Source organism: Emys orbicularis, chromosome 7 (genome assembly GCF_028017835.1).
Source record: "Emys orbicularis isolate rEmyOrb1 chromosome 7, rEmyOrb1.hap1, whole genome shotgun sequence".
In the NCBI taxonomy this organism is placed as follows: domain Eukaryota; kingdom Metazoa; phylum Chordata; order Testudines; family Emydidae; genus Emys; species Emys orbicularis.
The window spans coordinates 124,405,144-124,477,232 of NC_088689.1; positions in this window are offsets into that span (position 1 = coordinate 124,405,144).

The window sequence follows — 72,089 nt, forward strand, 5'->3', positions numbered from 1 at the left end:
AGAACAATTTTCCTTACACAGAACTGTGTTTATGCCAAGGCAATGAAGACTGGGGTAACCCACGCACTCTCGACAGAGATCATAATGATGAACAAGATGACGATAATGATGTTGATTAGAAATGTTACAGTGCTTTTACATGTCAATTACACCTGTACTAATTTATTACTAGATTTTGTTTTACCCTTTAGATTGTTGTGCGATCATCTGAGGTCACAATGAAATCCAATTTTATGTCTTGAAATAATTCACAGAGTCATTAAAACTAACAGAAACAAATGCAAATATTTCAAAGTGGTCATTTTAATGCGCTGATGGTGTCATTGTTTAGCCTCGTTTCTATGGTAACGTCACCTCCACGTCACTTTAAAGTAGACATAATAAGCTTTCGAATGATGCATGATGTGCGTGCCTGTAGAAAGGGTACATTGAGTCAACCAAATCAGTGATGTCTGCCACGCACTTACAATCTGTCCAAAATCAGAACCCCTCAACTTCTGTTCCACAGAGTTAAACTGGTGACAATCCCAGGATTCAACTGGATTCAGCTCAACCAGTGCCTTGCCCTTCTGCAGTCATAGGCCTGGTCCACACTACCCCCCACTTTGGACTAAGGTACGCAAATTCAGCTACGTTAATAACGTAGCTGAATTCGAAGTACCTTAGTCCGAACTTACCGCGGGTCCAGACGCTGCAGGCAGGCTCCCCCGTCGATGCCGCGTACTCCTCTCGCTGAGCTGGAGTACCGGCGTCGACGGCGAGCACTTCCGGGATCGATCCGGGATCGATTTATCGCGTCTAGACAAGACGCGATAAATCGATCCCAGAAGATCGATCGCTTACATCCGGACCAGGAAGTAAGTATAGACGTACCCATAGTTACTAGCTCTTCACCTGCTAGTTCAAATGACATTCGAACAAAGAAAGCACAAGAGGGCAGTGTCGGCACATTCTGAAGGGAAAGGGGTTAACATGACAGTCTCTATCACTGCTGTCATGGAGAGGATGTAAACACTTTTGGCGCAAGCTGCTTTTATACAGAGCTGCTCCTGTTCATGCTGTTTAGGTTGGTTTCCATTATGCAATGCACCTTTATGGGCTTTCAAGCTAGGGATATCTTTTTGTTGAAAGAACTGAACTAGTTTGACCAGCACAATCAGCAGAACTGGTTGCTCAACACTTCTCATTATACCCTGTTTTCCGTCACTTATAACTTTGCCAATCTTTATCTGTTTGGTCTGCAATCTCCCACGCCAAGTGTCTGCTTCAGGCTGAATTTGTCTCGAACCTTTCAGCTAAAACAGTTCATTCATGTCTAAGAATGACATTGCGTAAGAATACATTTTTTGCCCATATTAGAAAAAAAAAAATACTTACTAATTTGAAATTTGGCAGAGAGGTGTCCTTTGTGGCAAAGATGTGCCTTTTGCCATCCCTGTGAAAATCCAGCTAAATCTGGCCAAATTACAAGCCTCAGGAAAAACTCACGTGCTCATTAGAGCCTTGTTAGCATTGGGCAAATAAATTCTCCAAAAAGCGCGTTCCCACTGAGCATGCTCCATCCCCTCACAGCTCCTGTGTTGCCCACGGAGCAACTGAGCCTATGTCAGAGAGAGCCCAGGGATGCAGGGGCCGAGCAGGACTTTGCCTGAAATTCCCCCCCACACACACATACTTGCCACAGGCTGCTGCTATGGTAGCAGGCGTCAGGACTGTCTCTCCTTGTGCTGTCAATGCTCCTGGTCCTAGGACCAAGCAGCAAAGAGAAAAAGGATGGAACAGGAAAGGGAATTGCAGGAGCCAAGGGGTGGCGAGAACAAAGAGGAAGGGAGGCAGGTGTCAGGGTGGGTAGGAGGAGGCGGCAGGAGATGGGGGGTTGGATAGATATAGCAGGAGAAGAGGGCAGGTGTCAGGGTTGGGAGGAGCAGAGGAGGAGGGGTTGGATAGGAACAGCATGGGAGGGGACAGGTGCTGGGTGGGAGTGGATAGGAGCACGCCCCATGGGAGGGAAGGTAAGAAGGACTAATTAGGCAGGAGATGGGGGGAGGGGTTGCAGAGAGACCTCACAATTGTTCTCCAGAGTCTGTTTTCATTTTTGTTTTAATGTTAGTCCCCAGTTCTCATGGTTGCAAGGAAATTAGAATGAGACCCAAGTGTAGCTGATGCAGCAATGTCTGCCTGAATTTGCAGAGAGACTGAAACAATAGTTCTGAGGTGTGACCTGCCCCATTCATTTCAATGAGTGCTAACTCAGATGCAAACGGTGATAGTTTAAGGGTGAACCTTGCTAACTGCGCATCAAAGCAGGTAGGAACAAAGAGGAAGGCTCAGCACTAAAGCTGGAGCATGCAGTCTGTATTAATTCTGATAGCCAGGCCTTTGACACCACATGACAGGACTAAAGAAGGGTGTGATTGGTTTCATTTTCCTGAAAAGGTGTGGTGGGACTCAGCTTTCAAAACTCTAGGAAATGCTGCTATAATCCTTACATGGGTAAAACTGCAATAGAATTTAGTGGAAGTTCTAACCTTTGTATTGGCTGTGGAAGCAGATCTTACATTTGGATTTAGCTAATTCTTTTGAATAGTTTGTTTTCCATTCTCTCTTCATAGAATATCATCTAGTCCAACCTCCTGCTCAAAGCAGGACCAATTCCCAGACAGATTTTTACCCCAGTTCCCTAAATGGTCCCTCAAGAATTGAGCTCACAATGCTGGGTTTAACAGGCCAATGCTCAAACCACTGAGCTATCCCTCCCCTCTTTCTCAATATTAAATCATTTCACACTGAATACCCTTTCGTTCCAGATACTTTCGGCATCATCTAGGAGATTCACTGACCACTCCTTCAGTACCAAGTAAAATAATCAGAATTCAACCTGCTACCATTTAAGATGAAGTCCAGATTCAGTTAAGCTTCCCATAGCTCTTGCATGCTGACTCGAGATTCCGGCAAATGATTTCTTTTGGCCTAAAGTACTTCCCCAGATAATCTGCCTTACTGGCAAAACAGTTTTTCTCCCTTTCAAATGTGACCAAGATAAAAAATACCTTCCTGCCTCAAAACACATGTAGAACCAATGCCAGAGGAAATGCACATTAATAATATAGTCTTTGCATGAAAAGACAGCACTGAAATCTTAAAGTGATTTCCCCAGAATATAAACAAAGCCCAGAGTATCGCATGGAGATTAAAATAATCCTTCAGATTCCCTACAATTTTCATGCCATTTTTAAAAACAAAAATAAAAAACATTAGTACTGTATCATAATCTTTTGAAAACTGTTGTTTACATCCCCTAGGATTTCTGTTCAACAGTTAATAAAAATAGTTGCCTAGATAAGAGGTCCCTGAGGCGAAGGAATTATTTCTAAAATAAATTGCTTATTTGAAAAATTGCAGTAAAATTACTATGTTTAGAAAATATGAAACCTTTTGTATTTAATCTGGGAACAAGGGGAAAAGACAAATCTCTCCTCATATCTCATATTCTTAAAGTATTTCCACACACTGATGGTATTGATACGACATGAGGGAGAGCCTGCAATAATTGTTTGTTCTATGTTAACATTGTTGTCTATGTTAATGTATGTTCATTCATTTCAAGTTAAGATGACTTGGTATGATATTAAACTACTTTTTCACAAACCAGATAATAGACCTACTTTGTCATTTCACTCTCCTATGATAAATTAGCATCATTATTAGGAAGGTACTGTACTGAAATGGACTTCCAGTGCATGTACTGCTGCTCTCTACTGGATGCTATTGGAATAGCATGACTGTCCCAGATAGATTGCTAAATGAGGCCTGGTCTACACTACGGGGTTAGGTCAAATTTAGCCGCGTTAGGTCGATTTAAAAATGACTGTTCCACACAACCAACCCCGTTCCATCGACCTAAAGGGCTCTTAAAATCAACTTCTGTACTCCTCCCCAACGAGGGGAGTAGCGCTAAAATCAACCTTGCTGGATCGAATTTGGGGTAGTGCAGACGCAAATCGATGGTATTGGCCTCCGGGAGCTATCCCAGAGTGCTCCATTGTGACCGTTCCCAAGGTGGGATCCCCGACCCTGAAGCCGGAGAAGGCACTTCTGGTGAGTGCACATTTGTAACTACAGTACAGGGTTTAAAAGCAATAGTGTTTAATGTTTAATGTTTTATTTGCCCTGAAGAACTGGGATGCATTCGCGGCCCGTACAGCTACTGGAAAGGTCTATTCACATGTCTGGGGATGGAGGAGGAATCCTCCAGGGACATCTCCATGAAGCTCTCCTAGAGGTACTCTGAAAGTCTTTGCAGAAGGTTTCTGGGGAGGGCTGCCTTATTTCGTCCTCCACGGTAGGACACTTTACCACGCCAAGCCAGTAGCAAGTGGTCTGGAATCATTGCAGCACAAAGCATGGCAGTGGATGGTCCTGGGTTTTGGTCGCATTCAAGCAACATTCGGTCTATATCTTTCTGTGTTAGCCTCAGGAGAGTGATATCATTCATGGTCACCTGGTTGAAATAGGGGAATTTTTGTAAGGGAACAGTAAAAGGACCCACTTCATGCTGGGCTGTTTGCGCTTGGCTAAAAGGGATCATCCCGGAGAATAGCCATGCGGCAGGGGGAGGGAAGAAGGGATCATCCCAGAGAATAGCCACGCAGTAGGGTGGGGGTTGGTGTGTGCTGCACATCCACCCGAAAACCACAGCCCCTCCTTTTAAATGTGAAACCCAACCCATTGCTTGCTCTGGGAAAGGAGGGTGCTGCAGTTTGAAAACATTACCACATGTTATGAAGGCATAAGAAGCCAACCCCGCGTACCAAAAGGCTTACCATGGCTGCCTGGAAACCGAATTCTGTTGCCCAGCCGTGTGTAATGTGTCACCATACCGGCAGGCACTCAATATAAAAGGCAAAATGCGACCTTGTACCTAAAGCACATGTGCTGTCTGCTGTGAATTGCTTGATTCACTGTGAAAGAGTCTCCCTTTTGTTCTCAAAAATGTATCTGTCACGTTATTGATTTGAACTGGGACCGTATAGAACATGGTTGTAACCAAAGTCCTGTAGTGGCACCAAATCTTGTATAAAGGGGGGGTCAAATGAGGTGTCTAAAACAAGGTTATGGTTTGCTGGTTATGTGTATCAATTTTGTAGTTGAAGTTATGAATATTGGCTCTATACTGTCTGTATTTCAAACTTATGCTATGCTTCTGGGAGACATCCCAGACAAGTTGGTGTTAGCTCTGCCTAGCCTGCTTGATGGCCCATTAAGGATCATCAGCTATACAATTGACCCATTGAGAGAAGGCAAATACGCCTTGCAACTCAGCAAAGTATGCAGGGACTGGCCCATGTGACTCCAGACTCCATTTTGCTGTAATTTTCCACAGTAAGGACAAAGAGATGTTCTTACACCTCGAAAAGACTATAAAAAGGCTGAGGCCTCTCATCCATCTTGTCTTCAATCCTGCTTCTTACCTCTGGAGGGACTTTGCTACAAATTGAAGCTCTGAACAAAGGACTGAGGACCCATCCCAGCTGGGGATGTATTCCAGAGACTTGATTTTGAACCTGTAGTTTATTTCATCACTGCTACAAGCCTGAACCAAGAACTTTGCCATTACTGTATGTAATTGATTCCATTTAACCAATTCTAGCTCTCATCTATATCTTTTTCCTTTTATGAATAAACCTTTAGATTTTAGATTCTAAAGGATTGGCAACAGCGTGATTTGTGGGTAAGATCTGATTTGTATATTGACCTGGGTCTGGGGCTTGGTCCTTTGGGATCAAGAGAACCTTTTTTCTTTTATTGGGGTATTGGTTTTCATAACCATTTGTCCCCATAATGAGTGGCACTGATGGTGATACTGGAAAACTGGAGTGTCTAAGGGAATTGCTTGTGTGACTTGTGGTTAGCCAGTGGGGTGAGACCAAAGTCCTCTTTGTCTGGCTGGTTTGGTTTGCCTTAGAGGTGGAAAAACCCCAGCCTTGGGCTGTAACTGCCCTGTTTTAAGCTATTTGTCCTGAATTGGCACTCCCAGTTGGGTCCCACCAGAACCGCATCATTACAGTATCATCTTAAATTTTACTCTCCCTTTTTATCTCCCCCAGGGTGCAAATGTTTTTACGCTTCCCCTATCATCTCCGTCCCTGAGGTTATCGCAGATTAGAAGGTGAAAAAAACACACTCGCGATGACATGTTTTCCAAACTCATGCAGTCCTCCCGCACTGATAGGCCACAGCTGAATGCATGGAGGCATTCAGTGGCAAAGGCCAGGAAAGAATTAAGTGAGTGCGAAGAGCGGAGGCGGGACGTGATGCTGAGGCTAATGGGGGAGCAAACAGACATGTTGAAGCGTCTGTTGGGGAAGCAAATGGACATGATGAAGCGTCTGCTGGAGCTGCAGGAAAGCCAACAAGAGCACAGACCCCCGCTGTATCCACTGTATAACCGCATGCCCTCCTCCCCAAGTTCCATATCCCCCTCACCTAGACACTCAAGAAAGCGGGGGGAGGAGGCTCCGGGCACCCAGCCACTCCACTCCAGAGGATGGCCCAAGCAACAGAAGGCTGTCATTCAAACAGTTTGATTTTTAGTGTGGCTACAATAAACAATGTGGCCTTGTCCTTTCCTCCTCCCCCACCCCACCTGGGCTACCTTGTCTGTTATCTCTCTCTTTTTTTTTAATTAATAAAGAAAGAATGCATGGTTTCAAAACAATAGTTACTTTATTTCGAAGGGTGGACGGTGGTTGGCTTACAGGGAATTAAAATCAACAAAGGGGGCGGGTTTGCATCAAGGAGAAACAAACGCAACTGTCACACCGAAGCCTGGCCAGTCATGAAACTGGTTTTCAAAGCCTCTCTGATGCGCAGCATGCCTTGCTCTGCTCTTCTAATCGCCCTGGTGTCTGGCTGCTCAAAATTGGACACCAGGTGATTTGCCTCAACCTCCTACCCCGCCATAAACGTCTCCCCCTTACTCTCACAGATATTATGGAGCACACAGCAAGCAGCAATAACAACGGGAATGTTGGTTGCACTGAGGTCTGACCTACTCAGCAAACAGCGCCAGCGAGCTTTTAAACGTCCAAAGGCACATTCTACCAGCATTCTGCACTTGCTCAGCCTATAGTTGAACTGCTCCTTACTACTGTCCAGGCTGCCTGTGTAAGGCTTCATGAGCCATGGGAGCAAGGGCTAGGCTGGGTCCCCAAGGATAACTACTGTATTGGCATTTCAACTTCCCCAACGGTAATTTTCTGGTCTGGGAAGTAAGTCCCTTCTTGCAGCTGCTCGAACAGCCCAGAGTTCCTAAATATGCGAGCGTCATGCACCTTTCCTGGCCATCCCACATTGATGTCAGTGAAACGTCCCTTGTGATCCACCAGTGCTTGCAGCACCATTGAGAAGTACCCTTGTGGTTCACGTACTGGTTGGCAAGGTGGTCTGGTGCCAAGATGGGGATATGTGTTCCATCTATCGCCCCACCACAGTTAGGGAACCCCATTGCAGCAAAGCCATCCACTATGACCTGCACATTTCCCAGAGTCACTACCCTTGATAACGGAACATCAATGATTGCATTGGCTACTTGGATCACAGCAGCCCACACAGTAGACTTAGAATATTAGGGTTGGAAGGGACCTCAGGAGGTCATCCTAGTCCAACCCCCTGCTCAAAGCAGGACCAATTCCCAGGCAGATTTTTACCCCAGTTCCCTAAATGGCCCCCTCAGGGATTGAGCTCACAACCCTGGGTTTAGCAGGCCAATGCTCAAACCACTGAGCTATCCCTCCCCCCTTTGCCCACTCTAAATTGATTCCGACTGACTGGTAGCAGTCGGGTGTTGCAAGCTTCCAAAGGGTTATCGCCATCACTTCTCAACTGTCAGGGCAGCTCTCATCTTGGTATTCCTGTGCTTCAGGGTGGGGGGAAAGCAACTAACAGAATTCCAGGAAAGTGGCCTTATGCGAAAGTTTCGCAGCCACTGTGAATCATCCCATACCTGCAACACTATGCGGTCCCAACAGTCTGTGCTTGTTTGCCTGGCCCAGAATCGGCATTCCACTGTATCAACCAGCCCCACTGGCACCATGATGTCCCAATTGCCACAGCCCGTGCTTTCAGGAACGTCTGTGTCCATGCCCTCATCAAAATCCTCCTCGTACTGGCGTCTCTTAGCCCGGTTCTGCATATACTCCAGGATAATGCACTAGGTGTTTACAATGTTCACAACAGCAGCGGTGACGGTGAGCTGAGCGGGCTCAATGCTTGCAGTGGTATGGCGTCTGCACGGGTAACCCAGGAAAAAAGGCGTGAAATGATTGTCTGCCATTGCTTTCACGGAGGGAGGGTTGACTGACGACATGTACCCAAAACCACCCGCGACAATGGTTTTGCCCCATCAAGCATTGGGAGCTTAACCCAGAATTCCAATGGGTGGCGGAGACTGCATGAACTGTGGGATAGCTACCCACAATGCATCGCTCCATAAGTCGATGCTAGCCATGGTAGTGAGGACGCACTCCGCCAACTTAATGCGCTTAGTGTAGACATACACAATTGACTGTATAAAATCGATTTTTAAAAATCTACTTCTATAAAATCGACCTAATTTTGTAGTGTAGACATACCCTGAGATTTTCTTGTAGCTCAAGAGATAGGGCTCTTAGCTTTTATAGCAAGAGAATATAGGTTCAAGCCCTGCTGACACCCTGAAATTTGGTGTGACCACGGTACGTAGCATAGTGACACTCTCCAAAAGAGTTGCCCTTCTTTTATTAAGACACCTGGAAGAAAAATGAAATAGGTTTGTATGCATGCAGCAGTTCCAGAATAGAATAGAAAGTTGAAATTTTGAAGTTTTCTGTTAAATGGAAATTCCCCAACTTTTGGATTTGAAAATTTTGTAATGTTTCATTTTGACATTTTCAATCAAAATGAAACATTTTAACATTCCATAAATTGACATGCGTCATTCTTAGTCACTTCAATAACAAACCACATTGGCCTAGGGAATATTGTCTTACCGGAGTAGTAGCTCCTGCTCACATTCTCTCCAATGGGCCAGGCTCCCTGGAGGGACAATGTGTCCCATAATTCACCCAGAATCATGTGACTCCCACAATGCACCCTGCAGCTCAGTCCGATGGAAATCAGCACATTGTCTTACGGGCAATGTAGTCCTCCAGGGAGCACAATCCATAGGAGAGAATGGGGTCTAAAACTACAATTCCCACAAGACAATCACCACAGGGAAATGCAACACTGTTTTTTCTGAACTGATTCGAAACAAAATGTTTCAGGTCAGCTCAAAAACTGAAATATTCCAGTTCGGATCAAACCAACCTGAAAGTAAATATTTCATTTTGATCGTCCTGATGGAAAACTGAAAAACTTCTGCAACATCAAAATTTTCCCCTCGAAAATTTCAGTATTTGCAGAAACTGCCTTTTCCATTGGAAAATCATGCTGGCAGAAAACCCCCCAGCCAGTTCTAGCTTCTACACACCTTTTGGCAGCGATAACAGAGTGGGTTGATGGTGGGGCACAAGTTGCTATATTGTGGGCTGTTTCTAAAGGTATCCACTGTGGAAGAAGAACAGGAGTACTTGTGGCACCTTAGAGACTAACAAATTTATTAGAGCATAAGCTTTCATGGGCTACAACCCACTTCTTCGGATGCATATAGAAGTGGGTTGTAGCCCACGAAAGCTTATGCTCTAATAAATTTGTTAGTCTCTAAGGTGCCACAAGTACTCCTGTTCTTTTTGCGGATACAGACTAACACGGCTGCTACTCTGAACACTGTGGAAGAGGCTGTTGACAATCCTAAGAGAAGAAAATGAACCAACAGTACTATTCAGAGGCACTGGGAATAACCAGGAGAATAATCACGTAGTAGAATTAAGGTCTTCTTTGGTCTGACTCTCAGATTAATTGACGAGACAAACCATCAGATCATTGTCTACTGCTATGAGGTTGGGCTGGGTTTTTTGGGCCCCAGTTAGGTAGATGTGTCTGGCCATGCAGATATAAAGGCTCAGCTCACTAAAGTCCATTTAAGTCATTGGGAGTATTTCCATCAACTTCAAAGGCATTCAGATTCAGGCATTGAGCTGCTGTCCCCATGGAGGGTTAAAATTACTGAGGAAAACCTCTGTCCTTTAGCATGTTTTCAACATACCGCTGTAAGGCTTGATCCTGTGCCCACTGAAGCCAATGACAAAACTGACGTTTCAGAGTGTCAGAGGATAAGGTCTGCGCTGAATATTAAACAGTGCAAGATACTTTCCATTCTAAGCCTAATTTATCTCCTTTCCTGTCACTCTCATTTATGTCCAGCTCAGAGGCACACACGGTTATAGCAAAGTGTGAAATTTACCTATCAGCACCTCTCCCTCCCTCACCGCACCTCCCGCCTGCCACAATCAGCTGTTTAGCGGCGTGCAGGAAGCTGGGGGTGAGGAGTGAAAACGTGGTGTGCTCGGGGGAGTGGGTGGAACGGGGCGGGAAGAGGCGGTATGGGGTGGAGCGAGGGTGGGAAGAGGTGGGGTGTGGCCTTGAGGGAAGGGGTAGAGTGGGGGCTGGCCTGGAGCAGAGCTGGGGCTCGAGCACGCCCCGGCACAACGGAAAGTTGGCGACTGTGCCCCTGAGCGGCATTGTTAAGCCGACTTAAGTCCCCATGTAGACAGCGCTAGGTTGACAGAAGAATTCTCCCGTTGACCTACCCACAGCCTCTCAGGCAGGTGGATTAACTACCCTGATGGGCGAACCCCTCCTGTTGGCATATGTAGCGTCTACCCTGAGGCCACGTCTGCACCAGCACTTATATCAGCAAAACTTTTGTCGCTCAGGGGTGTGGAAAAAAACCACACCCCGAGTGACATAAGTTTTGCCGGCATAAGCGCATGTGTGCACAGTACTATGTCGGTGGGAGATGCTCTCCTGTTGACATAGCTACTGCCGCTCGTTGAGCTGGTTTGAGGATGCTGATGGGAGAGCTCTCTCCTGTCAGCATAATGCAGGTACACGAACGCTTTTACAGCAATACAGCCAGATCAGTACAATGTGCAGCTGTAAACTTGTAAGTGTGGACATGGTCTGAAGACTACAGTGGTGCACCTGCTAAAGGAACAAAAAGGAAAGTAATATTAAAAGGAGAGCTGGTCAAACCTTTGACATGCACGGGGGGGAAATTGCTTTTCAATAGCAATAAAATGGCCTTTTTTCAGTAATGAAACTTCCTGTGAAAGGATCAGCACTTTCTGGTTTTTGTGAAGCTCTCCACACTATTTTTAACTGATTTTTTTTCTCAATTTTTTTTTTTGTTTGTTTGCCAAAACCTGCCTTTTCTGACTGAAAACTGTTAAGTGAGAAATTACAAAAACAGTTTTGGTAAAAAATTCAATTAGAAATATGGAAAAGTTAGCAACCCCACCCCCCTTTCCCCCAAAAAACCTGACAAATTTTGAATCTTATGAAATGGAAACTACTTGGAAATTTCAAATTTTTTCATGACCCCATTTTCCTAGTTTTCAGCCACCTCTAATAAAAAGCCAAACAAAATTGAATGAATCTATCCTGGCTTTGAGAACATTTTGGTGTTTCATCTTCTCAGAAATGTTTTGCTGAGAATAGGGTGAGGACAGCTTTTAACAGGGTTCCTTTAGTAAGGTGCCTAGCATACACTTTCTATTTAAATTTAAAATGTATTTAGAGTAAAAAAAACACCACCCAAGGCCCTAGGTGCCCTAAGACATCATTAACAATACAATAAATGCAATAAAATCCCTGTAGCATTAAACTAATCCTTCCAACAGGAACTTAGCCAGCCATTCACTTACAGAAATTCCTTTCAACTTCTTCATTGTTATAGGGAGGAACCATATCCTCTGCCTTCGTCAAAAAGCCTACTGAACAGATGTCTTGGAATGCGAGAACATACACTGATGGCAGCTCCATGGGGTGCTAGGTTAGTCCACTTTGGACAACACATAGGCCTTTATTTTTAAAATCTTGGCCACAAGAGTTCTGCATGTAAAAACACGTGCACAATTAGAGCCCTGTGCTTTCAAACACAGGGCCGGATTCTCAACGCCAGTTTTAGCTGCCTGGCATTGCTCGCTGCCATGACACAGCAGCTGTATAGTCCCCTGATATCAGAGGAATTGACAGGTGGTGTAAAGGCAGCAGATCTGGCTTTATGCCAGTCCCTCCTGCCCACCACCACCCTAGGAGTGTCAGCGGGGGGAATGTCATGTGCTCCAGCAACCAGTAGCTGGGGACTTAGGAGGCCTGTTCTGGCTGACCTAATTTAAAGCAGCCTTTAGGGTGCTCTAAGTTACACCAGGAACTGAACCAATCCTCCACCCATTCCTGAGATTTTGGAAGCAGAAAGGTGGCTCAGAACTTTTTCCCCTTCACCCATCAGGACCTCTCCAATGTCTTTAACCTACCAACCAATCTGACATTGTGCAGCTTCTCTGACTAGTTCACATCAGAATTTTTTTCAAAAACCACATATTTTCATTAGAGCTCCTAAAAATTGGAAACCAGCTCAAATTGATCAGTTCTTAGTACCCATTTCACACTCTCCAAATCAAAGCTAAACACTGTAATTCACAACAGACAAAGGACAACAGGATTTGGTTTTCATCTTGCCCTTAACTCAGTCTTCATATGCATGTGGGTTTGTACACACCCGCCCCGCCCCGTGCACATCTTGTGCATGATCACTTGTGAGGTGCCCATGTCACTGTGAGCATACGCTCAAGAGCTGGCTGCACTTCAACAAAAACATGGTCAATTTCACCTATATGTTCCCATGCTTGAAAAATCCTGCCATGCCCGCTGGACTATTCAAGTATTAATACAATGGAGGGGCGGATAGATATAGAGGACTCTTCGTTCCTGTGCACCGTCACAAAGACACAGCATGGGAGGGAGTCAGGATGGACAGACAACCTCAGGAATATCAGAAATGCCTTTGTTAAATTGGAATAATGGTAGTTTGTCCTTTTATGTTCCATGCCAAGATCTGAAGGCTGTTTGCTGTTGTCCTTTTCCCAGCTGGCTAGACTGAGAGGCAGACAAAACAAGTAGTTAAATGGTCAGATTTAATGCTGTCACAATTCCAGTGATTGTATTTGCATTTTGCAAAATGTTTAAAATAAAATATATAGGAGACCAGATGTGCACTGCTGAGAAAACCCCGGTCTCCTTTGCTGAACGGCCCTGAGCAGCTAAATTGGGCAGCACCACATATTTTTACTCATTAAAACAAAGTGGCTTCTCTTCGCCCTTCAAGTCCCTGAAGAGCAACTATTTTTGATAATGGCCAGTCCCCACGAGGCTTTCTGGTAGCTGTTTGCAAAGGCAGGGTGCTAATCTCTGAAGATAAGAAGTCAAACCTTTCACTATGCGGACTTTTTACTACTCTCCCTTGTATTTCATCAAAGGCCAAGACTAAAAACCTATCTAATCTGTCAGAGGGGCCAATCTAACTGTGATTGTTAAATGCTTTTATGGAGAAAAATGGATTGCAACATTATAGATCTTGTGATTTAGCACATAAAACAGATGGAAAAAAATGCTTCTGAAATTGTTAACGATAAGAAATCTGGTCGCCTAACTAAATAGATTAGCTTGTGACACAAAAATAAATACAATTAAAACATCTGAGATTTATAGCACGAGGTGTAGGAAATGCTTGGGATTTGACGGTGTGAATATTTTTTGGCAAAAGCAAAATTCAGTGGTGATTTTAATTTCATCCACACTTTGCAAGCTTACAAACTTTGCAGTCCTTTGACCAAGGTTCTGGGACTATTACAAACCCTATTAACAGTTCCTTGGAAACAGTCTGTCATTTTTGTTGTTGTTGTGGTGTACTGAGAAAACAGCTGGCTGCAAGAGCTTCACAGTCTCCGGTATTCAGAAGTATTGCAAGAAAGAGTTATAAGGCACAAAATCTTGCTCCTCATGACACACACTCAACACTGTCCGGCCTCTGGTACTTACCTTCTCTTGTGCCGAAACACAGCCTCTGCTAATGTGTGTGTTGGAGTACAGCCACCTAGCACTGTACCAAAACTTACAGGATCAAGGTCCTAGTGGGTACAGTGGTCAAAGCGAGGGACTGGCAATCAGAATTTATGGGTTACATTTCAGGCTCTGCTTCTGCTTTACTGTGCAAGTCACTCAATCAACCCACGCCTCCGTTTATCCCCTTGTAAAACAGGTACCATAATATGGCACGGCAGCTGTGTCACAAGTTCTGGGGCACGAGTCATCCCATCTCCTGACCACAGAGCAAATCACCATGAGATGCCCTCTCCGAGTAGTGAAAAGATGCATTTCCTAAAGCCCCGGCGAGGGATTGTAACATTTCCTGGAGCGGAGATGAGTGTACCCAACAGCCGAATGTCAAACCCCAAATCCTTCACTGATGTTTAGGCTAGAATGCTGATGTTTAAACACACTGAACACTTCCAGATTTCCAGCATTTCAAGAGACACTAATTTGGCAGAGCTCGCGCGTGTGATTTTATTTCAGATGCCATAACATTGGCTTTTCTGTGAAGTGTTTGGCTTGCGTTTAAGCAATTTCTGTCTCTGTTCCTTATTTTCACTTTTTCTTTTCTTTTGCCATCCATGGTGAAGAGCTGACAGGACTCAATGACTCATTCCCAGGAAGAGCATGGAAATTGTGCTTACAGGGAGGAAGGAGAGGAGAACAAAAGAGGAGGCTGAAGAAAGGAAAAGGAAAAGGAAAAGGACTACACTATGGGGAATTAAAAAGGAGGCTAATAAATACTCTAGTTCAAATATCAGAGGGTGAGTGAGAGTGAGAAGATCCAACAGGTGGGTGAACTGTCTCCTGGGATTGGGCAAAGGAGCATTTGGACATTTACGCATCCAGAATACATGGACAACAAATGGACTCCCCACAGACCTTAAGGCAATGCTTTAAAAGGACGGTACTGGACAGACTCATGAGATGTGGATTCAGGTCCCAGCACTGCCACAGGCTTCTGGTGAGACCCTGGGCAAGTCACTTCGTCTCTCAGTGGCTTGGTTACCCAACAATAAAATGGGGGAAATAATTCATCTCCTTCCCTTTGTCTGCCTCGTCTGTTTAGACTTTGCACTTTGGGGGGGAACTGATTGTGTCTTATGGGTCAGTACAGCCCCTAGCACTATGGGGCCTGGGCACTCAGGTCCAGTGGTTGGAACTGTAGGGAGTCAGGCCTCCAGGGCCAAGCCAGAGTGGGTAGTTGGGGTCTGGAGCCAGAGGTCACACCAAGGTCAACAGCTAGGAACTGTAGCAGAGGGGTAAGCCAGGGTCAATAGCCAGGAACTGGATCTAAGGGTCAAGCTGGTGTCAATCGCTAGGAACCAGAGTACAGGATGAGGAGGCAGCAACCAGGAACAAGGCAGGGTCTGTCTCAGCAACAGGTCAGGGATCTGCCTTGTTGAACAGACAACTGCCTGGTACACCCTCCAGGCTTCAATAGTAGGTCTGGGGCAATCAGAGGTCACAGGAGAAGCTGCCAGTCATCTCTATCATGAGTGGGCACCTCCCGCCATGCCTGGTCTCCCAGGCAGTATGGTGCATTGACATTACCTCCACACAGGCTGCCTGCTGGTGGCATGGAAGCACCACTTGCCTAGGGCCCTGCAGAGCTGGTTTCAAGTGCCACAAATCCGCACAGAGCCCTGCTTTCAGCTGTAGTTTCTAGAAACTTCCATAATCCTAATAATAAAGGCAAGATACCCCCAAATCCACAGATACTGGGGCTCTGACAAGTAAAACTATGAAATCGCTTGAGTCCCTTAAAGGGACATGCTTTTTAAGCTAGTAGGGCTGTGGATATTTTTAATATATCCAACGTCTACCCTAACATAGCAAGCACTGAAGAGATCAAAGATTTTCCATGTTCTTCCTGATGTGTATATGCAACCAAACAGACAAAAAAGATTGTTAAGGAACAATCTATCATTTTTATGTTGTGACACCCTCCCCGCAATGCCTCCTTGTATCTGGAAAAAAGAACAATTGCCCCATTGTACTGCCTACGCATTTTTCTTCACACTGTGATCTTTGGAAAGGCTCAGTCCATTCTAAAGAGCTGTTGTCTTTTATCTACCACAACACTAGTGCAACATATCTCACACTTATACGGCAGCCTACTCAGTTCCCATTCACAATTCCTCAGCTAAATAATGCCAAAGAGTTACGTCTTAGTCAAAAGACTTAGTTACTGGAAACGCAAGAAGTGAAAAAAATCTCTCAGTGCCATGTGAACACGGACAATCATGGTTTGTAACTGCTTTGTTTGATGTGTAATGACAGAAATTAATCATTTTATTTAACAGAATTACTCTTTGTTATGTAAACTTTGTAAAGTCGGCCTCATCTGACCTTTTTCAATTAGGGACAAATTGTTTAAAACGGTCGTCTTTCTGGAGGCCACAGTATTCCTATAGCAACCTCCGGGATTTCATTGTAATTTCAGCCCAGAGTACTTACAGCTGTGGAGTTATATGCTGAATGAAGATAGAAATGTGCAGAAATGCGCTTCTTTCTATTTAGTAACCATCCTGTCAACACATGTTGGTCCTGCCACACGGATACTGATTTTCTCACCGTATTTTTTCAGTACTGGCTGGTTTTATAATTTTTTTCAATGCCATGCATAAGCCTTGGGTCTGGGAGCCCCTCATAAATGTTCATGGACATTTATCCATGGGCATCATGAGAATAAGGGAAGTATTATTATTGTCTCCATTTTACAGATGGGGAACTGAGGCAAAATCAAACTAAGGTCCAGGTTCTCAAGTGATGCAAGTTAACGTCGCTCCACTGATGTCAATAGGGCTCTGTCAGTTTACGCTAGCTGAGGTCACAGAGGAAGTATGTGGCAGACCTGGGGATAGAACCCAGGTTTCCACTGCCTTAATCCTCCTCTCATCAATGTTAATTTGTGTAGTCCAGGCACATACAGGTAGGCCTTATTCTGCTGTCAGACTGTTGTTACACTGGTGTAATTCCATTGGCTTCAATAGAGTTGCTTCTTATTTACCCTGCCATAAAGGAGGGCAAAAATAACCTTATACATAAAGAGTCCCTAAGATCTACAGGCCAAATTCATCCCTAGAGCAGTTTAACTGCAGACAGTGCATGCATTTTGTATTTGTTTTTTCAACTGGGTGCGTTCGGCGATCATGAGGCATTGACACTATTAGAACAACCAGGCTGCAGCCAGGCTTCCTATCAGCTTCCCCAGACAGCCGTGCCAGTGCATCTCCGTCCCAACTTGTGTTATTCCAAACGTGCTGTTCCAGGCCTGGCCCTCTCAGGAGCCAGTTATGATCAATAGCATGGTGGTTTCCCAATGTGAACAAACAGGCAGTTGGGATTTGCCCATGGCCACCAGCCTCTCCCTCTTAACTCCTACTCTTCAGGAAGTAAAACGCCTAGCTCTCCTAAAATCCACTTTGAAAATTAAAAAGTCGAGCACCATTCGTAGCTGGTTGTGGTTATTCTCAGTTTTAATGACATTTCTTCTTCACTCTAATAGTTTTGGGGCACGTGACACAACAGTGACGTGCCAATCTGCACGTTTTCCAAAACGTAAATATGTGGATTTCGATTCAATCACCAATCAGATGATAGGCTAGCGTTGGTTTGGAAAAGTTTTGGGGCTGACCCTGGTCTCACTGCATTGAGCACACTCATTGGCTTCACTGGGATCCAAATTTGGTCCTTGGATCGTCTTCTGCTGTGGATTAAGTTGTATTGACTGGATTCAACATTCTAGAATCTCTCTCATACTGTAAGTATGAGTGAAAGATTAAAGATTTTACACGAATGTTATCTTAAGTCAAGTTGAACCAGACTATGGAGCCACCCGTTAAAATCAAACACAACTGAAGTTTTCTGAAAATACAATAACAGAGCTATGTTTGTTAAGCTCAGTACTCCCTTGTCACAGTACCAAGTTCTTCCATGTTTTTCCAACCTTATCAAATGGCTAATAGTGAATACAGTACAGTTATTCTCCAGATACACTAATTGGTTCCCATAATAATAATAAAAAAGACAAAGCTCCTGGATCTGAGAAGCCAGAACTAAAAAATCAGCAGCTGATCCATCAAATACTATCACTTGACACTTCTCTGTGATTGCTGACTGAGGAGCACTTCAACAGATATTAACTCACTCTCATTTTTACTCTGTCGTTCTTTAAGATCCAGATTTATTGCTGTATTTAATGGATAATTGTCCTTGCTAATCTAAACATGCAAAGCCCAATACAAATATTTCTAAGAGTAAATTCAGTTTTAGCACCAATGTGCTAAAGTCATTGATAAACTGCAAAAAAAAAAAAAAAAAGAAAAGAAAAGAAAAGAAATCCAGTGCATTCCTCCTCATAAACAGATAAGGAGTACAACACCAAAACAAATCATGGATTCATAAATTCCAAGGCCAGAAGGGACCATCTAGCCTGACCTCCTGTATTACACAGGCCATAGAACTTCCTCAAAATAATCCCTAGAGCAGAGCTTTTAGGAAAACATCCCTGCTTGATTTAAAAATGGTCAGTGGTGCGGATTCCTGTGCATTCCAAAGCAGACGACACTACAGGAGAAACTCATTCTTAAATGAAACCACCCTCACGTTTTCGTGGAGTTTCACCAACTCCTATTGCATCATCACTCAGCACCAGTGTAACAAGAAGAAAAAGTGTGAATCTTCACCCACTCTCACTTACTCACTCAAGCCTCAGGGACTAGAGAGGTCAGGAAAGCAGTGAAGAGAGAACCATGTTCCTGAACAGCATTGATTTTCCCCATTGTGTTTAATAGAGCTCCCTCCAACACAACCCAGCTTATTTGAGGGCAGCAACACAAACACTGTATTGGCCAAGCCTGATTCCTTGGGGAGATCGCTCACAATTGCTTAATAGGAAGCAAGAAAATGTAGTATAATGTAGATTGAGTTACTAAGGCCTAGACTGTGCCTCAAGGCATAACCTTGACCAAGTGGTAGAGTGTAAACTGCACCATCCCAGAAATAGCCCTGGGAGACATTGTGCCTCAGGGTTTGTCTCCATTGTAGATTTAAGTTGAGATATAACTCGAGTATTGCCCGTAATATGAGCCCTGTAACACACACAAAACCCTTTAACTTGAGTGCGATGGTTCTTCTAACTCAGGTTGGCTGGTCCAACAGCTAACGGCTCAAGTTAGTATAACTCATCAGCTGCTAACATAACCACTCCAGAGCGCCAACACAGGCTCGCACCACTCAAGTGCCACTCAACCGCCAGCGTCTTGCCATAATTCCCCCTCTGTGCCCAGAAAGGACAGACATGTTCTCCTACGAATCACTGGGAAAGAATTTATAGAGCAATTCAACTTACTGCAGTGCTAAGAAGAACACTGGGTCGTGCCCCCAGAAGTCCTAGAGCCACATGTGAACGAGTGCAGTGCCAATGTGGACACAGCAACCTGAGTGTTATTTCACAATGTGGCTGCTCTCACTGGAGCTAGGCTGACTTGAGTGAACGCTGCAGTGAAGACAGACCTTCAGGCACCATTCTGAGGCACAATACCTGGGGGAAGATAACTCACTGCCCAAACTCCACCCACTCCCCTGCCCCACCTGAGCAGAAGGTGAAGCAGCCCCGTGGAGACTGCTCTGCTGTCTTCTACTGGGAACAAATAATCTGCACAAGAGGGTGCCTTACGCCTCCTAAATGCCCTGCATAGGGCCAGGGACTATTTTGGTCTCAGTCAAATTCATAGAATCACAGAGTTTAAGGCCAGACGAGACTACCAGATCATCCTGTATACCACAGGCCACCACCACCCGCACACTAAACCCAACAAGCAAAGTTAACCCAAAGTATTACAGCCCGCTGTGTACCACGGGCAGAGAATAGGAGGGACCAAGGTGCACCAGTGCCCAACGCCCCTGCAATAGCAGGGAAATGATTAAGTGAGATATATCCAGGGGAGGGATAGCTCAGTGGTTTGAGCATTGGCCTGCTAAACCCAGCGTTGAGAGTTCAATCCTTGAGGGGGCCATTTAGGGATCTGGGGCAAAAATCTGTCTGGGGATTGGTCCTGCTTTGAGCAGGGGGTTGGACTAGATGACCTCCTGAGGTCCCTTCCAACCCTATGATTCTATGATAATACTGGAAAATAGCCTGCAGAGAAAGACAAGGACATTGCCAATCTGAGCTGGGGGGGAAATTCCTTACTGACCCCACATATGGTGATCACTTAGACCCTGAGTATGTGAGCAAGAAGTAGCCAGCCAACTCAGAGCTCTGGCCCTCCCCATTCAGGGTACCATCTCCAGCGATGAGCAACCCTGATGCTTCAGAGTTGATAGGAGATAAAAACAAACCATAAAAACCCAGAATACAGAGGTGAGGTAAATTCATGGAGGTTAAGCCATTAATGGCTATTAGCCAGGATGGGTAAGGAACGGTGTCCCTAGCCTCTGTTTGTCAGAGGGTGAAAAGGGATGGCAGGAGAGAGAACACTTGATCATTACCTGTTAGGTTTACTCCCTCTGGGGCACCTGGCATTGGCCACTGTCAGTAGACAGGATACTGGGCTGGATGGACCTTTGGTCTGACCCAGTATGGCTGTTCTTATGAGGGGAAATTCCCTCCCTGACCCCTCTAGGTGGCAGGCAGAAATCCTGAAGGATGAGCTTTTAGGAACATAAGACATAAATTAGAAGTGAGTCCTGACCCCCACCATCACAAGCAACCCTGCCATACAATCACACTCATGATTTCGTCCATCTCTCTCTTAAAACTAAGTAAGTTGTTTGCCCCCATCACTCCTACTGGAAAACTGTCCCAGAACCTCATCCTCTGATGGTTAGAAAACTTCTAATGTCCAGCCTGAATTTATTCGTGGCCAGTTTATATCCATTTCTTCTTACACCAACATTGTCCTTTAGCACAACTGATATTGGGCCAGATTCTGCCACCCTTAGTCACGCTAAGTAGAACCTTATGCCACACAACTAGTTCCACCGAGATCACGGGGTCTGCTCACAGAGTAAATTAGTTCGGAACACGAGGAAGGATCACTGAGCCTTATTACTTCAGTCATCCGCAATATATTTCTGTTGCATTAGTAGAAAAATATGGTTGCTATCCACTGGCCTAAATAATGCCTCTGTATTTCTGTGTATGGTACTGTACCCCACTGGAAATAATGTCTCTCTTCTGTCTTCCCAGTAATGAGTTCCATTCCTCCAGGGGTTTATTTTCACTAAACATTCTTCATAACTTATTTATTTGCTCAGGGTTACTGAGATCTCTGCCTTTTCAGCCTGTAACTATCTTTAGCTCCCAGAAATATTCTACATTTAAGGAAAGCATTTAAGCCACTTCGTGTGGAAGAAATAAAACAGAACATTTTGAGGCACAGGGTCCAATTTTCATAACATTTTGCATGTCGTAGACTTCGGTATGAACTAGGGATCACACTTCAAAAGCTTTATAACCTTTATATTTTACATGGTCTATTTTACCCAGTCCAAAACTCCTATGTTTGAGTTTAAGAACCTTATTATTAATATTTGCATTATAGTAACACCTAAGATAAGGGCCCCATTCTGCTAGGTGTTGTACATACATATAGTAAGATACAAAAAAAAGCTTTCTGTCAAAATAGACAAGACAAGCAAAGGATCGGAAAGGAAACTGAGGTAGAGAGGTGCCCAAGGTCACCCAGTAGGCCTGTGGATGCACTGGATCCTGCCATACAGTATTCTGCCATACAGTCCAATGTCCTATCTATCGGACCAGTAGAGCCAAATTTGTTTCAATTGTGCCTTTTGAAATGTGAAAATCTGAGCAGCTAACATTTTTCTAAGGATACTTTTTTTTTTAATATACCGTAATTATCACATCTATATGGCAAAAAAAATCTATTTTTAAACTTTGCTTTGCCCTCTCTTGTTCTAGTCTGCTAAATATTTTGGATCGGTTAGAACTCTGAAATGACAGCAAATGTACCACTGCTATGATTGCTCAAAAATATGATGACATCTTAAAACTGAGCTTATTCATTTGATATCGGGCCCAAACTTTCAAACTCGGATGCCCAAAGGTAGGCATGTAAATCCATATTTGGGCATCTATTAAAAATGGCTTGCCTTTCACAGGCTCCAAGCTCCCATTGACTTCAGGTCTAACTTTCAAACAATCATGCAGTTTTCAGTGTTCAGTTCACATCCAATAGTTGTCTTAAGTGCTTGTCAGAATGACACAGCTTTATAAAACAAGCACACAAATGGAGGATTTAAAAAGTGAATTTGACAATTTCTTAATCTGAAATATATATAGATTTTTACTTCAACCATCAACATTTATTCACCAAAATCATCATGTATTCATTCCATATTTCAGCTCAGTTTAGCTAAAATAGATAATCTTGTTCATACGAAAAAAGAGGTCTTATATCCAATAGGTGGCACCATAGTGTTTACATAAATTTGGTAACTGACCCATGAACATCAATACTGTATAAATAATAGCCAAACAGCCTGCAGCACAAAATGTGTCTATTCCCCACTTTGATAGTTTGAGATGTGGTTTTTAATTCATAAAGACTTCCAACGCTTGCGTGAGGCTGGGATGTGGGCATAGGATTTATCTTGTATTCCGACTATAACACCTCCAAACGTTTAACTTATTTGCTCATTGAGGCTCCTAAATTTTGATCCACATGCTAAATGCTACAACTTCTATAAGAAACATTTCAAAAAGGCTTCTTAAAAATGGGTGCCTACAACTTTCAGCTCATGATTGTTTGCATGTGTAACCCCCCTATGTGCATACAATTTATAGATATTTAGTTGCCTGATTGATATACGATTAGCATGCTGGATTTTTATACCTGCACTTGTAAAATTGCAAGTACAAATGTATAGGTTGCTTTTGAAAATGTCATGGTTACAAGGGGTCCGATGTGACAGCCACTAGTGTAAATGGAAAGATTCCCATTGACATCAGTGAGCACCGAACCAAACCCATTTGCACTCTAGCACTTGGACATAAGGAAATGCTTCCTTACCATACTACACCGTGAAGGAATAATTCAGATAATAGCATCATGCGTGGCTCATACCAACAGTGGTAATTTTACAGCTACATTTCCACATACTCCTTTGGAAAGGTTTGTGAGCATGTGGTATTGTTCCCTATTACAGATGGCAAGCGACAGATAAAGCATCAGGGGAACAGCCACAAGCCTTAGCTAGCTCTATGTTCCTTGGACCTTGTCCTACAAATACTGCCTACTGGACTTAGTCAATGTGACTGCCTACCATACTGCACTCTGCGGCTGTAGCGAGTGCTTGCAGAGACCCAGTTTTTTCCATGCTTCAGAGAGACATAGGTAGGAGAGGCAACCGTCAGTGATGAAGTTCACCCTGCTCACTCATACTGTTGGATTCAAAGGGACTTATTCATGGGAGAAAGGCAAACAGGATTTGGCTCAAACCTATTAAGCCTTTGTGGTGGAGAGTCAGGCTCATTTATGTCAAAGCCTAGCTTTGGGCTCACTTTGATGCAGGTATAAAGACTGGTATTAGAGTAGTGCCCAGAATATACTAGGGACTGTATACACATGTATGTAGACATAGTCCCCCCCAAAAAGCTTACAAATGTAACGTGGTCTCATGAGTCCATTGACCCCAATGGAGTTGCATTGTTGCACACCAGCTGAGGATCTGTTCAGTGTCCACGTGGAGTGCCATCATCACTTGGTAGATTATCATCGTGACTGGCTGTGAAACAAACCCACGGCTTTCTCTGCTTCCCAAGGACTGATGGTCATGTCTACGGAGCAGGAGAAAGCACCACTAGCGCTTGTCATTGTTAATGAGATTATGCTGTCCTAATCTCACATGGAATCGGATTTTCATGCTGTGTGTGGTTATCACAGGCAGCGAGTGAGAAGGCAAGTGCAGCCCAGAGCAAGTGATCCTGGCCCTTTCAATTACATTTAACAAACACTGGCCAGAAATCAAAGGATATTAATGTGAAGATTTCAAGTGTTGATTTGTAGATAAGTGCTGAGACTAGACAAGAAGGACTAGTGAATTTGACCAAAATTCCAGGACAGGAAGACAATATAGTTGTCCCTATTGGGATTTGGGGAAAGGAATGTTAATCTATACTATATACACCTCTTGCAGGGGGAGAAGGATATAGCTATTGGCATGCTATAAAAGTGAACAGCTGTGCTATTTTTCACAGTGTTATGCAACTGTTGTGCTCCCAAATACTATAACTAGTGTTATGTTTAAATTCTTACCAAATCCTCTTTATCTTGTTTCAGTTTCACAGAGAAATCGTGTGAAATTTTACCAGAGTCTGACAATTGCTGACTGCAGTTCCAGCATGTTTACTTTTAGACACAGGTTGGAAAGGAATAGAGTTTGCAACTTTATGCTAAAGAGCTGTGTCAAACTATATATATATAGAGAGAGAGAGAGAGAGAGAGAGAGAGAGAGAGAGAGAGAGAGAGTAAGTGCAATTCATTTCAAATCACTGGTCCTGATTAGGGAGAGACTGTTGGGTGAGAACTGAAGTCAAACTGAATAAGGCCTTGCCTACACTAGAAAGTTGTACACTGGTTTAGTTAAAGTGGTACAAGCCCCATAGTTATATCAGTAGAAAGGTGCAGGGGAAGGAATCCACCACCCCACCCAATCCTTGTGCCAGGCTTTCCCCAATTCCCTTTTACTGTGCCTGGGCGACCAGGATTTCATCTTGGTTTCTGACCTGGGCTCCCTGACTTAGGGATCCACATTTGAGGCCTGGGCTTGTAATGCTATTACAGTATTTCTGTAAGTTACTTAGAGACAGGCCTGGACTAGGATCTCACATCCAAATCCATCCTGAATTTTGCATATGCTCAGAGATGAATCCCCAGATCTGAACCCATCAGCAAGGTCTTAGCTCTGGATCAGGTCCGGAGTTGGAAAGTGGCCTTATTCCAGATCATTTGGATACAGCCCCGCTTAGAGAAAAATGTCACAAGAGCAGCTGGTCTCCCACCATTTCTACCATTTGGGGTTAAAATGCCCAGAGAACAGATCACAAGAGTTTGATTCCATTGAATCTAAACAAGAGCCTTCCGCTTAGCTGAGCTGCTAACTTGAACTTCCCACCCTCTACGGTCACGATGTGGCTCTCGCTGACATCTTTCATATTAGCTTTAGGATGACATTTTCAGAAGAGCTTAGCTCCCATTGCGGTACCTAAATAAAGCAGCCATTTTGAAAAGTGCTTCTCCCCCTCCTCCAGCAGCTCCCGCTGGGGACAACAGGAGCTGTTGGATGCTGAATACTTTTGAAAACTGGTCCTTAATGTCATCCTCCAGAAACACCATTTTTTTCCAGTAAGATACAAAATTTCATTTAAAAAAAATAGGATTCCGATGCAACATTCACCGGGAGCCTGTCTATTCCTCATCCAAGAATAGCCAGGGGAAATGCTGAGGAGAAAACCAAAATGTCATTCTTTACAATGTCAAAAGTGAGTAACCCCAATCATTTATATAAAATTAATCTGCAGTGCTGCACGTTTCTTTGCATTCCATAGAGAGAGTTTAGTAAGCTCATCATTGCAGATTTCACATTAAATTCCTTCGGTGAGAAGAGAGAAAGATGAAACTCATACAACTCTTACACAATGGAACAAACTCTTCATGTCTAAAGGGACAAACAACAACCTCTTTACCGCCCAGCTGAGGTTGATTTATTGTAATGGGCAACCGATATCATATGAACAGATTTTCTAGCATTCTCATTGTGGCAGAATAGCCATTCCCCGGCAATATTCCTTGAGCAGCAGTGTGACCCTGTGTTGAATAAATACAAAGTATGTTTCTGGTTCAGACTTATTAATAGGACAGTGATTTTATGGCTATGAAGGGGGAGGGATAGCTCAGTGGTTTGAGCATTGGCCTGCTAAATCCAGGATTGTGAGCCCAATCCTTGAAGGGGCCACATAGGGATCTGGGGCAAAATCAGTACTTGGTCCTGCTAGTGAAGGCAGGGGGCTGGACTTGATGACCTTTCAAGGTCCCTTCCAGTTCTAGGAGATAGAATATCTCCATAAATTTAAGGCTACAAAATAAAAGAAGAGATGGCCTACCTATTTCCAGTCCCATTGTTCCATAAGAAAGATGCCCTTTTTATAATTAAAGGAGGCCTATCTTATCATGTCTTTTCTTTGTGCTTACAGTATTTGGCTCTATTGATTCTTGATGCAAAAATCTTAAACATCTGTTTCATATTACCGGCCATTTGAAACATGGTTTGCCACTGTAGTACTGACATCAGTCAGGGACAGCCATTAAATCCTCAGTTTTGTTTAGAACAAAGTTGCCAAATAAAATTATTCATTATGATAACCAGCTTCCCGATCATTGATGTCGGTCTGTTGGCTGGTGTCCCTTTATTAGACACTTTTGGCCAAGAGTCTTCAGCAGTCATTGTTGATATTGCTAGTAATTTGTGGCCACTTCCTGCCTAATGATATCATCTTTTCACCTATGCCATTCTTTGTTGATTAGAAGTTCTCTGATATCTGAATGACTCCTGGACTATTGTCGCATTTTTAATCCCCAGGGATCAACAAGATTTACAACTGAACCAATTGCTGGACATGACAGTACACTTATTTATATACCAGAACCTTTAATAGCCTATGGTTGCAACATGAGTGTCATTCATATGCTGGTACACTACACAACCATTCCTGATCTTGCAGTCCTTACTCATTCCTTATTTTGGCAACAAGTCAACGGGTAAGGGCTGCAGGGTTTAGCTAGTTGTGTGCAAACCAAGCTCCTCCTCGGTGAAGCAGCTGGAAATCTACAATGGAGTTAGAATGAGAATTCCAGTATATCTGCATCTTGGCCTAAAGTGAAAGGTTAGGGTGAAATCCTGGCCCCAGTGAATTCAATGGGAGTTCTCATCCTAGGACTTAAGCAACACACCACAGATTGAAGCTGCGTTTTCCCTGCACTGGTGGTAGCAGGTGCTTCTCAAAGCTTAGTTATTATTATTTAGGAATCACAGCTATCCTTGAAAACCACCTGCCTTTTGGGGTTGGAATTGGTGGTGCTACTGGCTTTTCTGTGGGAGCATTTGGAATCCTGACCTTTTCCCTTTCAGGGGAGGGATAGCTCAGTGGTTTGAGCATTGCCCCCCCCCCCCCAAAACCCAGCATTGTGAGTTCAATCCTTGAGGGAGCCATTTAGGGAACTGGGGTAAAAATCTGTCTGGGGATTAGTCCTGCTTTGAGCAGGGGGTTGGACTAGATGACCTCCTGAGTTCCCTTCTAACCCTGATATTCTATGATCAGAGAGGTTTCCATTCCCATTACAGCAGAGCAAAGGTTGTAAAAGACATCCTGGAATGATGGATTCTTTTTCTCAGTTGTATTGGGCATAAGTAATGAGCACCCATCCCTTTATATTTCACATGATATATTTGCAGGTAGGTTCAAAGCAGCAGGATTGTTTGGGCTTTTTAGTACAATCTTGTTCTTTTCTATATTATAAAGCACAAGACAAGATTCAGCAGAGAGGCCTTCAGCATGTGCTTAAATCCATCCCTATTCCTCAAGGCACTGATGCATTTTCCTAACTTTAAGCACATGCTTAAGTGCTTTTATGGGAAGGGATGATGTGAATTGGGACCTATGTGATGACGCAGTTAATTGATTCCTTTAAGAACAGACTGCATTTCCCCCTAAAAGGCTAATACTGTAGCTCTCTTATTCATCTCAAAAGCTCTTCTGAAGCTGCAGCAAGTTTGATGGGGTTGGCATTTCTTAGAAGCTATTTATTCACCCATGACCAAAGTATTAAAGAAGCTCTCTCTGCAGTAAATATGCACAAATGGACACACACACTAGGAAATTCTTTGTCTTGTCCCCTGCTCTGCCGCTGAAGGAAGGCACGTGGTTTCAATGATGTCTTTGTTATCTGATCAAGCATCCAGTCCAATTTGCAATTTTAATGAAAATCAGACACCTGCACTGCAACTGATCGGCACTCACAGGATTAGCAACAACAAAAAAAGAGAAGCATTCCCCTCTTATCGGAGGAACTGAAGCTACTAGTATCCTGTTACAGAAGGCCAGACTGTGATTTCAGATGTTACTAGGAAGAAAGGGACCCTTTATCCACATTTGGACAGAGATCTTCTCAGATGGAGAACAAATCAAAATTACTAGTTTGCTGTAACGTTAGCTTTAGCACTGAGTACACTCTAGGGAGTTCTGACCTATCCATGATCTCCCTATGAGCTCCAGATGCCCTGTCTCAGTGCCCCAGCTTAAGTTATAACCTTTAACAGCCAGCAAAGAAAGTCATCTAACTATGACACTGATCTCTTGTACTAGTCCTTAAATTTATAGGTCTAGACTCCTGGAATACCAGAGGAGTATCTTTTTTGGGTGCTGTTTTTAGCTGTTTCTTGTTTTGTCCATGATGGTCATTTTTACCCTGCTCCTGGGTGGTTGGATTGGGAAAAGATTAAAAGCATCCAGACTACTCTATTTTCCTAAGTCAGAAAGTGTCTTCTAAGATCATGCCTCTTGACTACGTGTGGAGGAATGCGATGACACTTTAACTAAAGAGATCTGAGGACACCTCTCAGATGTGGCCAGGTCCTACCTTACCCAGCATAACTGAGTAAAACTCAGCAGAGGTGTAGGAACTATGTAGGCAGAGAAGGAAAAGCATTGGAAAAGTACAGGGTTCTCCAGGATAAGACCCAGGGACAGTAAATGGAAAGAGTTTAGTCTGATGGCGGCCAGCACATGGATCCTCATGACATAGGGTACGTCTATACTTACCTGCTGGTTCGGCGGCAAGCAATCAATCTTCTGGGATCGATTTATCGCGTCTTGTCTAGACACGATAAATCGATCCCGGAAGTGCTCGCCGTCGACGCCGGTAATCCTGCTCCGCGAGAGGAGTAGGCGGAGTCGACGGGGGAGCCTGCCTGCCGCGTGTGGACCCACGGTAAGTACCTTTAAGTTCGAACTAAGATACTTCGACTTCAGCTACGTTATTCATGTAGCTGAAGTTGGTAGTTATTCACGTAGCTGAAGTTGCGTATCTTAGTTCGAACTGGGGGCTTAGTGTGGACCAGCCCTAAGGGAACATCTGATAGAAGTAACCTCTCTACTCAATGGCAGAAAAAGGCATTGCGTGCTACTGCTGCAACACGAGTACCCGTGAGCAGCGATGAGTCCAGTAGGATCTGGAGGTTCAACATCACCAACAACTGGAAAATAGATGCAGCTTCCATTCTAACCACACTCACAGAGCGCCATTTCTATAAGTGTCACCATAACTGGACATTTTCAATGAAGCTGACAGTTTTTCCACCAAGTTTTGTTTTCAAAGAAAGGGTATTTTCCCAATTAAAATATTTTTATTGTGAAAAATTTCAAGCAGCTCTATCCAGAACACAGTAGGATCAACTTCCACGTAAATGGCCTGTGGGCACCTGGGGAGGGGCTAACATCTTTCCTTCTTCTTGAGGGAAAGCATTATTTAATGCCTATTCTGTCCTCTTACTGTAGAGTAACTCTAACAGTGCACCATGCAACTCGAAAGAAAGGGCTTGTTGTAAAGAGGAACCTATAAAGCTTAGCTCAGGCTCTCCACCCCTCTTCCCACCCTATTACAAGTAAAACATACAGATCCTGGGTCACTGATGTATATATATATATATATATATATATATATATATATATATATATACATATACACACACACACACACTGAATAAGGCTCCTTATGTTTCTGTGCTTGTGGATTGCAGAAATGCAATAATGCTTTTATAGCAGGACTATTTTCTACTAACTCTGAGTCGGCCTAGTTTTTCCTAATATCGATTTTTTTCTTTTCAAAAACGTGTGTATTTCACAACTGCCTTTAGCAGAGCTGGCATCGCAGAAGCTGTTTAAAGACACTTACTGCAGAGTGAAGCTCTAGCCCATAAAACAACGGGGGGTGGTTTTCAAACGGATGATTTTACTACTTTTCATTCTGCTTTACTTTAGAAATGACCTTTCCACAATGTTGTCAGTGAGTCTGGACATCATGAAGGGTAGTAAAAAAGATACTAATTCCAGGGGTGGGCTGTGGCTACCCTACCCCACACACAACCACAGGGCCTGATCCAAAGCCCAGTGAAGTCAATGGGAAAACTCCAGATGAGCTTCAGATTGGGCCCATTTTGAGCAGCACTGCAAGACATTTAGAGACACACCTGCACGTGCATTTATCTTTGTTTATTTTATTTTTTTTAAGTACTGCAGTAATTTCAAAGTGGAGCAAATCCTTAGGGATCTATTTGATATGCCTGGGGCTGTTCCGCTGAACCACATTCACTACACTTCTCTGTTTCCTCATTTATCTTTTTCCCCTACCCCCCTCATAAACACCAAGTCTGACAAAGCTGTAAAATGACGTAGACAAACGTTCTGACTTCATTTTAATACTCAGGCTGAAAGTTCCGTGGCACGGTAAGACTTTGATCACGGCTCTGAGTCGGGCGTGTTCAGATGTGGCTATGGATTGAGGACTAAGTATTGCAGAAATGCCTTGAGATCTGTGCACAGGGGGCTGATTCGCAATCCTGTTAAGGGGTAAAATATTCAAAAGCATCTACATCACTTAGGAGCTTATGTCCAGTTGAAAGACAACAGGACTTGGACTTCTAAGTCACGTAAGAAAATGGGACTTAGATGCTTTTGAAAATTATGCCAAAGAACATTTTAGGTGCCTCTGGTAGCATGAAGGGCGGTTTTAAAATGGGTTGACACAGCACTGAGGGCCTCCCAACTGGCACAGAGCTTCTCTAAAGGATGCTGCATAAGCCCTACCCCCCCCCACCCTGCCACAAGGGGTGAATTGGGACCTGGCCAGAATACACTTCACTATGGTTGTCCTCCCAATGCTGCTGAGACGAAAGCATGGTCCAATGTTAGCGTGTGCTCTAAACCACACCGAGAGTGAGGCAGGCCACCTGCACGCCCCAGCTTGGTTGGGGTCTCTGGGCCATAATACAAAGACCACCCAGCAACAACTTTGTTATTACATCCAAGGTTTTTAGCATCTGTGGTATAACAGCCATTAAGAAAAATTAAAAGCTTAAAAATCCGGCCAACATCTGCAAAAAGCTTTAGGACAACCATAGCAACTGCACGATGACCACTGTCTGTGCTCATCAGTTGTTGGTTGCAATTAATTGGTGTAGTGTGGAGAGGAATATCCAAGGAGTCAAACGAGGAGGGAACCTCTTCACATTTGACCTTGCCCCAGGGTCAACGATAGAGCAAATGAGCTCTGTACTGGAGCAGAATGGATGGAATGAAGGTATCAAGGGAGTTTGAATGGAAATCACAGGTGCAGTCTTCCCTGCATCCTCCCTACAAAGAGGCCCCTCTCTTTTTTTGGCAGTGATCTTGCTCTGCTTTTCTTGTCTGTTTGTGAGTTATGTTTGGTTTCTGCTAAGACAACAGAAACATCACAAAGCTTTAAAAAAAAAAAAAAAAAAAAAAACACTCCGGAAAGGGTCATTTGGAAGCACATCTGATTCTCTAGCAAAACTTTACAGATGGATTAGTGGATGTTTTGGATCAGCAGGGTCCAAAGGTCCAAATTTCACAGGTCAAATGGCTTACCCTCAAGACAGGTGAGAAGATGAGATTAACAGCTATGTACCTTCAAAAAAACTATACAATTAGAAAAGACTGTAATAGACTGTGATACATACATGGCACTGGGAGATGCATCTAGGATAAGGCACTGGATGCTAATACTTACTACTAGAGGGATGTCAGCAAATTGGAAGAAATTCAGATAAAAACAACAAAAGTTATTAAGGTCTGCAGTGGTGCCCAGCCTTGTTACACAGGAGGGCCACGTAAACCTAAGCACAACCCTGGGTGGGCCAAACAGATGCTACATATTTTAATATGATTTAAAATCACCTGCACTGATTTCTATTTTAAGTTCAGCTTGTTTGGTATGCATTTAGATAGGGTTTAGATAGGTTGTTTCTATGTACAGTATCGTCTATTTACACACTTGTGTAAACTAAAATGATGTAAACATGACAACAAAATGCTAATGATTTAGCCATTAGTATTTTGTGTGAAAGCAGGTCACGGGCCTTATGAAATGCGCTGGTGGGCCATGTACTGGACCGTAGGTTGGGCACTCTTGGTCTACAGAGATTGACTGAGGAAGGAAGACTAGACGGAATCAGTATGTATAGGCTGGCTAAATGAGGTCTAAGGGGGAAATTGAAAATGGTTTGAAGATCTTTGAAGCATGCAGAAACCAGAGGAAGAGTACTCTTCTATGTGGCCCAGGAGGGTATAACTAAGGGCACGTCTTCACTACCCGCCGGATCGGCGGGTAGCGATCGATCTATCGGGGATCGATTTATCGTGTCTAGTGTAGATGCGATAAAATCGATCCCCAATCCCTCCACCATCGACTCCGGAACTCCACTGCAGCGAGAGGCAGAAGCGGAGTCGACGGGGGAGCGGCAGCGGTCGACTCGCCGCTGTCCTCACAGCCAGGTAAGTCGACCTAAAATAATAGCGTAGCTGAAGTTGCGTATCTTAGGTCGACCCCCCCGCCCCAGTAGTGTAGACCTAGGCCAAGACTAATAGGAGAAAGTAAGCCCAGGAGAACTGAGAATGACTGACTATCTTGATGATGTCCCTTTCCAATGTCAGGTCACTCACACTCCATCCAGCAGCATATAGGGCCTGATCCATTACCAACCCTTTTAAAATTTGATCCCTACTGTCCATAGCCTTCCCCACCACTGTTGCTGTTCACAATCCATTCGGTACTTTAACATTCACTGAATTTCAAAACACATCTATGGGGTTGGATATTGTATTGTAATAGACTCACTGCCAGCTAGGAACTTCCTGGCTGTCACAACAGTGTCCATCACAGCTACGTAGACCTTCCGTGACACCAGGGCAGGGGCAAAACTGTTACACTCCTGCCACAAAAGGGTGGGAACCTGCTATTCGATCTAAAGGAGCATCTCTGATCGCTGCTCGTCTTAGGTGCTAGCCGGCTCATTCCAAAGTGGACACTGTTAAACATATACACTAGACCGTTCGTTACAGTATTACAGGGAGGAAGCATGGTCCAATGTTAGCGTGCTAACCTGGGACCAAAGAGAGGCAGGTTCAATCCCCTACCCCATTACAAACTTTCTGTGTGACCTAAAGCAAGTTACCTCCTGCCTCAGTTCCCCACCTCCCAGGCACATTCTGTGGATCTATATCCAAGATTGTGAGGTGTTCAGATACCACGGTAATGGGGAGGTTGGATAGATTTTTTCCTATCTTTGAAGATAAAACAGATTCAATATTTGTAACATGGTGCAAGCTTTTTAATGAAGGTCGAGCCAAAGAGCCATCTAAAAATCTTTCTGTGAATGCCCGCTGCTCCTTCCTATTCTCTCTCAGGAACCCCAAGGTTCATTGGTTAAAAGTGAAGACATGCAAGAGATCCAGCATTTAACCAAGAAAATAAATAGTTCAGCTTCAACTTGAAATGCAATGTTATGAAGGCTAAATCATCCAATCAGGGTACAGAAATAATACCATGTGATTTAAGAGACCAGTCACAAAGCTTTTAGAAAAATTTGAAGATGAATCATGCATTAACCGCTCACTGTGAATGGTTTGTGGACAGCCCACAGGCTCAAACAGATTTGTAGAGACTATTGGAACCATTCGAATTCCAAATAAGTTAGTAAATATTGTGACTGGTTCATAAATTCTCTGCAAAGAGGAGAAAAGGGCTACAATAATTGACTACATTGTTCACAATTAACATCTCTCTCCTGGGTATCTGCAACTAGTTTTAAGGTCAAATGAATCACAGGTTACGGAGGCTGAAGTGACCTCTGAAAGACTTTTATAGTACAGTTTTATTCTAAGCAAATCACCAGCCAGAGGGACAGCTGCTGTTTCACCACTAGCTCAGCACCATATTGGTGATTTTATACATATTGTCCTTGGGTCCAAGTTTGCAGGACTTGTGAGGTTTAGATCACAAGTCATTTTCAATCCACGTGATGTAGCCAGCAAAATGTCATTATTTCACTATGAAAATGACAACATTTTGTTTTCTTGCAAATTCTGACCAATTTATCCAGGAAACATTCGGGTTTTTTTTTTGCTATCACAGCTATTTGTTGATGCAAAGGGGAAGTTTCACCGCTGGACAAATTTTCAAAATTTCTTCATGAAAATGTTGAGGAATGTGAATACTCAAAACAAAATGCTTTTGCATAGTTCTATGAACTAGCAATAACATGGATGACGATGATTCTGCTGGAGAGTTAGTGTTCTCTCTTAGGGTCAGCACCCTCAGGAAGTTCTCAACACAACTGGCAAGATCAGGCCATTGACAGTCTTTGGTAGAGGAAGCAGAAAGAATCTGCCTTGAACCTACAGATCTTTTATATCAAAGGTTTAAACCTTGGCCCCCTTTCACTTCCATCTCTGAGAATCTAGATCCATCTAGCCAGATTTTTATACAGCCCCCTTCTCTCCACTATCGGAGCACCATATGGAGTAGCTCCACTTTTTGTCAAAGATGGGGATAAGCCAACCAAAATGGGCAAGAAATGGGTGAAGTTCAGCAACCCGTCATTTTCTTTCTGGTTAGGATACTGCAAAGTAACAGGACCTGGGTAGTCATTACCCAACTGATTTTTTGTTCATCTTTGAGGTTCAAAGCTAAGTTTTGGATAACACTATATTTCTAGCAATGTCCAGGAGAATATTCAATGCAGAATGGGTCTAACTGACCACCAGCAATCACAGATGCTTCACAGAAACACAGCTGCAGCCATACTTTTCCAGAGATGAATAAAGGGGCCTATCAAGACTGAAGACTGGTCTCGTTGGCTCACCTCCATCTTGAAATTGTCCTCCTTGCAGTACGTGTGTGAAATGAACATGTGTATGAACGGTGAGGGATTCCAAACATTGCAAAAGGAAGCACGCATACTGTCTAGTGAGATGTGACACCCATGGGCTAGAACTTATCTTGTCAAGTATTTCTCCATTGTGGGCCAAATTCTGCTGTCAGCTACTTGAGCATAGACCCTGTTGACTTCAGCGGATATCTAAGAGGGTAAGTTAGCCCAAAGGGAAGGGGTGGGGAGTTACAGTGATTGCCAGTGCACTTCTGTCTTACTGCTGTGACTTCAGGCCTGCCCCCTACACTCTCCCTACTTCTGTGTCAAATTGCTCACTCTTCCACTTCTGTCACTTGCTAAACAGCTTTGGGAAGGAAATGCCCTTCAGCTTCATCAAGGGAGAAACTAATCACATGGATTGGATTCCAGATATCAAATGCTCAGAGGACCACTCACTACCAACAGTTAGCAAACAACTCATAAGCCCAGGAAATCTGGGAAGTGACGAGTGGCATTGACTTTCATGGGTAAGGAGAAGGGTATAGATGGAAATTTTGAAAGCAGGAGACCAAGGAGGAGACCATATGACCATTGGCTACATGAATGTGTTAAAGGTGAGTGTAGCATAGCCTCCTTAAGGAAAACAGAAAGTACTTCTTTGAACTAGCAACTTCTTTGACCTCTCACATTAAAAATTGGTCAAGATTAACAGATTGGCAACTTTAAAACCCTCTTGGAATGATCAAGCCTGCTCACTAGCATTTCAGGGACACAGAAAGTACAGTTGAGTTAGCACCTACCCAATCTAAAAATCTGTTTTTATGATGGCCACAATGTTTACATATTCCAAGTTTATTGTGCAAAAGTGTCTTAGAAGAGGAGAAAGAATTTAGCCTTTTTTTTAACGTATATACAAAAAGTGATTTATTCCAGGCGGAGGTATGAAGGATTTTCTTTTTTAACCTGCCAAAATCCAGATATAAACACCTAAGTATACATTATAATACATGTATATATATTTAATAGCATGGAAGAGTCCCAAGAATTTTTGGAAAGCACTATGAAAATTGGGATTTACCTTGATGTATTTACTTCTTCTCAGTTTGAGATTTATAAAGGGAGAGCAATATAAACCTACACGTGTAATGGAGGTACTAGTCAGACAGCATTGCAACATCCAGGAAGTAATTTATATCCACCTCTTCCACTATAAAATGTGTGTGTGGTTTATCACATTCTTTTCCTTCGTTATACTTTCGCTGGGTTCCCTCATTGGAGAGGTCACTGGATATATGAATAGCCAGTTTGTGAACAGCTAGTAAAATTTGTGTTCTGTTTACTCAGTTATTGTTATACAACTGGGCACCACTAAGACAACTTGATACAAGTTTCATATGTTGTTTATTCCTCAAATATATTGGCCTTACAGTGGTCAGCTCACCTAAAAAAATGGTTAATCCAGCACTACTGGAAGGGACTCAGATACTAGGATGATGAGCTCGGTATAAGAACCTATATGGACTACAACAGATCCAGTGAACTTCAACCACCACTATGAGGATGATCGGGATCTTGTACATACATTAAATGTTGCTTTTGGGGGCTTTCCCCTTGCTGGATAACAGTATCTTCCTAGATGTCATCGCATCTGAAAATATCTCCATAGAATGTTGCATTTGATAGGTTATCACAGTCGCAGACAAATATGGTTGCCAAGATGGGGTGAATGCTGTGGCAAATTCTAAGAAGTCCTGTACAGCCTTCCTCACAGATAGGAAGTTTGAAAGCAGTGTGGTTGGGGTACAACATTTACTAAGAACAGGAGGCAAGATGAATTTCAGGGAACGAATTTGTACTTGAACAAAATTTGACCATTTTGAATAAACATTAAACCAACAACAATCATCCCCCCTCTGGCTGTGCAACTCGTATCGAGGTGTCCATTCAAAGCTGTAACGAAATCTGGATATTTCCAAAAATCAGGCAGGTGAAATTTAGATAAGAAAAATGTTCAGTAACATGAAATTGTATCCCAAATGAAAATCTGCCCCTTGCTCGTAACACCCAAATACAAGTCTGTGAAAGGCTGTAGAAAGAAGCCTTGGCCGATTATCATTTCAACTAAATACTGTCTTCTTCTGTGTTGTGTGATTCTACTAGAGAGTTCTGGAGCAACCTTAACTTCATGAAGTCAGACATTGCCACTCCTAATTCTAAATCAGGATACCGAAGACTGTCAGTGGCCAATGAGCCACTTTGTCACCAAATAGTGGCACAGAGTTGCAAAGCAATTGTGATGCGATACACCGATATTGCACCGCCAGGACTGTGGTGTTGTTATGTCTGCAATATCAGTAGATTACTATAATGAATACTTTGCACTCTTCCTAGAGCCTTTTATCTAGAGATCTGAAAGTGCTATACAAACATTACTCACTTCTGTGAAGTAGGTAAATAATATATATGTTCTGCAGCCCAGTGGGCCAAAGCATTCAGAAAGCCCAGTCCAGTCATCCCAGTCTGGCTTATTCCAGTTGTGTTCCCTATGGTCCTTTGAGAAGTCCCAGTTACTATTATCTTTAGGGGTGTGGTGATCCTCAGTGGCATAAAGGACAAGTCCCACCCACCCCCCATTAATCACTCACTCTGTGATGCAGAGATACCTGCCATTGACCAAAGAATCACCTTTGGTCTTAAACAATCACAGCAACTTGTTTTTATGGAAACCAACCTTTTCTTCTGTAAATTTTCCTGTTAAACACACACAATCAGGCAAGAAATACTGTGAAAAATATTGAATGTCAAGTAGATGGGGCCTATTTTTATTTACAAAATGCAATGTGGAAATTATGACACTCTGTTTGCCAGAAGCTGTGAATGGGCGACAGGGGATGGATCACTTGATGATTGCCTGTTCTGTTCATTCCCTCTGGGGCACCTGGCATTGGTCACTGTTGAAAGACAGGATACTGGGCTAGATGGACCATTCTTATGTTCTTATGAGTAAACCAACACATGGTACATATCAGCAATGGCTCAACCAGTATCCAGAAAGAAAAACAACATGTCTAAGCTGCAGGCTACTGAGTAAGGCCAGGGGCACCAAAACTGATCACACGGTTGGGCAGAAAACAAACTTTTGAGTGAATTCATGAGAAACATTATTTCAGCTAAACAAAAACCACCACCATGGACAAAAAACAACAAGAAATCCCAGTTAGCAGCAGAAGTTTTCTCAAGCCCAAAGGAGAAGACCTGTCTAGAGGAACTTCAAAAGAAAACAAAAAACTTTCTTTGGCCCATAAAAAAATCATCTTTGAGGCTTTACAACCAGCTTTAGGACCTAAAATACATTTTAAAATGTCTAGAAAGTAGGAAAAAAGAGAACTCAGTTAATCAAAAACTCAAAACTAGAACTGGTTGGAAAGTTGATGATGTCTGAAAAAAGAATGGGAAAAGTGTAGCCAAAATTTTATTAACTTTGCCCCTGCATTATTTTTGACCAACTATAGAATGAAAATGCTTGAATATCAGTGAAATTTCAAAGTCTGAAATTTGAAGAAAAAAGAATTTGGCTGTAAAACAGTAAATTTCAATGAGCTGTCTTCAAAACATTTGCCTGTGTACTGAAGCAGAACATGGTGGGTATTGTCTAGGGTTACCATACGTCCGGATTTTCCCGGACATGTCTGACTTTTTGGGCCTCAAATCCCCGTCCGGGGGGAAATCCCAAAAAGCCGAACATGTCCGGGAAAATAGGGAGGGGCCGGCGCCGCTGGGTGCAGGGCCGGGGGCCGGGCCAGGGCCCGGGGGTGCGGGGCCAGGGAGGGGCCGGCGCCTCTGGGTGCTGGGCCGGGGGCCGGGGGGGGCCGGGCCGGGGCCGGCAGTGCTGGGCCGGGGGCCGGGGGTGCTGGGCCGGGGGCTGGCGGTGCTGGGCCGGAGGCCGGGGCCGGGCCGGGGGCTGGCGGTGCTGGGCCGGGGCCGGGCCGGGGGCCGGCAGTGCTGGGCCGGGGCCGGGCCGGGGGCCGGCAGTGCTGGCCTGAGGGTGCTCGGCCGGGGGCTGGCCCGGGGCCGGCACCCCAGGAGCCGAGCCAGGCTGGAGACGCTGGGGCCGGGGCCGGCCGCCGGAGGGAGCCGCTCGGTTGGGGGGGGGCCAGACTGGGCCGCGCCTCCTCCCCCCACCCCCCCCCCCAGCTTACCTGCTGCCTGCTTCAGGCTTCCCGCGAATCAAATGTTCGCGGGAAGCAGGGGAGGGGGCGGAGTTGGGGACTTTGGGGAAGGGGTGGAGTTGGGGCGGGGGCGGGGCTGGGGGCGGGGCTGGGGCCCCGTGGAGTGTCCTCTTTTTGGACACTCAAAATATGGTAACCCTAGTATTGTCTGAAGTGCCTTTGAAACATCTTCACTGCAAAGTGACTGAGGTGTGATGAAAGAAAGGATCAGAGAGGAGAATGGTGGTGCAGTGAAGAGGACCAGGGAGCTTCAGAGAGAAATTGCAAAGCATAGTAGTCTGTGCAAGATACCCGAGGAGCAGAGCTGATCAGAAAGTGGGGACAAAAACAATTGCAAACGTTTTCACATAATTTTGTTGGTTTTTTTCACAGAAATTTTTTTTTTTTTTTTTTTTCGGTTTTCCAGCCAGACCCAGCAAATTGAGATTTCTAGTTAACACAAGCTACCTGGCTTTGGCAGGGAGAGGAATTGGATCATCTGATAGGTCTTTTCCATTGCCAGCTTCCATGATTCCATCATCTACCTATCTAGGTATTTAAAGGGCATTGTCACAGTGCCCTTAGCTGCTTCCAGGCTCAGGGGGGCGGGACTAAGGGAGTCAGATGATGCTTTGATGGTCACCTGGGCCTTATAAAAAGGGCGGAAAGGGATCAGTCTGGAGCTGAAACCACAGAGAGCAGGCAGGTTTCTCTGGAAGGCCCTGAACAAGGGTCTGCAGGAGATTGAGAGCGGACTCCAGGGAAGGAGTCTGGGAGTCAGGGCTCTATCCCAGAGCCAGAGACTGAAATGTAACCCAGAAGGGACTGGGAATTAAGCAGGCTGAGGAGAAACATAAAGCAGTATGTGAAGGTGCATGGACGCTGTACTTCAAAAACCATCCCGCCTGCCAGTGTCAATAACCTTCACCATATAAAAGACATTGAATCCACTTGAAGAGCAGCTATTTAATTCATCCTGATCAAAACCTAAAGGATTCTGATGCCATTCTGATGCCTTCTTCTGGTGAAAAAATAAAATGGTAAATATGCAGTTAGAGATTCGCATGTTCAAAAATTCTAAACGAGTTTTTTCTAATTCTGTTTCTTATTTCTCCATTCCCTGAAAACTGATTGAGATTTTCTGAACATGCGCTCCAGGAAGATCAAGGCAATTTACAAAAAAAAGCAGAACACCACCGAGCTAGATATTTCTTATCAATCTTGGACTGGGAAAGTAGTGATACTATGTACCAGTGAACATGCCGTTCACAAATAAGATATGCATAAGACCCACACAGATGAATTTGAGAGAGGAAGCACACATTAGGCATTTTTGTCTGTCTTGAAAAAGAAACATTCTAATCAGTCCTTGCATTTTCTTTTTCTGGAAGTTGCTGATTTGTTTCTTTGTTTTTTTGTTTTTTTTTTTACCTTGGATTGATTAAATGCCTTCCTGTTGAAGCAGAAGCTAGACAAATCACAAAAGCAGAACACAGATATCAAAGTTAAAAAGGTCTGTTTCCCAGGATGCTGTTTTCTTGCACTATAAAATGGAGTTATTCTTCATTTGCGAGAAAAGGATTTTTGTTTATGGCAGTCTGGTACTATTCTGGTACTATTTTATATGCATGGCTGTGGCCATGCAAGTGTTTGAGACTCGATTCCTTCATGCTTTTCACTGAAAATTAGGCAAACGTCAGCTCCCCTTTTTATACAAGATCTTCTGCTCCTTATCCAGTTTCACATATGAATTCAATGAGACAACTCATGTGAGTAAAGCCATGCGCATACTTAAATGTTTGCACAATTGGGGAAAAAATTAATTAAATTTGATACCAACACAGGAATCTAGGTACTTACAATTGACTAACTGAAACCAAGATGTGTGTCTGAGACCTTTTCCAACAGTAATATTTTTCCATTTTTGCTATTAGAAAGAGAAACCTCCATTTAAACCTATTTTTCCTTTCATCTCTCGAGCATGTTTTTTTCCCTTTGAAATAACTAAAAAATAAAACAAACTTCCTTTTTAATCTGAATTTCCCTCCCATAAAAAACACAATACAAAGGCGGCTAACATGTAAAGGTAGCATTTATCTTATCGCATTGGTATCAGCTCACTGTGACGTTGCCCTCTAGGAAGAGGAAGATATTGCATGAATGTCAATATTGCAATAAGATAAAGGCTTTTTTTGTAAATGTAAACCACTGTATGTATGCATTCATTCAACTCAGTTCTGAAGTTCAGACTTCCAGATTGCCCTATCTTAAATATTACACATTTCATTAGGGTGGGTTTTTTTGTTTTTCTTTTCCCTCCATTATACTTCTCTATGACTTTATGGAGAAAGCAAGACAACTCTTCTTTCTAGATTATTTGTTTTTTAACTTCTGGATCTCAGACTGTCCAGCTTCTATGAATACCCAGAAAGGTAAAAAGCATGTGACATTTACATCTAAGTTATAATGTAAGCAAAGGTATTACTTTGAAGCATGGAGAACAAAATATTCACTGTTACAATATTTAGCAGCAGATATCAAAAAAGCTCCCCACATTCTATGACTGATTTTTGCTTTTAACCCTAACCCTCCCCCCCTTTCAAGGAGAGAGAGAAATTGTCAAACATTTTCAGCACCTGAGTGTAGATCCACCCGTTGCTGTATCAGGAAAATAGATTTTCTGAACCCCCCACTGAAAGATGGTAGCTCCTCCTTTGGAAAGGAAAAAAGAATTCTGGGGCAAAAATTTCAAAAACACCTAAGGCCCCTAAATCACTAAGTTCATTTTCAAAAGGGACATTGGCACTTAGGAGTTATGTCTGAGGTTATGTCTACACTGCACCGCAGTTCGGATTAGGAGGATACGAATTGCAGCACCCACCCAAGTGCTGTGCTTAACTCCCCCATGTGGAATGTGTGGGCATAAATTAAAAGTTACTTAAGTTCTCATTAACATTGTCTCTTCAAGCAGGACTACATTAATACAAACTAGGTACCTTTTCGTTCGTGCCTGCAGAGTCCGTACAGGAATTGCAATGCAGCACTCTGATGCGCGCTGCAGATCACACCCCCGTAGTCCGGGACAAGCCCTCAGTCCCATTGACTATCAATGAGAAATAGTCTCCAGATCCTCAAAGGTATTCAAGCCCCTAACTCCCATTGATGAGTTATGCCTACCTCTGAGGATCTAGGCTGCGATTGCCTGCATCATTTTGAAAATGGGACTTGCACTCGCAAGTCACTTAGGCCCTTTTGAAAATTTTACAACCCAATTCTTTTGAGTTAGGCAGTTTAATTTTACTCCACTCCTCCCCAGGTGTACTGTTTCATTTGAATACATCTGTCATGCTATTTCACTACCAGCGGTGACCGTTCTATTTCGCCAGGGATTCATGCACTCTAGTGTAAAAAGCCCACACAAGGCCCAGTGGTCACTTAAGTCCTTGGAGTGGACAGGCACAGAAACACTCATGTGGAAACTGAACAAAATTTCCACTGCAATGAGGCAGAAACCATCACATCATCTTCTCCTGGTGGCTCCTTACCTCCCTGGACTGGGCTCTCCTCTCTGTATACGACTCTCCCAAAACATTGTTTGCACTGAGCCCAGCATTTGGATTGGGCTTCTCAAACTGCCTGATAGTTTACGCACTATGGACCCCATCCAACAGCCTATTGGAGACAAGTGACATCATCCTGGGAAGAATGAGTGGGCACAGGGCAGAAAAACTGACCATGGAAGACTAAAGGGAATGAGATGTGGTGAGGATTGTCAAGAGACAAAAACACCCTTCAACCCAACAGTGGAAGTGCTCCTTCGAGGGTTTGATCTGATGCCCGTTGACTTGAGCAGGGAGGGAAAATGAACAGCACCCTTTGATGGCCCAGTTTGGAACTATACCTAATTTGAACTCTCTTTAAATGACTCAATATTGTTTTAAATACACTTCCCCATTCGATGTCTGAGCCAGTTCTAGTGGCAGTGGATTGTGGTGAAGTGTGGATGCTCTAACTTCACACGTGCTCTTAGCTGGTATGCTATGCTGTGGCTTCTTGTTCCATGCAAGCTGATCACCAGAGGGCATAAGGCTTCACAAGCAGATGAAGGTAGAGATGTTGCCAAGAGAGCAGTGTTCTAGGTACCTAAAGGACAACTGGACACAGCGGATAAAGAGCTGGATGGGACCCTTAAAAGGTTACCACATATAGATCCCCATAAGATTTAAGCCTGGCCCTGTGTTACATATATTTTCACAGTTCATGTTACGGTAGGTCTTGTGTTCTCAGATGATTCACAGCCATTTCCACTTATGCAAATTTAAAGCATGAGCATGGCCCAAAGGTTAGTACAACTTTAAGCCTTCCTTATCCATCTAGGTCATTTGGCCACTTTATCGGAGTTGTTTATCTTAGGTAGCTTACATCTGAGCCTTTCTCTCGTCAAACATGAAATCTCAATTTATTGCAACTCACCGTCTTTGGTGAACATGACATCCAATTAGAGCAAACCTGTGCGCTATCAATCTTTCCAAACGCACCGTGCAGATAATTCCTCTGCCATTTCGTGAAGTTCAAAGCCTGTAAAAGAGAAAATTTGAGAAGTATAAAAAAATGTGATGAGACTTTCATGCAAAAAAAGATTACATGAATCATCCAAACTGCTAAACAAGGATGGGGACCTAGTGGGGAGCGCGGTCATTATCTGCAGAACTTCTATCTATCAGAGACCCCCATTGTAAAATATTAATTAGGATATTTCATGTGTAGAGTGGCAGCTAAATTCCTGTTGAAAATACTAATACATAACATCCTGTCATGCTGACCAAAATTGTCTCATTGTTTTCATCTGTTGTCTCTTGTCTATACTTGGATTGCAAGCTCTTTGGGGAAGGGACAGTCTTTTTATTCTGTGTTTGTACAGCACCTAGCAAAATGTGGTCCTGGTCTACCACTGGGACTCCTAGGTTCTACGATAGTACAAATAAGAACAATAATAATAAAGAATATTGATCTTCACCCACCTTCACCTGCTCTCACTGTGTGCCCAGTGAAGTCAATGGGAGTATGGATCATGCACGGAATGCAGCCTTGGGCTCTAACTGAGTATGCTATGGTATTGCATTTTCATTGTACGAAGTCTTCAACGGTTACTGCCTTCAGGGCCAGATCTGCATGTATCGTAAGATCAGACCCATAAAAAAAAATGGGATTATCAATGTGCAAGAATACTGTACACCTCACCAGCAGCTCTGTGTGAAATGAAAAGGAGAAAACCCTGTTTGTAACAAATCTCTCTCCAAAATATCACCCAGTATTTATGCACATTTTACATATACACAAACGATGTGTCCACTCCAAAGCAAGGAGATAGTTGTGAAATGCCCTACCACGGGGGATACTAGATTCAAGAACAAAAAGCTTCATAACAAAATAAGTTCCTTGGTCCAGGATCTACCTACAGCCTTATTGATCATTCTAGCTGCAAGTGTAATTAGAATGCAAGTCAGTCTTCTTCAATGACACACAATGGTGACTATGAGTGCTACAAATTTGACCCTGACAATCTCCATAGGATAGCACGAAATGCACTGCTTTTTGTACCCACCCTAGTGGCAGATTATATAAAGCTACATTATACGTTCTTGAATGAAGTTTGCCTATTATCAGATGGCAGGACCTAAGGCAACTGTAGCACAAAAGCAGGCCTTCGATTTAGCTTCTGAATCAAGTGGGTAACCTGGAATATTCGTATTGAAACGAATCAGTTAAAGGAAATCTGCATCATTTTCTTTAGCACGGTTCAAAGAACTTTCCTTGCTCTTTCTTCACTGATGCATCATGGAAGTGTGTTTTTCTTTATGTATATACAATTATCTTTGAAGCCTTTTTAAAAATATGAATATGTACCTCAAATGTCAGTAAATACAGTCATGGAGTAGTAAAAGGTATGTCTGGCACAAAAGGGCTATAATGTTCAGTGAAAATATGTAAAGAGTAAAAGTAAATATACAATGAACAGAAAGGAAAGATAAGGAGGAACAGAACAAAATATGGAGGAGCAGACAAAAAAGAGAAGAGGAGAAGTGAAAATATATTTGGTTTGGTCCTGCTGTCATTGAAGTAACTGGGAGCGTTCGACTTCAATGGAATTGGAATCAAGGCCTTTATTTAACAACATAATTTTAGGAATATAAAAACGAATTAGTTCCCAGTAGTTTGCAATAAATACACTACTTCTCATACGGACCTGTTTAGTTAACAATCATGCTTAACAAAAATGTTAATGTTAACAAACATTTATTTCATGAAAGCCTTCAAGTCCAATTTCCAGCACTTAAAATAATACTTGCACTTGACCATATTAGACACTGGTTGGATAATCCTCCCACGGCCTTGTTCACATGTAATAGGCACAATTCAGAGTTAATGGATATTGCATGACTCGGTAATGTGGCCAATTTGATCTGGTATAGATACCCAATTTTCTTTTTTAAAAACAGTGGGATATCCCAAAACAGGTCTGATGGCTCCGTTTGAGTAAGTGCATTTTAACATAACTCTGTCACAACTTAAGTCAAAAACTAAAGTAAAAAAGGTGCAAATCAGGAACTTCTTTTCGCTGAGGATGCTGCCCCCATAGCCCACAATGAAGATCTACTACAAGAACTCATGGACTGCCTTTCAAGTGCCTGTCAGGCATTTGCTGTCACCATCAGCATTAAGAAAACGGTTGTATTAGGACAGGGGATTCCAGAAGATCCTTCAATCACCTTAAATGCAAACCAGCTAGAAGTAGTCCAAAGTTCAGCTGTTTAGGTTCTACGTTGACCACCAACATCTCACTGGATGAAGAACGAAATGTTCGCATTGGAAAGGCTGCCACCACCTTTAGCAGACTAACTAAAAGAGCATGGAACTCAGTTTACCATCAAGACCAAAATGCTAGTGTACCAAGCTTGCATCCTGAGCAGTCTGGTGGGGAAAATATGGACAACTTATGCTCATCAGGAGAAAAGGTTAAACAGTTTCCACCTATGCTATTTACACCACATACTCAACACCAAATGGCAAGATAAAGTCACCAACACAGAGGTTCTTCAAAGGGCAAACTTATAAAGTGTGACAGCCCTGCTCAAGACGACTGCGCTGGCTGGCCCATCTTAGTAGGTTGGAAGATGGACGCATACTCAAGGACATGCTATACAGGGAGCTATCAGAGGGAACAACGGGATGTCCCAAGCTTTGCTATAAAGACACATGCAAGCGAGAGATGAAGGAATTTGGAATTGATCCCGACCGATGGGAAATCTTGACAAGTGATCATAACAAGTGGCGCCATCGTCTCAGTCAGGGTATCAAAGCCCATGACAGGAGCTGCCTCCTACACTTGAAGAGAAACGTGCCCGCAGGAAGCAAGCACCTCCCAACCAAGATACAGACATTTGCAACAACTGACAAAGATCAGGCAAATCTCGGATTGGACTATTTAGTCCCATGAGACATTGCAAACCATCTACATCATAGGCTGCAATTCCTACCATGTCTCACAGATGAAAGGATGCCAACAAAAGGTCTGACTCGGGACAAGGTTACCTGTTATATTGGATTTATTTATTTAATATTTAATTTGGTGGCGGACTGCATTGTTACTCCATGTTCCAACAACAGTAGTTTTGCAATTGTTCTGGGTACCATCAACCCATAAATCAATGTCTAAGATGGGCTTCCTTGCATAGGGCATATTGATTCACTGCAGCCTACCCCTTATCTTTAACCTCATTTTATTTTGCAGAAAGAATTATGTAAAAGCCATAAGCTAGAGGGCTGGATTTCAAAAGCTTTCAACATTAGCTTAACTTTGCTCCCACTGAAGCCAGTGAGAATTTTATAGGCCATTGCTTAGTGCTTTTGAAAACCCAAGCTGTAGGTCTATGAAAGTTCACAGAGCTAGGCTGATTTCTCCTGAGGTTCTGGAGAACGGCTGCTGGTGCTCCGGCGGTGATTTAAAGGGACCGGGGCTCCCCACAGCAGCTGGAGCCCCGGGCCATTTAAATCCCCACCGGGGCTCTGGCAGTGATTTAAAGGGCCAGAGGCTCCAGCCTCTCCGGGGAGCCCCAGGCCCTTTAAATCCCCGCCCGAGGCCCGCTGCCATAGCCCTGGTGGGGATTTAAAGGGCCCGGGGCTCCCCGCAGCAGCTGGAACCCTGGGCCCTTTAAATCACCGCTGCGGAAGCCAGTCCAGTCTGGCACGGCATACTGGCTCTTGCCGGTACACCATACCTGACCGGACCGGCTTACTTTCACCTCTAGGTTCATGCCATTGTGCCTTCTGTCACACAAAACCGTCAGAGCTATGGTTTGCAAAGCCTTTTAAGCCTTCACTTTGGAATGTCATGGCTTTGGTCAATTTGTGCCACAAAATGAGTGTTATTTCGACATCGCTTCTTCATATTAAGGTTATAGAAAATATAACAAAACACATCAGAACTTCACCCATGGTTAAGGCAATGGCCATACGTGTACTGATAGAGAAAAACAGTATTTTAAGTTGGAGCCAAACACCCCAAATATTGGGCAGGGAATGGGTGATATTCAGAATCCAAGCTTTTATTGGGATTAACATGTCTAGTTTAGCTTCTACCTTTAAAATGGGCCAAACCAGGCCCCTAATCTCAGCACCCACCTCTGAACGTTTGTGTTCAGAATCCATATCCAGAATCAAACTTTGCAGTTCAGATCCATCTCTAGTTTAAAATCCAGATTAGGCGAGGTACTGAAGCACCTGCCTAACTTTAAGCAATAGACTCAAAGTTAGGCCTGTGCTTAAGTACCTTGCTGAACTGGGGCCTAAATGTGGCCCAGCAGTTAATGGCAAAACTCCTGTTGATCACAAAAGACACAAGAGCAGGCCCTTGAAGTATTGAACAACAAAAGTTCATAGTAGGAGGGCAACAGAACTCCTAAAAGGTATTGAAAAAGTAAGTCTCAGCTGCAAGGTTTATCATTACATATTATAAACCTTTCATAACAGGGCTAATCCTGCAGTCCTGCTGTACTTGTAACTCACAGTGGCTGCAGTGGAAGTTTTGCATGGGATAGGACTTATTATAGACTTATAGAAATGTAGGGCTGGAAGAAACCTAGAGAGGTCATCAGGCGCAGCCCCCTGCACTGAGACAGGACCAAGAAATTTAGACTATCCCTGACAGGGGTTTGTCCAACCTGGGGATTCCACCACCTACCTTGGAAGCCTATTCCAGAACTAAACTACCCTTAGAGTTAGAAAGTTTTCCCTAATGTCTAACCTAAATCTCCCTTGCTTTAGGTTAAGCTCATTACTTCTTGATCACATTCCTCTTTATAAACAGCCCTTACCATATTTGGAGACATAACAGGTTCCCCACCTCAGTCTTCTTTTCCCAAGACTAAATATGCCCAGTTTTTTAAACATTTCCTTATAGGTCAGGTTTTCTAAACCGTTTATCATTTTTGTTGCTCTCCTTTGGACTCTCCAATTTGTCCACATCTTTGCTAGAGCGTGGTGCCCAGAATTGGACAGAGTTCTCCAACTGAGACCTCACCAATGCTGCGTAGAGCGAAACAATTACCTCCCTTGTCTTATATATGACACTCGTCTTAACACACCCCAGAATATTAGTGTTTTTCACAACTGCAAATTGACTTATATTAAATTTTTGATCTACTAGAATGCCTACATCCTCAGGGTCTTTGTATTATGTCACTGAAGAAAATCCACCTCCAAGGGCATTATCACATCTTGGGTTCTTTTTCTCTCCCCCCCCGCCCCCCAATCTTCCCTCCCCATCCCCTCAGCTGTCAAATTCTTCCCAAAAAATAAGAGAACCTTGACAGGTAAATTCATCCTGGGTGTAGCTCCATACAAGTCAAGGCTCAGTATCAATAAATCAGTGCCGTGTCAGAAAAGCAATCGCACAGTTGTTTTTATCTGCTATTATCTATGAGTTTAATTGGACTACAAAAAGTAACTAAATTTTTAATGATAGCCACATTCCTCCCCATGCCAGTCTGTCTTTTGACCTTCAGAAATTGAAAACAAATGAATAATTGAAAACAAATCTTCGATCATCCAACTTTAGGCCTTTTTTGAAGCTCGGCCAGCAGACCTCAATAGAACCTTCATTTTCCCTAGTGGAAAAAAATGTCATAATTCTATTAATTCACATTTTCATGAAGTATTTTCCTTAAAATTTACAAAAACATGTTCATCTGTTAATTCCCCCCCCCCATTTTTTTCCATTTAAAGTATGGCAAAAACATACGATCTTGAAGGACAAATTCTGCTGTGACTCATACAGATATAAATCTGGATTATGTCAATGAAGTTACTCCACATTTACATTGAGTAAATGAGATCATATTTTGGCCCTTGTGTATGTGGACTTCAATTGAGATACTCTTGAATTAGCCAAATTTTGTGTATCAGTAATGGATTTGTTCAAGAATGATTTCTTATCACAGGAAACTGATTTTCCATACACAAGATAGAGACAAACTTGAAGGTTATGAAGCACTCACTATACTCTGTTAACTAGCCATCTTTATACTGCGCTCAAGTTAGTTCATCCTTCCCAAAGAAGGTGTTAGATTGCTCTTTAAACAATGCCATAAATAGTGATATTCAATTTATAGATTTCCTTTTGCAAGTGCCACAGTGCTTTACAATGTAACAAAACACACCACAGACTACAAAATAAAATCCACAAGTACCATAAATCAAAAGGCACCAGGCCAAATCCTGATAGATTTATGTAAATAGTTCCATTGACTTAAAAGCGGGACTAAGCTTGTGAATATGGCAAGCAAGATTTGGCAATAGCCAAGTGTGGCAAGGCACCTTCTCGGTCTCACCAGCCTCAGCAGCTTTTAGCCTTGGTGAGACAGGCTTGGGTAAAACAGTCCCTCTTGGTTGCACAGGGGAAGTCCAGTCCTTCTCTCCACCAGTCTTTCGTGCTTCTTTTTCTCCCTTATGGGAGGGAATGCAGCCTCCTATCCTAGTGAGGTTTGCTGTCTCGCTGCTCCTAACCTACTGGCAGCATAACTCCTTCTCTCTCTCTCCCTCTTTTCTCCCAACAGGGGAGGCTTTAAAAAGGTCTCAGGCAGCCCTTAGTTGGAATCAGCTGATCCTAACTGACCTCCGGTAACTCCCTCTCAGCCGATCCTAATTGATTCTCTGGTAACCCCTTCTCAGCTGAACCTGATTGATCTGTAATTACCCCTCCTCCGTTGATAGGGAGGAGGGGGGCTTTTAACCTTCCGGGGCTGTTTTCTACCCCCCGCCCCTTGCAGCTGTCTGTCCTGAGTTTATCACACAAGGTAAAAATGAAAATGGTTGTAGTCAGACCTTGAAAGAACTGAGATAATTCTGTCAAAGTGAGGCCACGTGCCAGTAAGTGCTCGTATCTGCATGCAGTGACTGGTACAGGTGATAAAAGAGTCAAATCCGAAGCTGAATGCATCGTGTTGCGGTCAAGTTGTATCAAGAGCCCAGAGCGTGTCTCCAGCAAAAACTAAGTTTCATTTTTGTTGTCAATATCTGAAATCTCTTAGTCCTTTTCAACATTTTCTCCCTCTTTTTTATTTTATTTTCACTTTCCAGTAATTGAGACCAGAAACAGGACTGAAAAACGCTTGGAATAATATTCAGCTACCTGTAAATCCATTCTGTATTGCTGTGATCTGGACAGTGAGTGTATTTGCACCTCTGCCCTATACTGGATGGAATCAAATCTGCTCAGTCATGCGTCAGGCCCTGCACAGTTGACAGGAATTCTCATTTAGCTCAAGTTGGAGAGGCCTGGCTTTTTTGCTTGGAGTTCTAGTCCTGCTAGCATCATGAAGTTCCAGTTGGCCATGGAGCATTGCATAACGACAACTGTGAAGCTCGACCTTGCTGCCAAGATGTTACAGTATGCTAGGATGACCAGACAGCATAGGCGTGTGCACAGGGTGTGCCCAGGCACACCCTAACGCAGGGGTGGGCAAATGGCTCCACTCCCCGGCGCGGCAAGCCGCGGGGTCCGCGCTCCCGGGCCGGCGCGCCCAGCCAAGCGCAGCAAGCCGCTGGCCCCTACCCCGCCTTCCCCCCTCCCCTGGAGCCATGCCGCCGCGCGCAGTGCTCTGGGAGCCAGGGCTGCGCACTCCCGTGGAGCAGCGTTTGTCTCCATGGTGAGGCAGACACGCTCCCCCCTCCCCTGGAGCCATGCCACCGCGTGCAGCGCTCTGGGGGCCGGGGCTGTGCGCTCCCACGGGGCAGTGTTTGGCTCCAGGGGAGGCTAGGAGCCTCATCTCATGGTAAGGGGTCTGGGGCCAGGGGGGTTGGATAAGGGGTGGGGGCAGTCAGGGGACAGGGTGGGTTGGATGGGGCATGGGAGTCCCGGGGTCTCTCAGGGGGTGGGGGGTGGATAGGGGTCAGGGCAGTCAGGGGACAGGGAGCAAGGAGGGTCATGGGGGGGGTGTCTCTGGAGGGGGTGGTCAGGGGACAAGGAGCTGGGGGGTTGGATGAGTCAGGAGTTCTGGGGGGGCTGTCAGGAGGCAGGGGTGTGGAGAGGGGTTGGGGGAGGCAGGGAGTGGGGGGTTGTATGGGTCAGGAGTTCTGGGGGTCCTGTCAGGGGGTGGGGAGCAGTTGGATAGGCGTGGGAGTCCCGGGGGTCTGTCTGGGGGCGGGGTGTGGATAAGGGTTGGGGCAGTCAGGGGACAGGTAGGGTCCTAGGGGAGCAGTCGGGATAAGGAGCAGAGAGGCTTAGGTAGGCGGTGGAGTCCTGGGAGGGCAGTTAGGGGCAGGGGTCCCAGGAGGGGGTAGTCAGGGGACAAGGCGCAGGGGGGTTTGGAGTTCTGAGGGGGGAAGTCAGGGGGCAGGAAGTAGGAGGGAGTGGATGGGGACGGGACTAGGGCAGGGGTGGGGCTAGGGCGGGGCTCCCTGGGTGCACACCCTAATTAAATGGGCTGCGCACGCCTATGCCTGACAGCAAGTGTGAAAAATCGGGATGGGGGTGCGGCCTATATAAGAAAAAGACCCAAAAATCGGGACTGTCCCTATAAAATTGGGACATCTGTTCACCCTACAATATGCATAGTCACGTTCCCATGCACCACACTGTGTGGTCAAGAGATTTTTCTCTTTCTTCCAGCAGTGCCTATAAACCTAGTCCAATAGGTCTTATTGAGACAAACTCCCACTAAGTTCAATGGGAATTTTGCCTGAATAGGGACTGCAGAAGATCACCCAGACAGTTTATACGGCACAGCCTGCTGATTCAGTTGATTTCACAACAGATTGCATGCACATTTTTACATAGCCAATAAAACAGATGAGCAAGCAATAACCACCTAGCTGGCTCTCAACATCCTGTTGACTTTCCAAAGGCTACATTTGCTGCCATCATGTCCTCCTGCAGATCTATGGAAGGCCTGTGTTTAGGCAAGATGCATCAGAAATTGGCTAGAACTGCTATGACACGACCTTTATAGTATGTGCAACCATAACTGTCTGAAGCCTTTTTGTTGTAGGCGTTCCCCCCCCCCCCCCCCCCGTCACCGTGGCGAACAATGACATCTCTATGAGAACAAGACATGCAGATACAAAACTCATACCTTTAAAAATCAATCATTAAAACAAAACTCGCTCTTCGGTTTGGATCTGATTTTTGTCCAAGACGAGTGCAGAATGATTTAGCCACACCAATTTCCATCTGCTTTGCAGCTGCTGCCGAGATAAGTTATGGAACATTTTCTAGCAGCAAGGCTGTGCTGGTGCTAAATGCTGCGCTTTGCTGCTTGTGCTACAGTCAGTACTTGGGGGTGTTTTAAAAGAAGCCCCTGGGATTTCTTTACTTTGAATAGAAAATGTTCTCTGAATTCCCTCCTTGGGTTTTGGTCTTGTTTTGGAGGATGGGGGTGGGGGCAGGAAGGGGATAGATTGTCTATCCTTCCTGTTATTTAAGACAGGAACCACTGTCTCTAACTCCTCCACAGAAAGGAGAGTAGCTGTGGGCTGCTGTGAGAAGAGATTTTACCTTTGAGGTAACCTGTAACTGATCGCAGTTAGAGGTAACGAGGCAGGAGAACAGACCATCAATAAAAAGTGTATGCACATACTGAACTCTGAGCGATACTGCTTTTGCAGATCAACAATCCAGCCTAAGTTGGAGTAACCCTCAACTTGTACCTGATAGCAAAATTCTGCAGATAGGGTATCTCTGCACCACGTGGGATAAATAGTCAAGACCACTCATCTAAACAGGCAGGGCCAGCCCACAACATTCTGGCACCTGAGGTGGGGAGCTCAAATGACGCCCCCATGCCCCCTCCCTTAGGCCAAAACGTTGAAAGGTCTCAATTCTGCCTTCTTCCTGTTCTACTCCTCTCATGGTACTGCTCTGCTACCTACCCCAATAAAGGAGAACTAACAACTTAAAATGCCTTGTTCAAAAATTTTAAGTAACACTTAACTTTCAAACGCCTGAACAGCAAATGTAACTTTTCTTGTCTGCATAGTAAACACTGGCACTTTCAATAATAAAAGTGGTGCTTTCCGTGCCTTCTTGGTTGCAAAGATTTGAACTGCTTCCTGCTGAAGGTCCACAGTCTGGGTCAGCTCATGCTCTATTGAGATGGTTGCAAGGCTGACCAGCCTCTCCTGTGTCATTGTGGAGTGTAGATGTGTTTTTATTAACTTCAGCTTGGAGAAGCTACGTTCTCCACTGGCAACTGTTACAGGAAGTGTTAGAGGTATGCGCAGAGCAACAAAAGCATTTGGAAAGAGGGTGGTCATCTTATTTGTGCACATATATTCCTGAACAGCCTTTGGAGTTGATCCTGCTGAAATGTATCTTGAAAGGACTTTCAGTTCATCACCTAAATCACTCGCATCAATATCGCGCATGTCATCATGTGTCAACACTGTCTCTAGTGCCCTGCATTGCTGGTGTAGGTCTTCTTCAGGTATAGTGAGGAGTTTTGGAATATCATACAACATCCCAAATATACTGCTGTGTTCCTTGAGCTGCATGAAATGTTTTTCAACTGACTGTATTGCACAATCTAGCACCTGGTTAAAGAATTCAACTTTGAATTGTTTGGGGTCTCTTATGGGATTATCCCGTGCCTCGTAATCAAAATGTCTTCTTCTTCGGTGACTCTTGTATTCTTGAATGGGTGGGAAAATAGCTTCAGTGTGAAGTTCCCCTGCCAACTTCTGTGCACTCTTCAGAACGTTCTGAAATCCCTCATCTGACCGGTAAGACTGTAGGTATGACTTTGCTTTGTCCAGTTGTTCCATTGCTCCAGATATATCAAGGTCAACACCTTGGAATCTCTTGCTTACAACATTTATTTCAAACAGTATGTCATGCCACAACACTAAGCCACACAGAAATTTGAAGTTATGTATGTTTCTGGTGATTCCATTTCCCTCTGCCACTGTTCTCCCATGAACAGTTCCTGTCATAGCTTTATCCTCCATAATGGCAACTATGGCATCATCTATCTTCCCAATTTGGTGTTTGATAGGCTCTATCGCCTCCACTCGACTTTCCCATCGTCTGGCACTCAGTGGTTTCAGTGTCAGAGAGGATGTTCCCAGATGTTCCTTCAAAATTTGCCATCGATGAGTTGATGCAGAGAAAAATACATAGATGCTTTGAATTACATTAAAAAATTCAGCAGCCTCACTAGAAGCTGATGCTGCATCACTGACACCAAGTTCAATGAATGAGAACTGCATGGGACAAAAAAAGCTCGAGGGTTTAACTCTCGGATCCGTGTCTGCACTCCTCTGTTCTTTCCTCTCATCTTGGCACCATTATCGTAGCCCTGACCTCTCATGTCAGCTATTGCAATTCCCGTATCTTCCAGCTTTTTAAGAAGCACATTTGTCATACCAGCTCCTGTAGAATCATCAATGTCAATAAATTCTAGAAAATGCTCTCCAACAGCCACCATTGCAGGGACATTTCCACTAGGTTCTGTTGTTGTTACAAAACGCACCATTAAATCATTTGTTCCAGATGGCTGATGTCAGGTGTGCAGTCCAGAATAACAGAGTAATATCTTGCTGACTTCAGATCTGCCACAATCTTCTGTTTGACATTTGTTGCCAGTAACTGTATGATCTCATTTTGAATTGTTTTTCCAAGGTTGTGGGGTGTGTCCATTTCTTGGGTGGTGACTTTTCTTAGATGCTCCTGGAGTACAGCATCAAACTCAGCCATCAGCTCTACAGTTTTAAGGAAGTTTACATTGTTTGGCACATACAGCTGATCTGAAGTGCCACGCAGTGCTAGATTTGGGTAGCAAGCATTCTCACAATGGCAATGAGCCTTTTCAGAACATTTTGCCAGTAAAGAGACTCTGATGCAATCTTCTCTTGATGCTGAGCATCTATGGTGGCCTTTAACCTTAGTCTCATCTTGGGCTCTTTCCACCTATGGAATGCTCTCTGGTGATTTGCTGACTTCTCATGGCATGCCAGATTTCTAGCCAGATTTTTCCAGTCCTTTGTTTCTGTAGAACCCAATGTGGCTGGAACATTAGACTGGAAGAGTTTGCAACAAAAACAGTATGCAGCGTTCTGTGTTTTTGAGTACATAAGCCATGGCCTCTCCACTTTGTCACCATTGGGGATTTCACGCCAGTAATGTGTTGGATGGAAACTTCTATTTTCATTGTCTTTGGGGAACATGAAGTTTTTCACTTGCTGTGGCCCATGCAGTACAAGAAGTCCCTCAGGCTACTGCTCAAGTGGGTCCACAGTCTTGGATCATCTAGACTTAAGGAACTAAACTTAGCAGCAACTGTTTCTTGCGCTTCCACCACACTCTTCTCTGATCTACACTGATCTTCAGGAATGTGCGTGGTTACGTACATTTGAGATGGAGATATGGATGCTGCAGTAGCTGCCAGGTCACCTGCACTCTGACTAACTGGAGATCAGGCATCTCCTCACCACTCACATCCTCCCTGGGGCCGGAAGGCTCCCCGTGAACATTTGCGTCTATGTATCTCAGAAGAGCTCCTTCCTGCTTAGATAGAAAGCAAAGGAAGCTTTTCTTTCTTTTTCTGAATGCTGCCCCAGAGGGGCGTTTTCTTCTTTCACTCATGACTGCTGTTCTGTGCCAGCTATAGTGGCTCTCAACACTCAATTGAAGGGAACAAATAAGCAGGCTGGTAGCAGGGCCTGAGTGAGGGAAGATATCAGCGTGTTAAGGGCCTAACTGGCTCCTACTACTTCAGTTGACTGCCTGTTCTCCTCAAGTGGGTTCAGGGAAGCAGCAGGAAACAGGAAGCTCCCCGACAAGCTGGTGTAAATGAGTCCAGGATCTTGGGGGTGCTAGAGAGGTACATAAGAGGCTCCTCCTCCTCTCTCTCCCTGGAGCTCCTGCTGCTTTCTGTTATTCCCTCTCACCTTTTCTCCTGCCTGCCTGTTATGTCTCTTGTGCCCTCCTTCCTCCAGCACAGCACTCCACCATCTCTGCACATCTAGAGCAGAGAGAATACATAGGCACCAGCAGCAGACACAATTTTCTACACTCTGGGTCCTAGTGGCACCCCTCCCCTCTCCTCCACAGTCTGGCACCTGAGGCAGCCGCCTCAGTTCGCCTCATGGTAAGGTCAGCCCTGTAACAGGCCCTGTCATTGCCAGCATTGCGCTTTGCCTTAAAAGCCCTTCTAGAATGGCTCTGTAACATGTGGTATCGCTAAAAGGCACGGCCCTTTCCATGGCTTTCTAACTGGCAGACAAATGATGTTAGTCTGGAGTCAGAGGCATTTAAAACAGCAGATATTGTCGTGCTTTGAACTGATTTTTTTACTGAGCCGTTTTAGAAGTCAACAGTGCACAGAGATTGTGACCTATTTGTAATTTCGGTGCATTAATTTCATTTCCATTGCCCCATTTAGAAATTAAGAGACAGGGGGATATAATGCATTATAATAAGCTGATGGCCAGTTTTTACTTCCCAGTGTGCATATACCATTATTGTTAATCATCATGTGTTAATCATGTTAAACATCATGTGTACCGCGATTTTATTTTTTCCTGTAATTATTTTCACCCAGAAAGCATCAAATTCCTTAAGCAGCTGAGGTCACAAAATTATACATTCTGGGATGTCTTTAGCAAAGCAGATTTTGGGGGAGGGAAAGAGAAATTAACATGAAGATTTTCCTTCTTGTTCCTTTTGTAGTTTAGTTTTACTCATATTTTTACTGACTAGTACAACCCTTTGTACCACACATAATGTTTACTGCTTCATGGCTCTATTTACTGAAATGTGGTACACATTTTTAAAGACTTCAAAGATAAAAATTACATAAACTATTACTAAACAGAAGGGAAGTAAATAATTGAAAAATCAGTTTACAATAATGAAATATTTCCCCCTGATTTTTAATCTCTAAATGGAGCACTGGAAATGAAGTTAACATCCAAAATTAAAACACATACACACACAGAGCAAGATCTGACCATGAAGGAAATGCCAAATAAAGGATATGGACACTCAGTTGCCTTCAAAATTGATGGGAATTGAATATCTAAATCCCTTCAAGCATCTTTGAAAACCTCAGCCTAAAAACATATTCCTGTGTTTAGTAGATCAGGCCGTCTCAGTGGAGCATCCAGCACATATTTCTGTTCTTAACTCAGTTTTCATTTTAACTTTGCAGTTTACCTTTAAGTAATCAATCTTCTAAATATTAATCGGGCTTCTCAGATGTCTGCTATCATAAAAGGCTCCAGACTCTGCCAAGAATGAGATTACAGTGAAGATTGGTATTTATCATTATCTGCCTCTCTCTTTACAAATTATTTAAAAAACAGCAAGACTCATACAGGCCCTGCATACTGTACATCTGTTAATAATATACACACACATCAATGGGAATAAAAGCAAGTCCTATTTTAAAAAACTACACAAGGAATGCAGCTACCAGAATAGTCATTTTTCACTCTCTTATCTGTTTAGTGGGAAATTGGTCCCCACTTTATTATAATTTGAAAAGACTTTGAGTCCTTTATTTTGAATTCATACATGAAGGGCTGAAATGCCTCCTGCCAGTCTCAGGGTTACAGCCTGGTTTGGATAAAGTTTTGCAAAACCATGTATTGCTATTAAAAACACAAGAAATGGGCAACAGGCAGTAATAGTTCCCATATGTTGTGCATTTAACAGTAATTGCAGCGTGATCTGCACTACAAATTATAGGGCTGATCCTGCCAGCTGCCAAAGGCCCTCAACTTTCGTTGACTTGAACAGGGGGTTGAGGGTGCTTAGCACCTCACACCATCAGGCCCTGTAACAAAGCTGATGACTAATTCCTGTAAATGTCTGTCTTGCTTCCACGGACACCAGTGAGTCAAGATCAAACCCAAAGTCAGCCCTTTGGCTTCGCTGGGAGTTGGATCAGGCCCTAAATGACTTCAAGATAACATTTTTTTTAAATGCAGCCATATAAAGTTACTGGGTGAATATTGCATATAATAGCAATTGTACTGCTATAACAGAGTAAACAACGCCTCGATTCCATATGCTGGACCCAAGTTTAGCTTGTGTAGGTTTGTTTGCACTCATTAGGCCTGTTACACATTCACTGTGCTTTATCTTGATTGAATAAAGCATTAATGAGATAATCAAAATGAATGCCTCTCTTTGGCTGTCCCATAAGCATGTCTGGAATTACACAACTAGTTTGAAATGACTGCTGGAAAATGAGACTGGTGTAAAACTGTAAACATGGTGCCATCTGGCTTATATGTAGTTTCATGATCAATCAACATCAAATTAGAACCAGAAATTATTATTAAAGTTGAAATTAAGTGCAGATACCAAATGTGAATGCATACTTACAAATTTTAGGTGAGGTTTTGCAATGAAATGCCAAAAGCTACATTTGATTGTTTTTCAAAAGATCCTTTGATTAGAACTTACAAATTTTGGAGAGGGGAGGAATCAAACTTGTGTCATAAAAGAACATCAGGAAACTCCTTCTGCACATGGCCACATGATTAATCACAGGCCACAAAGGTGTGAGAGCAAAATTCTGTCTCTGCCACAGAATAGTCATTTAGCCCTTGGCAAGTAACTTAAACTCCCTCTGCCTTAATTTACCCATCTATAAAATGGGGTGAGTAGCACTAACCAATTCATAGAGGTGTTTGGAAGGATTCTTTAATATAACTTTTTGTTATGTTCATGGCATACACACAGAGAAGTTAGATAAAAACAAAATACTCCTGCTGGAAGGTTGCAACATAACACTACTTTATTTCATAGAATTTAGAATATTAACACACAAGAATCCAAAAACAGAGAGAGGCTCAGCAAGCGCCTCCCTAAAACAGAGGCACAACTCAGCCCACCCTTTCTGTAAGCTGGCCCTTTGCAGTCTGATTGCTGCTAACCCCGACTGCACACTTCCCTACAGAGCCCCCTGGCCCCAAATCAGGACCCTGGAAATTTAAATGATAGTTCACAATTTTAAGCCAGTTTTCATCACACTGCTCAGATGGAAGGCTCTCCATAAATGCAGAATATGACAGCTGCTATCATCATTATCGAGCAGTCCACATTCTACAAGAGCTATTTAGGATACTTGTAACTTGAATGGGGCCAAGTTGTATCCTTCTGGATGGATGTAGGGGGAAGGAAAACAGCACACATTTCCCCCCAATTATTCTCTTGCATGGGTGGGGTTTGCCCTCAAAACCAGCACACTGTATTTTATTTATATTATGTTTCAGTCTGCCAAAAATTACATGACAGATTTTCCAGGAAATCTTCATTTTCTTAGATCCACCAGATCTCTGAACTCCCCCTACCCTCACCTCGCATACTAATTCCACTCGCTTTTTGACATCTCCATTATATGCTTTGTTCAATTCCTCATTTTAAAGAAACGGTGTTACACCCCATTTGCAACACTGTGCAGAGCCTGTGAGTAGCCCACTGAATTCCACAGCAGTAGTTCTGGGTGTGCAAAGAATGCTGGACTGGGATGGAAGTATCCAAAAAAAAAAAAAAATATTGTAAAAACAACTGCAGAATTTAGAGGCCCAAACTTACACACTCCCATCTTATCCAGCGCAATGGGAGTTATGCACATCAGGTATGTCTACGCAGCCAAGAAAAACCCACAGCTGGCCCATGCCAACTGACTCAGACTTGTGGGGTTCTGGCATTGCTTGTAGACTTCCATGCTTGGGCAGGAGCCTGAGCTCTGGGACCCTCCCGCCTCACAGGGTCCTAGAGCCTGGGCTCCAGCCCAAGCCTGAAAGTCTGCACAGCAATGAAACAGCCCCACAGCCTGAGCCCTGAAAGCCTGAGTTGGCTAGCAAGGGCCAGTGGGTGTCTAGTTGCTGTTTAGGCGTACCCATAGAGGGCTTTCAGGGTCAGGCTCATGGTGAAAACAGCTAAACCTAAAGTCGTGACACAAACCTGCAAAAACAAGGGAATTCACAAATCAAGCAGAAATATACCATCTGCAGACTTCTTTGATGTCATGGTGTCCTCTCGCACTTCTTCGGATGCATAGAATGGACCATATATTGAGGAGATATATATACATATACAGAGAGCATGAAAAGGTGGGAGTTGTTTTACCAACTCTGAGAGGCCAATTAAGTAAGAGAGAAAACTTTTGAAGTTCTCTTATTTAATTGGCCTCTCAGAGCTGGTAAGACAACTCCCACCTTTTCATGCTCTCTGTATGTGTATATATATCTCCTCAATATGTTCCATTCTATGCATCCGAAGAAGTGGGCTGTAGCCCACGAAAGCTTATGCTCAAATAAATGTGTTAGTCTCTAAGGTGCCACAAGTACTCCTGTTCTTTTTGCAGATACAGACTAACACGGCTGCTACTCTGAAACCTAAGAACAAAAGTGAAACTGAGTAGATTGTCCAAACTGAATGAGATATAAAAAGTAAACAAACAATACTCCTACTTTTGTTCTTAGTCAGTTTCACTTTCTGGTTATCATGCACTAGGATCAGGTTGCAATGTCTGGGGTGCAAGCTGTTCAGGGGAATGTTTAAATCTGGACTTAAAAGCTGGTTTTAAAAAAATATATATTTCTGTTAACAAATAACTTTAAAAAAAGTCATTTCTCAGTCATTCCCGTTGCTAAAATGAGAATTTTACATGTTGTACTTGGCTTGCAAGTGGGGTACACAACACATTTTAGTATCACAATAGGCAGGAGATTGCACATGTTCTAAACACTGCAGCATCTTGATTTCCAGAGGTAGTATTAGAAAATTTGAAGAATTAATATAATTATGATCTGATAATAAAAATGTATTGAGTATGTTGCTAGGAAGACAAAAATTACTATTTTCTTTAGTAATAGTTTATACAACTGAAAATTTCTCTTTCAGATCAGTGGGTGGGAGAATAATTGAAGTGTCCCTAGCCTCTGTTTGCCAGAAGCTGGGAATGGGCGACATGGGATGGATCATGTGATGATTACCTGTTCTGTTCTGTTCATTCCCTCTGAAGCACCTGGCATTGGCCACTGTTGGAAGACAGGATACTGGGCTGGATGGACCATTGGTCTGACCTAGTATGGCCATTCTTATATTCTTATGGGGTAAACGCATATTAGTTTAGATTATGCTGTAGTTATAGGAGTGGAACCAAATGCTCCTCTTAGGTATACCCCCTATTATTACTCAATTGAAGTCACTCTACAAGTGTAAGGACTCTGGTCTGATCAAGTGCCCGTTGAAATCAATGGGAATCTGTCCATTGAATTGAATATACATTGGATATGTCCCTAATGGAGAGGGGAGGGAAATGACCCATTATCTGAAAAAGGAAAGATTCAACCAGGGTGAAGAAAAAGGAATACAAGATGAAAGAGCCAGTCTCGCCTACATTCCAGCATTTATGCACGGGGATAAAATGTATCTATTCCTTTAGCTAGTTCGTAAGTTACACCTTTATTTATTTTTTCCATAAGCTCCTGTCTTGCACTGAAAGGAAGGAGAATGTTAGAAGCTGGTTGCTCTGTTAGAGCCCGGTTACAGCTTGCATTTTCATTGGAATGTCATTAAGGTCAGCAGATGCCAGGATATAGACACTGTTTTGTCTGGGCCAAATCCAGCCCCAGGATAAGTGGGCCCATCACATTGACTTCAGTAGAATTGTGCTCTTTCACGCTGGGGCTGAGTAAAGTCCCTTCAGGGAAAAAAACCCTGACTCGAGTTGAGATCAAGTAGCTCTTATCGCATACTGGAAAAAGATCTTACAGAAAGACAAGACACAAGAATCCAGAATTAATGCTTTGGGGGCAGGGTAAATTCTCCCCCCCCCCCTTCTCTATCACAGGTGTTAAAATGCTGAGCTGCAAATAGGTCTTGGGGGACTTTAACTGAACATATTTCAAAGGCTTGCAATCCCGAATGGAAAACTCAAGGGGTGACAAAAAGGGCATAAGGTCATTGGTGTAACCAAAAAGACTGTGACAGATTTGTTTTTCCATCAGAAGTTGACAGGTGAACTGTCACATTTGACAGTGACAAAGAGTTGACAGAATGTCAGGAATCTGCATCACGCTTAACGTTAGCCATCTCTCACTCCATCACCACTTCAAGCACCAACATTTGTCTAGTGAGGCCTTTTCCATTCAGATGTGTTTAAGAAAATAAATAAATAAGGAGTTAAACAAAGTAGTCAAGGGCACCCAGAGAAAATATTCAGAACATTATGAAATATGCATAGAATATGGGGAATGCTTTCTTAGCCGTGTTTGGACTATAAACAACCAAAAAAAATATTCACACCTGCACTGGGAATCCTGCCTAAAAAAGTCCAGCCAAGTATTTGAAACAAATACATTTTCATACTTTTCTAACCCCAAGGCATTTTAACGTATATTGCCAAGACTGAAAGTCAAAACACAGGGGAAAAGGCAAGCACAAAGCATTCATAAACCAAATCCGGCTTGCCTTACATATGTAAACACTGGGCCAAATTCAGTGGTTCTTACCTGAGCATGTCTAGAAAAGTTTGTGTAAATGAGGTAAAAGCAGGCTAGTGGGAAGCACTATAAAATAAGAAAGTTGATTTGATTGGCCACTTAAATCCCACTTAAACTCTCAGATTAGGTCTTTAGTGGGATTTAAACCTTGAACTCGACTCTCTGCTCAGTGGTGAGTTTCGCCCAAGGTGAGTGAGATTTGGCCCATCAACATACCTGTGATTTACTGAACGAAGCGGGAACAATAGCAAACTCCACCTGGCTATCATCCTCGATATAATTTGCTTTATTGTATGTTGCGTAAAAGTTATTCCTCTGGAAAGTTTCTCCAAGAGGAAATGGAACAGCATTTGGATTTCCCTTAGTGAACCATCTCTGAGTTAAATAGCAATACTATTCCCTCAGGCATCTTCATAAAAGATAAAAATGGGCAGAAATAGAAAAGACATGCGAGTTTGGTCGTCTAAGGAATACTACTGTTCACTTTCTGCAGTGAAGTTTGACAGTAGCCTAGTAACTAGGTGTAACCAAAATATTGATTGGGTTTCCAACCTTGCAAAGTCTGCTTACTGCATAGAGACAGTTTGTATCAACAAACAAATCAGCACCTTGCTGCTGCTCTATGTTTAGTTACATGCATCTTTCTGAAAAGAAATAGAAAGGTAATGACTTACATATTTATAGAACAATTTAAAAGATGATGCACAGCAAACAATCCATTTGTCCTCTGCAGTTATTTGCAAATGATTGGATTGTGTTTTTTAATTCCTGCTCTCATGAATGCATGGCTGGATTTGTAACTGTTGGATCTGCCAAGTGGTAGCCAGACACCAGAGCAGACATAGACAATTAGCTGGGTCTCTCGTCGCATGGTTGGACTTTCTGTGTGGTCCTGTTCTTCACAGCTGCTGCTATTTGAACCAGGACCCATGTGGTGCACAGGAAACAACTCTAGGTGGTTGGTCAAAATGGAGCTGATCGAGCCACTAGGAACTGGGCTAAGCTGAAAGTTACTCTTTATAGTTGCTATATTTTCTTCCCCTTTTGGGAAATGCATGTGGGAGCCAATCTTGCCCTCACTGCCAGCTCTTAAGCTTGCCAATTGGTGGTCAGACATGAGAGTAGACTCATCCAATTAGCAGCGTTCCTGTCCAGTGGCTATGTGTAGGTCTCCTGCTGAGACTTGTGGTATATAAGCCATCAAGCTCTGGCAGGTAAAAGCCAAAAGGAAAGCTACTTTTGGCTAAACCAAAGAGCTGAGCTATGCTAAGCTCATCTGAAATATGCAAAGAGTCATGTCCAGTTAATGGGAAGTTGTTGAGTTTTTTAAAGCTTTGTGGTCAACAGCTTTGCAGGTGGCCCTGCATTCTTTTCTAGCAGAACTGCCAGATTTCATACCAGAATTGGCATCACAGAATTGGCTGCATGTGTGTGGAAACACACTAGTAAGATGTGTGCCTGGCCAGATTCCTTTAGAGTTTCTAGTTATTGATTCATGGAGTTTAAGGCCAGAAGGGATTTCTGAGATTGTCTAGTCTGACTCCCTGCATAAGACAGGGGAATTGGACATCCCTGAATTAATTCACTCTTCAAGTCCAGTAGCTGTGGGTGAATTAGAACATATTTTTAATGTATCAAAAAAGAGGTCAAAAAGGTGCTTGGATAGTTTCTCAGAACACTTAGGTAGTTTTAAAATGTTACCATCGGTGATTTAGGAGATTAAACCCCATTTTCTTCGTGATTTAAGGAATTAGGAGTTTAAGTCCAATTGATTTTCCATGAGATTTAGGCTCCTCACTGCTGAAAATGGGACTTAGGAGCCTACGTCACTCAGACACTTCTGAAAATGTTACCCTTACTGTAAAACCCTCCCATTTCTTGGGGATTCCTGATGGACAGACACCTCTTGATTTTCTAAGATGCTCCCAAAACATCCATTTGAAATGTGTAGTGGCGGTCAATTGGTTCCAGGCCCAAGGTGCCAATTTAAAAGCCAAATATAAAATCTGGTAGTTTTAATGCAAAAGATTTTAGGAACAACTGCAGAGTAGTGGTAAAAAAAAATTAAATGTTGGAACTGTAATATGACTTCTATTAAACAAGGGGCAGATCTGCAGCTGGTGTAAATTGTCAGATTGTGATAGCATTAAGTGACAATTTATGCATTCTGAGGCCATGTCTATGCTACAAAATTATGTCAACCTAACTCATGTCGGCATACAGCCACCGCAGTTATTAAATCACTTGTGTCTGTGTGCACTTCACTCCTTGTGTCGGGGGTGCACGTCCTCACCAGGAGCACTTGTACCCATTGTATTGTCAGCGTGGGGCATCGTGAAACGGCTCCTGAAAGCCAATAGCAGTCGATATAAGCAACGCGGTGTCTGCACTGACAATGTGTTGACCTAATTACATTGACCGTGACTCTACACCACTCGGGGAATGGTGTTACTAAATTGGCGTAGGGAGGCACTTACATCAGCGGGAGTCAAATTTAAGTGAAGACACAACTAGGTCGATGCAAGGCAGCTTATGTCGACCTAACCCTGTACTATAAACCAGGCCTGAAGATCTACCCTAACAATGGTACTTGACAACTTTGATTTGAGTGAATGTAAATGTCTCCTGGAAAATATAGAAAGAGGCAGGAATACCAAGTCTATAGTAGATTGAGCCCATCTATGGATATCTCATTTCCTCCTGGTAATGGTTGAGAGCCTTTATTTGGACTAGCCAATTCCACTAGCATCAAGGTCAACAAAAACCCTTTTCTTTAAAACATTAGACACCTCTACCTCTTAAAAATAAAGGCATGCAGAGACAAGTTTGGTTAGGTGCATTTGACATATTGCACAGGAGTACCTAGGAGTCATCACTACCTGCCTTTGTTGGAGCCCGTTATGGATCAGCTGCCCAAAACCAGCAGTCTCGGGCAACGCAAGCACTGCCTTCCAGGCTTCACTCTCTGTGTACAGGCACACACCAGTCCTCGGCATGTTCCCTGCAGAGCCAAGCCCCTCATCCACTCAACACTCTCAGAATTATCAGGCCAGCTGTTCTCAAAGGACAAGGACACACCAGCATTTAAGATTCAGCTCAGGGTCACCACTATGCCGAATACCACTGCATTTAGATATATTTATAGTGAAAACAATAAAAAGTGTATGATCAAAGGACAGAGATGCCGGTGACAGTGAGTAAGAATGTTAGAGACAAATTGTTACATATAAAACAAAATCATAAAACGCTTTCTAGAGACTAAACTTAACTAACAAGCTATCCTCTTGTCTCTCCCCAAAAAAGTTCTCTTTAGCATTTTCAGCAAAGCCTGGTTGAATCCTCGTTTGCATGAAGCAAATTTGCTGTCCATTTACTTCCTACGTGAGGGAAGACAGGCTGTCTTCTTTGTCCCCCTGATATAGCAGAGCAAACCATTGATGTGCACCTCAAGATAGGGTTCTCACACCTCCCCCTGCTGTTAATGTCTTCCTATTACTTTTCTCTCTCTGCAGTTTTTCACACTCCTTCAGTGGCATTCGGTTCAGAACAGTGCAAGGAGACGCATTGTGAACCAGACAATATTTAATTTACATGTGAACAGCTATGTCTTTTCTGAAAGAAAATGTGTTTTTCACCTTTGTTGCTGATCAGGCCCTAGACGCAGCCTTTAAGAATGCAATTTTCAGTGTCTATACATAATTCCTTACCCAACATCCATACACGTGTTTCATAATGATATCGATAACCAGTGTGACACTGCCTTTTATTTGAGACCTCACTAGACATTCATGGGGAACAAGAGTGTATGTGCCAGGCCTAAGAGATCCCTGTAATCCCTCTGCACCCTCTTGCCAGTTGGCATTAAGAGGCTCCTGGGTCCGAGCATTAAATATATAATATCCATAGATGAATGGTGACAATCCATCGACCCCCTTGACCATGGGATACAGTTTGAGGAAGAAGGACTGCTAAACAGAGATAGGGTCCACCTATTGAAGAAGGGGAAGAGCATCTTTGGATACAGACTGGCTAACCTAGTGAGGAGGGCTTTAAACTAGGTTCGAAGGTGGCAGGTGACCAAAGCCCACAGGTAAGTCAAGAACATGGAGACCTGGGAGAAGGTTTGGAATTTGGGGGGAGCATGGGCTGTTATAGCAGGGATAAAAGAGAGACAAGACAGAACTTGGGGTGGAGGGGGACCAAATCAGTATCTTAGATGTCTGTGTACTCATGCAAGAAGCATGGGGAATAAGCAGGAAGAACTTGAAATGCTAGTAAATAAACACAACTATGATATAGTTGGCATCACAGAGACCTGGTAGGATAATACGCATGACTGGAATATTGGTATAGAAGGGTACAGCTTGCTCAGGAAGGACCAGCAGGGAAAAAGGGGAGAGGTGTTGCCTTGTATATTAAAAATGTATACACTTGGACTGAGGTTGAGATGGAAATAGGAGACAGACTTGTTGAAAGTATCTGGGTAAGGATAAAAGGGATAAGAATTAAGGGCGATGTCATGCTAGGGATCTACTACAGACCACCTAACCAGGAAGAAGAGGTGGATGAGGCTTTTTTTAAACAGCTAACAAAATCATCCAAAGCACAGGATATGGTGGTGATAGGGACTTCAACTACCCAGACATCTGTTGGGAAAATAACACAGCAGGGCACAGATTATCCAATAAGTTCTTGGAATGTATTGGAGACAATTTTTTATTTCAGAAGGTGGAGACAGCTGCCAGGGGAGAGGCTGTTCTAGATTTGATTTTGACAAATAGGGAGGAACTAGTTGGGAATTTGAAAGTGGAAGGCAGCTTGAGGGAAAGTGATCATGTAATGATAGAGTTCATGATTCTAAGAAATGGTAGGAGGGAGAACAGCAAAATAAAGAATGGATTTCAAGAAGGTAGACTTTAGCAAACTCAGGAAGTTGGTAGGTCAGATCCTATGGGAAGCAAGTCTAAGGGGGAAAACAATTGAAGACAGTTGGCAGTTTTTCAAACAGACATTATTCAGGGCCAAGAGCAAACTATCCCACTGCGTAGGAAAGATGGGAAGTATGGCAAGAGACCACCCTGGCTTAACCAGGAGATTTTCAATGATCTAAAAATCAAAAAAAGAGTCCTACAAAAAGTGGAAACTAGGTCAAATTACAAAGGATGAATATAAAAAAATAACAAAAGTATGTAGGGACAAAATTAGAAAGGCCTAGGCACAAAACGAGATCAAACTAGCCAGAGACATAAAGGGTAACAAGAAAACATTCTACAAATACATTAGAAGCAAGAGGAAGACCAAAGACAGGGTAGGCCCGTTACTCAATGAGGGGAAGAGGGAATAATAACAGAAAATGTGGAAATGGCAGAGGTGCTTAATGACTTCTTTGTTTCAGTTTTCACCAAGAAGGTTGGTGGTGATTGGACGTCTAATGTAGTGAATGCCAGTGAAAATGAGGTAGGATCAGAAGAGGCTAAAACAGGGAAAGAACAAGTTAAAAATTACTTAGACAAGTTAGATGTCTTCAAGTCACCAGGGCCTGATGAAATGCAGCCTAGAGTACTCAAGGAGCGGACTGAAGAGATATTAGAGCCATTAGCGATTCTTTGAGAAGTCATGAAAGACGGGAGAGATTCCCGAAGACTGGAAAAGGGCAAATATAGTGCCTCTCTATAAAAAGGGAAATAAGGACAACCCAGGGAATTACAGACCAGTCAGATTAACTTCTGTACCCAGAAAGATAATGGAGCAAATAATTGAGCAATCAATTTGCAAACATCTAGATAATAAGGTGACAAGTAACAGTCAGCATGGATTTGTCAAAAACAAATTGTGTCAAACCAACGTGATAGCTTTCTTTGACAGGGTAACAAGCCTTGTGGATAGGGGGGAAGCGGTAGGCATGGTATATCTTGACTTTAGTAAAGCTTTTGATACTGTCTCGCATGACCTTCTCATAAACAAACTAGGGAAATGCAACCTAGATGGAGCTACTATAAGGTGGGTGCAAAACTGGTTAGAAAACCGTTCCCAGAGAGTAGTTATCAGTGGTTCAGTGTCATGCTGGAAGGGCATAACAAGTGGGGTCTCTTGCAGGGATCAGTTCTGGGTCCGGTTCTATTCAATATCTTCATCAATGATTTAGATAATGGCATAGGGTACGCTTATAAAGTTTGCGGACGATACCAAGCTGGGAAGGGTTGCAAGTGCTTTGGAGGATAGGATTAAAATTCAAAATGATCTGGACAAACTGGAGAAATGGTCTGAAGTAAATAGGATGAAATTCAATAAGGACAAATGCAAAGTACTCCATTCAGGAAGGACCAATCAGTTGCACACATACAAAATGGGAAATGACTGCCTAGAAAGGAGTACTAGAAAGGGATCTGGGGATCATACTGGACCACAAGCTAAATACGAGTCAACAGTGTAATGCTGTTGCAAAAAAAGTGAACATCATTCTGGGATGTATTAGCAGGAGTGTTGTAAGCAAGACACGAGAAGTAATTCTTCCGCTCTACTCTGCGCTGATTAGGCCTCAGCTGGAGTATTGTGTCCAGTTCTGGGTGCCACATTTCAGGAAGAATATGGACAAATTAGAGAAAGTCCAGAGAAGAGCAACAAAAATGATTAAAGGTCTAGAAAACATGACCTATGAGGGAAGATTGAAAAAATTGGGTTTGTTTAGGCTGGAGAAGAGAAGAGTGGGAGGGGACATGATAACGGTTTTCAAGTATGTAAAAGGTTGTTACAAGGAGGAGGAAGAAAAATTGTCTTATCCTCAGAGGTTAAGAAAAACAAGAAGCAATGGGCTTAAATTGCAGTAATGGAGGTTTAGGTTGGATATGAGGAAAAACTTCCTAACTGTCAGGGTGGTTAAGCACTGGAATAAATTGCCTAGGGAGGTTGTGGAATCTCCATCATTTTAAGAGCAGGTTAGACAAACACCTGTCAGGAGTGGTCTAGATAATTAGTCCTGCCACGAGTGCAGGGGACTGGACTAGATGACCTCTCGAGGTCCCTTCTATGATTCTATGGGATGTACTTAACATTAAGAATTGTATGTTGTTGGGTTTTTTCTTGGTAATAATTCTCACATCAATACTTTCAAAGGATAGATTTGGTTCCTAAACTAGAACCAAACTTTTCCAGGGGAGGAGATGATTTAAGCTCACCCACAGCCAGCAAGTTTCATCCAACTGATTCGATCTTTCCTATGCTGGCATCTCTAACAGCTGGCATGCCACACTCCACACTGTTGGTGGCAACAAAAATAACTGGAGGGATGGTGCTGTCCAACACTCATATGGAATTTACACCTGTATCAGTAACAGTGCTACAAATGCACCCATGGAGATTCCGCTAAAAGTTACATCTGCTCTTTCTCTCGGTCTACAAAGGGGCTGAAATGGAATGATGTGTTTGCAACAGCTGCACTGCCACTGGAGACTCAACAAATCTGCTAGCGCTAGGCTCCTGGGGAAACAAACAAACAAACAGCCAGCCAACCACAGGGGAAACAACTGAGGATACTTGCTGCTGACAAACACTTCCTGCATGTTCAGATAACGCTCTTCTCCTATCCAAAGTGACAGAGAAATGCTACCCCAGTACAGGGGAGCAGACAGGAGGAGACTGAAGCACTAGACCTCACTAGCCCCTCAAAGAATGCCACGTTTCAAGCTCTAGAGAAGTCAGGTTGGTTCAGCTAAATAAGAGGACCCACTGAACATGTATATCATAGGTCAGGTATTTTTTACTTGTGTTTTGTTATCCTTTCCAGAGGTGCTGCTACCAAAGCATGCCTTTAGAGACTGAGCAGTGAAAGGTGTTAGATCATCTCCAGAAACACACATGCCTTCCAAGGGTGGTATTTCAAGAACTGCTTTTATAAACAGTCCTTTTTTAAAAGAGCTCTGTCTCCGTCTTTCCCAGATTAAACTGTGCTGTCTGTCTCCAAACTACATGGTAAATCAAACCAGGCACACAGTGTTTGCAAAAAACATAAACAGGTGCTTGCAACATAGTCTGAGTTTACGAGCATCCTCTTCAAGTCACATCAGTTCACAAGGTTTGTGACCACCCTTCTGGGGCCTAAACCAAAGCCCACTGAAGTTGTTGGGACCCCTTTTAATGGGCTTTGGATCAGGCCCATAAATAGCTACAGGAGGGACTATTAATAGTACCCATGGTTTTTAAGAGAGGCAGTGTGGTCTAATGGCTAAAGCAATAGATTGAGGGTCAGGAAACATGGGTTCTGTTCTATCCCCAGCTCTGTGACTTGGGACAAACCATTTCTCTGTACTCTCTGTAAGCTCTTCAGGGCAGGGATTGTCGCTTACTTTGGTCTTGTCTACACAGTCCCCAGTGGGGACTATGGGGGTGTGAACTGCAAGGCACACTAGAGTGTTGCACTGTAACTGCCCCATGCAGATCCTGCTAGCACTACCTAGAAAGTACCTAGGTTGCGTTAACATAGTCCTGTTAATGCAAACTCGGCCCCTTTTAGTGGGTGCTAGTGGAAGGCAAACCCAAAAGGGAATGCACAGTGGTTGAACTTTTTGGACCACCCCCCACGGTGTTCCACAGAGGTGGTAATTGCTGGCTGGGATGCATGTTTTGTTTGGAGCGCTGTTTTTGCCCAGACCCGAGTCTCTGCTCTGGGTTCCACAGGTATGTGCGTACTGACTGAGATGATAAAGAATCTTGTGTTTTCGAGGGACACAATCATGTTACGCGAGCAGGGTCCACACAGGGCAGATACAGGGCAACACTTCAGTGCGCACTGCAACTCACACCCTAGCAGTCCGCACT